At 40.1% G+C, this 72,089-nt stretch overlaps 1 protein-coding gene across 2 annotated transcripts; it reads left to right on the top strand.

The window, feature by feature from the left end:
• The first annotated feature begins 19,180 nt into the window (after positions 1 to 19,180).
• On the top strand, positions 19,181 to 69,312 carry EGLN1 (egl-9 family hypoxia inducible factor 1). Of its 2 annotated transcripts, XM_002717333.5 has the most exons (5): positions 19,181 to 20,102; positions 59,069 to 59,188; positions 62,645 to 62,781; positions 65,715 to 65,782; positions 66,850 to 69,312. In XM_002717333.5, exons 1-5 carry the CDS (start codon positions 19,182 to 19,184, stop codon positions 66,912 to 66,914), a joined length of 1,311 nt encoding a protein of 436 aa, XP_002717379.1. In that variant the 5' UTR covers position 19,181; the 3' UTR covers positions 66,915 to 69,312. The 2 variants fall into 2 exon arrangements, with proteins under 2 accessions (XP_002717379.1, XP_051676670.1); XM_051820710.2 differs by lacking the exon at positions 65,715 to 65,782.
• The last annotated feature ends 2,777 nt before the right edge of the window (positions 69,313 to 72,089 follow it).

The raw sequence follows: 72,089 nt of genomic DNA, 5'->3' as shown, positions 1-72,089 counted from the left end.
AGTGGGATGCAGGTAGGTCCTTCTTCAGATGCATGGCATGATCACAGATGTCCCTGAAATTTATAGAACAGCCAGTAACAGAACCAGCACTGCATGACACAGTGGAGTCCTTACCCAGGTCCTTCAGGGTTAACTCAAGTGACTGAAATATAGCCCAGCAGACAAGAGCCGCAGGACTCAGAGGATTTTTTTTTTACCTAGGTCCCACATGGTGACCAATGGTTATACTTGGAATTGTGTACTAGCAGGTGCAGGCCTAGACTAGTGGGATAAGGATGGGGCTTTCCCTAGTTCCCATAGAGGGAGCCCAAGTGTCCCTATAACTTACAGAACCAACAATCACAGTCCCAGAGCTCCTTACCCAGGTCTCATGGGGCAAATGCAGATTATGCTGTGTAGGTTGTGGACTGGATGTAGCTAGCCTTAAATCACAAGAATCTGGTAGGGCTCCAGTTCCCACTGGTGAGTGTGAGTTACTACAGGGATTGTAGCACCAATAGCCACAGTCCTGGCCAGGGCATGCAAGGATGATTCTGGGGCTTATCCCCCAGCCAAATGCAGAAGGGGACTTCTCAGACCTGATCCACTGGGTTTGTGTATCGGCTATTCCTGGTGCTAAGCCCCAAGAAACAGGGGGGAGCTTTCCTAGATAGCACAGAGCAAGTAAGCAAGGCTCCAGGGCTGAAGCCCAGCAATCTTGCAGCTGTAGTATGCAGAGACTAGCTCTCTGCCCTGTCATATGCTCTGGGTTCTGGCTCTGGGGCCTTCTAGTGAGACAGAATGGAGTTTAGCAAGAACTACACAACAGCAGCTTGGGTTTGGGGATTTGGGTACCTTTTCAGGAGCAAAGCAGTCAGACCACAGTCAGCTTTTTTTTTTTTTTTTAAGATTTTTGTTTATTTGCAGGGCAGAACTACAGAAAGGGAAAGGCAGAGAGAGAGAGGAGAGATTTTCCATCTGCTGGTTCATTCCCTAAAATGGCTGCCACACACTAGGCCAGGCCAATATCAGGAGCCAGGAGATTCATTTGGGTCTCCCATATGGGTGCAGGGACCCAAGCACTTGAGCCATCCTCTGCTGTTTTTCCAGGCACACTAGTAGGGAGCTGGATCAGAAATGGAGAAGCCAGGACTCGAACTGGCACCCATATGGGATGCCAGCATTGCAGACGGTGGCTTAAGCCACTGTGCCACAGCACTAGCTCCACCAGTCAGCTTTGTAGACTGGATTTAAAGCCAGTGAAGACTGGAATTCTCTTGTATTTAAGGCGTCAGGTCTGCAATTATGTGGGATCATGGAACTTCCTACCTTGTTCTGGCAACATGGAGTTCTCCTCCCAGGAAGCATGGATAAGAGCTGAGGTATGCTTTCTCTCCTGTGCTATTTATAATTCCTGTTGTTACAGGCAGATCTTTCTGCCAGATTATTTGGAAATGTTATAGCTCTTTATGATAGGAACTTTTCTCTCCACTGGGTTCTTTGTCTCATGACCATGAAGAATTAGAATATGGACAAAGAAGAATGAGCAAAGTGAAGGAAATTTATTAAGTGAAAGATAAAAATTCTAGCAGCCAGGAGAGGACTCGAGAGGGCTGCCACCAAAGGACTGTGTCTAGGGGTTTTTATGTGTGTTCAGAATGAGGAAATTCATCTGATTGGCCTGTACATATGCAAGCAAGGCAAAAACCTGTGAGTCAATTGGGACTGACATTAAAGTACCCTATTGATGGACAAGACATTTGGCAGATGCAACAACACCTGATGATTGCATTGTACATATTTCTTCCATCTCTCAGGATTCCTGGATAGTAACACCATATATTATTCTTCCTTCCTTTCCAGTTGCCCCTGGAGTCCCTATACTGTCATTTCCTTACTGAAATGTACCCTCAGTCTCCTGGAATCCTTCTCTAGGTTTTCTGGTACTTCCATGCAGTTGAGGTGAAGGCAGGACATGTCTATTCATCCATCTTGGATCTCCCCAGAACATTGAGTAGATACATTTTTAAAACATTAATATATATTCAAAACTAATATCCATTAACAAATAGAGCCACGACAGTAGAATTATAAAATTCAACATGTATGTAAATAGATTTATCAAAATAATGACTAACACTACTTTTGACTACAGATCTAACTATACTTAAGGAATTCATTTAAATTATAATTAATTGTTATATATCCTACCTAGTAAATTCTCAAAATTATGTAATGAGAATTTTAATATTATCTCCTAAACTGTAAATGTTGTTTTGTTTCTTCATATAAATTAAACACAATTAGAATGCTTAGCTCAGCAAAAGACAATTTTGTTTGCCAAGGCTGGTCTTTCTCTGTTTAAGATTCACATAATGAGGGGCCGGTGCCATGGCTCACTTGGCTAATCCTCTGCCTGTGGCGCTGCGGGTTCTAGTCCTGGTTGCTCCTCTTCCAGTCCAGCTCTCTGCTGTGGCCCAGGAGGGCGGTGGAGGATGGCCCAAGTACTTGGGTGCCTACACCCACGTGGGAGACCTGGAAGAAGCACCTGGCCCCTGGCTTTGGATTGTCATAGCTCCAGCCGTTGTGGCCATTTTGGGGGTGAACCAATGGAAGGAAGACCTTTCTCTCTGTCTCTCCCTCTCACTGTCTGTAGCTCTACCTGTCAAATAAATAAAAAAATTTTTAAATCTAAAAAAAAAAAAAGAATACCTGCATCTCATATTGGAATGACTGGTTTGAGCCTTGGCTCTGCTCTTGATTACAGCTTCCTGCTAAAGTGCACCTTTGGGAGGAAGAAGGTGGTGTATTTGAGTCGCTGCCACTCATGTGAGAGACCTAGATGGAGTTCTGTGCTCCTGAGGTGGGTGTTTGGTGCACCTGCATAGACTTTCCACATTGGAGTATCCAGCTTCCTACTAATGTGCATTCTAGGAGGCAATAGATGATGGCTCAGGTACTTTAGGCTGTGCCACTCATATAGGACACCCAGGTCAAGTTTCAGAATCATGACTTCAGGCTGGCCCAGCCCTGGTTGTTGTAGGGATTTGGGGACTGAACCAGCAGATGGAAGGTCTCTCTCTGTCTCCTCTGTCTGTCTACCTTTCAAATAAGATTAAAATAAATGAATAACAATTTTAAAAAGGAAAAGATTCACATTAAATAACATTACTTTTATATATCATATATTTTTTTTAACTTTTATTTAATGAATATAAATTTCCAAAGTACGATTTATGGATTACAATGGCTTCCCCCCCATACCGTCCCTCCCACCCACAACCCTCCCCTTTCCCACTCCCTCTCCCCTTCCATTCACATCAAGATTCATTTTCGATTATCTTAATATACAGAAGATCAGCTTAGTATACATTAAGTAAGGATTTCAACTGTTTGCTCCCACACAGAAACATAAAGTGAAAAATAATAGATGATTTTTTTTAAATGATGATGAAATCAGATCAGACCTATTGTCATGTTTAATCCCAGTGAGAGTCAAGTTGGGAGTTGATAATTTCTTTTTTTTTTTTTTTACAGAGGATCAGTTTAGTATGCATTAAGTAAAGATTTCAACAGTTTGCACCCCCATAGAAACACAAAGTGAAATATATTGTTTGAGTACTCGTTATAGCATTAAATCTCAATGCACAGCACATTAAGGACAGAGATCCTACATGAGGAGTAAGTGCACAGTGACTCCTGTTGTTGACTTTACCAATTGACACTCCTGTCTATGGCATCAGTAATCTCCCTATGCTCCAGTCATGAGTTTCCAAGGCTATGGAAGCCCTCTGAGTTCTCCGATTCTTATCTTGTTTAGACAAGGTCATAGTCAAAGTGGAGGTTCTCTCCTCCCTTCAGAGAAAGGTACCTCCTTCTTTGAAGACCTGTTCTTTCCACTGGGATCTCACTCACAGAGATCTTTTGCCAGAGTGTCTTGGCTTTCCATGCCTGAAATACTCTCATGGGCTTTTCAGCCAGATCCGAATGCCTTTAGGGCTGATTCTGAGGCCAGAGTGCTATTTAGGACATCTGCCATTCTATGAGTCTGCTGAGTATCTCACTTCCCATGTTGGATCACTCTCCCCTTTATTTATTCTATCGGTTAGTGTTAGCAGGTACTAGACATGTTTATGTGCTCCCTTTGACTCTTAGTCCTTTCATTATGATCAATTGTGAACTGAAATTGATCACTTGGAATAGTGAGATGGCATTGGTACATGCCACCTTGATGGGATTGAATTGGAATCCCCTGGTATGTTTCTAACTCTACCATTTGGGGCAAGTCAGCTTGAGCATGTCCCAAATTATACATCTCTTCCCTCTCTTATTCCCACTCTTATGTTTAACAGGGATCACATTTCAGTTACATTTCAACACTTAAGAATAACTGTGTATTAATTACAGAATTAAACCAGTCATATTAAGTAGAACAGACAAAAAAACTACTAAGAGGGATAATGTATTGAGTTGTTCATTAACAGTCAGGGCTATGCTGATCAAGTCACCGTTTCCCATAGTGTCCATTTCACTTCAACAGGTTTCCTACTTTTTTAAAGATAGTTTTTATTATCAGACATACCATTCTTAATTATCATAGCTTTTTAAAAAAGATTTATTCAGAGGCAGAGAGAGAGAGAGAGAGAGAGAGAGGTCTTCCATCTGCTGGTTCATTCCTTAGATGGCCACAACAGCTGGAGCTGTGCTGTTCTGAAGCTAGGAGCCAGGAGCTTCTTCTGGGTATCCCACACAGGTGCAGAGGCCCAAGGTCTTGGGCCATCTTCTACTGCTTTGCCAGGCCATATCAGAGAGCTGGATCAGAAGTGGAGCAGCTGGGACTGGAAACAGAGCCCATATGGGATGCTGGCACTGCAGGCGGCAGCTTTACCTGTTACACCACAGTGCCAGCCCCGCAGATTACATTTTAAAGTTTATTTATGTATTCTTATTTATTTGAAAGGTGAGTGATACAGAGAAAGATTGAGATCTTCCGTCTGCTGGTTTACTTCTCAAATACCCACAACAGGGGCTGGGTCTGGCCAAAGCCAGGAGCCAAGAACTCCATCCAAGTCTCCTACATGGGTAGCAGGGATTCAAGTAGTTGAACCATCAAATGCTGCTTAGCAGTGCATTAGCAGGAAGCTGGATCAGAAGTGGAGTAGAGCTCAATTCCAGACAGTCTGTTAAGAGATGCAGGCATCCCATGCAGCAGTTTAACATGCTGTACCACAACACCCACCCCTTTTCAGGCTACTATATAAAATATTCCTAAAATTGAAGCCTTTCACTGTTACAGAGTTAACAATGGGTTAGTTAGGCACCACTTGAGAATATTTGATATTTCTGTTTCTCCATGAAATATTTAGAGTATCCATAAAACATAACATATCAGAGAATAAGGAAAATATCATAATGATATTATTGATATAAATGTTCCTGAAGAGTTTTTAAATATTTTAATACTTTGGAAAATAATTTTCTGAAACCAATTCATAAAATGACTTTCTGAAATATATGCAACATAATGACCAGGGAGATCTCCTTTAGAATTTTTACGTTAAACTCTTTCAGATTTAAGTCTTTTCTCTACAGCAATGAAGTTCTCATCATCTTCACATTATTAACTACATTCAAGTGAATGGTATTAATTTGCCTCTTCTTTTTGCATCCTTATTTTGAATTCTTAAGTGAATTTGTTCAGTACAGAAAACAATTTAATTTTCACTGAGGCTTTTCAGGCTTTGTACACTTGTGAAACCAGAAAAGAAATTATCCAGAGCTCCAACTCTGGCAAAGGAGGATCTTTATGGGACAACTTGGAAAGAAAGGAGAAGAAAGTGTCTAATGTTATTAATCATTTTAAAAATCTTTCTGAGGCCACTGCTGGTGAATCCTAAAGTATAATACTGTTAAACATTGGCATTACTATTGTGAAAGTGCCCTTTACATGGAATTCAGAAGTGAAGAGCAAAGAAATATTTTTAGAGGCTATTTTCTGCAAAGGATGCCTTCCTATAGCTCCTGAGAATGCCATGTGTCTTTTTCCATTTTTGCTGCTGTAACAGAATACTTGGAACTGATCAATTTATAATGATCAGCAATTTATTTGGCTCATTCTTCTGAAGTTTTGTAGTACTGGCATCTGTTTCAAGGCCTTCTTCCTCTGTCATCCAATGGCCGAAAGCAGAACAAGAGCCAGCAAGTGACAGGGCCCTCCCCCTCTAACCTCAAGCCCTTCTATAAGGACCCTATTCCCATCCATGAGAGCTCTGTCCTCATAACATTATTACTTCTTCAGGGCTCCACCTTATAATATTGTTTCAATGGCAATTAAATTTCAACACATTTTTGAAGGGGACAAATATTCAAACTCTATCATCATGCATCAGCAAAATTTGACCAAAAGAAAATAATTTGTGATGAATGCTGTTCAAGGATCTAAGGATCTGAAGGGTCCAGATGATTCCGCTAGCAAGAGAGAGGTTTACTCGTGGGCTCACCAGCAAAGCATATTGCAGATTAATACATTCATCATACACACGAAGCTATATCCGTCTATTGTGTTCATATACAATGGTCACGGTGACTGGAGGAAAAGTATGGAAGAGAGTCTCTAGAAGGATATCAGGTTTCACTTTATTTGTATTCTTTAATTCTGTGACCTTGAGAATATATACAAACATATGATAAATTGATTTAAAAGATTTGGAGGAAGACTTTTCCCTTATACAGAGAGAGAAAAAACAAAATAGATTGAAAAATAAGGTCAAAACAAAATTTTGAAAAAGGTTCTAAATTAATTTGGGAAACTAGTGGAATGTAAATGTGCTTTATGAAGCACTTTAAATGAATTGTGCAAATTATCTTAAAATTATTTCTTTTAGCACTTATCATAAAATGAGAGTAGGTAATATTATTTCTTCTTTACAGATGAGTGAACTGAGTACCAGGAAGGCATCTGGTATTCAGATACATAAATATTAGGGGAGTTTAGGTTTGAATGCAATTCCTTCTCCAAAACTGATTATTTTCCAGTTGGAAAACAATGTGTTGCTTCCAATAATTTTTGTTAATTTTGTTAGTTTTCTTCTGTGACTACCTACTAAAACACTTTTTATTAAATATTTATTTATTCATTTGAAAGAGTTACACATAGAGAGAAGGAGAGGCAGAGAAAGAGAGGTCTTCCATCTGCTGGTTCACTCCCCAGTTGGCCACAAAGGTAGTAGTTGCGCCAATCCAAAGCCAGTAGACAGGAGCCAGGAACTTCTTCTGGGTCTCCCATGTGGGTGCAGGGCCCAAGGACTTGGGCCATCTTCTACTGTTTTCCCAGGCCATCACAGAGAGCTGGATCAGAAGTGGAACAGCCAAGACTCAAACTGGCACCCATATGGGATTGCCAGCACTGCAGGTGACGTCTTTACCCGCTACGCCACAGTGCTGGCCCCAACACTTTAGTTTTAATTCCTTCATTATTTAACACTATTTTGTACTATAAACAAATAATTCTATAATTACTTGATTTTTCATTAAAAATGTGTTTGACAAAATTTTTACAATTATAGAAGAAGAGTAAAATAACAAAAGCTGAAAGAAATAAACCAAAAATGTATATGACCATACCATTCATATGGGACCTGCACTGTGGCATGGAAAGTTAAGCTACTGCCTGTGACACCATGCCCCATATCAGTCCCAGCTGCTCTGCTTCCAGGCTAGTTCCTTATTGATAGACCAGGAGGGCAGCAGAGGGTTACCCCTGACACTCACAAGGGAGACCCAGATGGATTTCCAGGCTCCTAGCTTCAGTCTGGCCCAGCCCTGGATATTGTGGCCATTTGGAAAGTGAACCAGCAAATGGAAGATCTTTTTCTATCATTCTGCCTTTCAAATAAATGAATATTTTTTAAAAAGTAATCACTATTAACGTTCTGATATACATTCCTTACATTCTGCAAGATCACATTGTAATGCTGTTTACAAATTACAGAGGCTGTTTTTTAATCAGCTTTAAAAACTTACTCTTATAATATTAATTGGATGCCTGAAATGTGTTGTTATATAACAATATATTATGACTATTTTCCCATCATTAAATCTCTTTGATAATCATCTTATTACCAAAACAACTCCATTCTTTTGAGTGTCTTGTGGATGATATGAACTGATAGTATTGTATTTCATGAGAAATTTCAAAAATGTTAAATTATTATTTTACTAATATGATCCCTGAGTTTTCTGCAGACTCACTCACATCACCATCTGTTATAACATTTTGTGAATTGTTTTGTCCGCTTTGAAGCCATTTCCTAGAGATTGGTATATGGTAGGCATTGGCAAACTCATTACCTGTTCGTGTTCTAGTTTGTAGGAACACCGTCATGTTCATTTAGCTACTTACTTTCTACAGCTGTTTTTATATAACAACAGCAGAGCCATTGGCTTAAAACAACAAAAAATAAGACAGTCAAAATAGCCTCCAATGTTTACTATCTAGGCCTAGGCAGAAAAATTGTTCTGACCCTGATACACAGCATAATGTTGATTTCTATCCTGGAGCATTCCTGGCCACTGTATTCACAAATAACCATTTTTTGAATACAACACAGATTATTCTAAATAGAGCTTTCAGGTCCCGATCATAATGTCAGAAGGCTGAGTCACAGTCCCTCTGTACAAGAGTGCAAATAAAACCATAAGATTACCCAGCCTTCCATATTAGTGGGAAATAGGGAACAACCCAAACTTCAAAGTACCTGTTAGTGAAGAAATAAATAAATACCAACAGAATGTCTGGTGCTGCAAGTTATGGTGCTAAAAGTAGGGTAGGTGTGGCTTGAATAGTAAAGTGGGGAGCAGCGAACCTAAGTAAGCATACACAAAAGTCACCCCAGCAGGAAAATATCCAATCTGTGTTAAAACATAGGTGAGAGGTGATCATTTTTATAGTACTAGGTACATGGAAGAGGCCTCAAAGTGACTGGACTAGAAAGCAACCTCAGAAAATATTTCCTCTGACACAGGCAGATGAGCAGAGGCACCGTGCCTCTTAGAGACAGTGCATTGAAGGGAGAGAGGGAAGGAAGTGCAATTGAGGATCCCAAGTGGTAAGATACACTAACACTTGCACTTCCCAACACTGTCACAGACCCATTTATTTAAGACACTGCACTTCCATATCCTGGCTGAAATGGGCATACATACAATATCCACAAAAATCTCTAGGAATACAAAAACCAAAGCCAACAGTACAATATCCCCCAAAAAAGATAATAAAGCTATGTATTGAACCTTTAGCTGACGAAAACTCTCCTCCCCAAACCATCCATGGAGTAGAACAGTGAAACATAAAACTCTACACTAAATTATATATTCTCAAAGAAGCATGTAAAGATAATTTTTTTAAAAAGTCACTTAGAGGGGGCCAGCACTGTGGCACAGCAGGTTAAAGCTGCGGCCTGCAGCGCCAGCATCCCGTATGGGTGCCAGTTCGAGTCCCAGCTGCTCCATTTCTGATCCAGCTCTTTGCTATGGCCTGGGAAAGCAGTAAAAGATGACCCTAGTCCTTGGGCCCCTGCACCCGCATGGGAGACCCAGAAGATGCTCCTGGTTCCTGGCTTTGGATCGGCACAGCTACTTCCTTTGTGGCCAATTGGGGAGTGAACCAGCAGATGGAAGACCTCTCTCTCTCTCTCTCTCTCTCGCTCTCTCTCGCTCTGGCTCTGGCTCTGGCTCTGGCTCTACCTCTCTCTGTAACTCTTTCAAATAAATAAAATAAATCTTAAAAAAACAAAAGTCACTTAGAGGTACGGGTGTTTTATGTAGCAGTTAAGACACCACTTGGACACCCACATCCCATATCAGTTCATTCCGGCTTTTCTCCCAATTCCATCTTCCTGCTGGTGCAGACCCTGGGAGGCAGTAGGTGATGGCTCAATGAGGAAATACTTTTCCGAGGTTGCTTTCTAGTCCAGTCACTTTGAGGCCTCTTCCATGTACCTAGTACTATAAAAATGATCACCTCTCACCTATATTTTAACACATGGTGTTGGATATTTTCCTGCTGGGTGACTTTTTGTCTATTCTTACTTAGGTTTGCTGCGCTCTTCTTTTCTGTTCAATCTACACTTACCCTACACAGAATGCACAAACATAAACTCTTCCATCTGCTGGTTCACTCCCCAAATGGCTACATTGGCTGGAGCTGAGCCTATCCAAAGCCAGGAGCCAGGAGCTTCTCCTGGGTCTCCCACATGGGTGCAGGAGTCCAAGGACTTGGGCATCTTCCACTGCTTTCCCAGGCCATAGCAGAGTGTTGGATTGGAAGAAGAGCAGCCAGGACTAGAACCGGTGCCCATATGGGATGCCGGCACCACAGTCGGAAGATTAACCTACTGATCCACAGCGCCAGCCCCTGAAATATCTTTTATAAGTATATTACATGGTGCAAAGGAAAATTAAACATAATGAGGTGAGAGATAGGAGATAAAGACAGAAAAAGACAAATGGAAATAGAGCTGAAAAGGACAGTATCAAAATAAAAAAAGGACAGTATCTCAAGTTTTTAAAATATTTGCTTGATGAAATTATCAGTGTATGATGTACTGCAAACAAAGAAAAAAGTCATGAACCAAAAACAGAGCAATAAGAATGCTTTTAAATGGAAGAAAAGCAGGGGGAAAGAACTGAAAAAGATCAAGAACTGCACTTCAAGGACCTGTGGCACAGTACCAAGTTACCTAATAAATATGTAATTGAGGGTATCAGTTTGAACTCAGGATTTCCTGGTTCTATCAGCTGAAAATTCTTATAAGCCCTGATACCCAAGTTGCAATAAGCACACTTGGCATCCACATCCTGGTTTCAGTTAAAATCCTGACAGTTTTACTCACAAAGCAAGGGCTCCATGAAGAAATGCCTTATTCAACTTTGAGTCGTCTTACTGCAATAGAAATTAACAAAGTGCTTAAACAAAAAAATAAATCTCAAAGTATAGAAAAGCATACTTGAAGAACCTCTCACTCTGCAAGTGTGGGACAAGTTGGGCTTCAAAATCAATAAGAATGGTAATTACCAGCAACCCACTGAATTTAGTATGATCTGTGAGTCTACACTGATGATAAAAGCAAATAAGTACTGATGGCTCTTGCTTGTAGTAAAATGTTAGCCAAGTTTGCAGGAAGTGGTAGAGTTGGGTACACTAATCTGGTGCAGGCAAGAATTTTCAAGGAATGTTACATCTATCCTGAGATCTTAAAATTTCTTCCCACAGATTGCTTATTAGTTTCATGGAGAAAAATAATAACTGTACAGTGGCTAATAAGACAGTATTGTGGGTAGGTCATCAAAATTCATATTCCAACTAAGGGCAGATGGGCATCATGTGCCTCCTTGTATGATATTCTAAGGACACAACATAACTTATTTAGTATTTTGGCCAGAGAATATGTACCCAGATTTGAGTTTAATCATGAGAAAACTTCAGAGGAACCCAAGTTACAGAACATCTTATAAAATATCTGACATACATTCTTCACAAATGTCAGTGTCATGAAAAACAAAGGCTGAAGAATTTTTCCAAACTAAAGGAGACTAAAGAGATGACAGTTAAATGCATTATGTGATCCTGAACTGAATCCTGTACTAGAGAGGAGAAAAATACTACAATGATATTACAGAGACTATTGGTGAAATTATAATATAGACTTCTGTTTCAATGAGAATATTATAACAGTGTTAACTTACCTGATTTCAGTAACTGAACTGTGGTTATATAAGAGAATATTCTTAAAAATAGATACTGTAGTATTAAATGTATGCAACATACTTTCAAATGATAAAAAATAATATATGTATCAGTAAGATATAGATATGTAAAGGAAATAATGATAAAAAGTTTAAATTAATGAATTCCTGTGTAAAAGGTATAGAGAATTTCTGTTTATTATTTTTGCAAATTTTCTGGAAATTTGTAATTGTTTCACAATAAAAACTTGAAAAACCATCTATTCATTAATGAAACCACAACTTGCCTCTTTTGATGATCTCCAGATATTTCTACAGAATGTTGAGTCTTTTCCTGCTACAACAATAATTCTAAATTCTTGGGATTCTGGTTGGTACATCCTTTAACAATTGATTTTTTTTTCTTAGAGTCTTCAAATATTATGGACTAAACTGAAGTAAAAGCAAAGCAAAAAAGATATTTCTTGACTCAGTTCAAATTGTGACTAACTGTATTTGAATGCTAAGAAGCCGTATGTCATTTGATACAATATAATTATAAATGTCTGTATACTATCTTTTGATTGTCACTGTAAGTAGTTTCCTTTTTCATTCTTTTTTTTTTGTCTTTTTTTTTTTTTGCTTACCACAGATTCATGTATAATAACATGAAAATGGGTTATTTGAGGAAGTTTCATGTGACCATATCAAAATGCCCTTCTCTCATAAGTCCCACTTTCTGATCTGTTACTATATAATTTTCCCTTTGTGGAGTCCCCCATGCTTTTATTTTTCTATGGAATTTACTGTGTTTTTCCATGGGATTATAAATCAGATCCCCCAGTTTAAATCCATATGTTCTCCCTGTGTGTGATCTTGGAAGCCGTAGAATTCCTTTGTTGTTTATTCTCCTTAAATATAAACCAGTAGTGATGATACTCACAGCATGGATTGTTGTGAGGGTTAAATTAGATGATACATGTAACAAGTTTAAAAAACAGTGCCTGGCTATATAACATGCACTACTTATTTAGGTATCAATTATCCAAAAAAGGAATAGAAAAATCGGTGACCTAAAATCTTAAAATGAACTTTGAACTAAACCACATTTCAAGTTGGTGGCACAGCCACATAGAGAAAATAATTATATAACTTTAAAACACAGAACATTGACTGTCAATCCTTAATGGGAATATATTATGTGAACAAAAAGAATTTCAAAAACTCCTAAATTGTGCTACATAGTCTTATTGGTAGAACACTGATATTACTGTGGAATTGACATAGATATTTTGTAGAATATAGCAGATATGTAATTATGTAAATGTCATTGTGAAATAATTTTAGGATAAGAGGACAAACACACAAACATAAAATCAAATAAGTTAAAAACCTGAGATCTTAATTTTGAACCAGAATTACCAATAGAGGTTCAAGGTTTCTTTTTCTTCTGGGAAATATTACCCATTCCTAGTTCTGTAAGAAAGTCCTGGAAATAATGACAATCCAACAGCAAAGAGTACTCCTGATTGTGGTTTCCAACTACCATTTTCTGCTAAAAGGAACCAGGGCTCTTTAGAGTATTGACTGATTCCATGTTAGGTGCAAGAAATGTATGAATAAGCCTAACTCATCCTGTGCCAGAAAACCGGAAAAGTATCAAATATTAATGTGACCATATCTAATATACATAGGAACCAACTTGAATAATTTCTCACTGGCCCAAAGTGGTACGGTTTGAATATCAAAACAATAACTAAAACACATCAAACTTATGAAAATCCATGCATTTACAATAAATTTTTATTTTGTGTGTTTTTTAAAGATTTATTTATTTGAAAGGCATGGTGACAGAGAGGGAGAGACAGAGAGAAAAAGAGATCTTCCATCCACTGGTTCAGTCCAAATAGCCACAACAGCAAGGTCTGAGTCAGGTCAAAACCAGGGGCCAGGAATTCTGCCCTGGTCTCCCACATCGGTGGCTGGGGTCCCAGTACTTGGGTCATCCTCTGCTGCCTCCCAGGTGCACTGGCAGGAAGCTGATTCAGAAGCGGAGCAGCCAGGACTCAAACTGGCACTACAACATGGGATGCCGGCATCACATGTCCCAGCCTAACCTACTGCACCACAACATCGGCCTCCACAATAATTTTTTTAAAAGCCTCATTAGACATTGCTAGGGCAACCAATTGACTATTCTGAAAATTGATAAAAGAAACAAGCAAAGACCCTACCTTTCATCCACAAATACTATTTCATAGTAACCAAAGAGTTGATCGGAAAAAAATTATTTATGCTGAAATTCCGCTTAATAAATTTAGAAGTGATAGAATTAGAAATTCATTATTTTGTCATCTTTAACGCAATATTGAATCCAGTCACAGTTGTCAGTGGCTGCTAAAAACAAAACAAACAAACAAACTTGGGGGAAAGTTGATGGAAAACTTTACAATGTAGGAATAAAGCTTATACCACTTGATCCATGAACAACATTTTATCACTAAAAAGGCAACTACCTGAACAGGTACGCACAGCAAGTTACCTGCATCCTATATCAGGGTTCCTAGGATTGAATTTTGCCTCTGCTTCTGATCCAGCTTCCTGCTAATGCACCCTGGGAAGCAGCAGATGATGGCTCAACACTTTGTTCCCTGCCACTAGGAGACCTGACACACACACACTCTTTCTCTCTCTCTCTCAAATAAAATAAATAAAACTTAACCCAGAGACTACCAGAAAGTATGTACTTTATAATGCGATGTAATAAGAAATACACAGCAAACACTATAAAGTATTCTTACCTAAAATATGGAAAATGAATCAAAGTTCTAAAGCTAACTACCTACTACAGAAATAACAGGAATATCATAAGGAAGTAATTATCTAAATTCCAGATATAGAACATTCTACAGTAAAATGGTCTAGTTCTCCAGTAAGTCAACAGAATGAAAAAAATGGTGAGTTGTTAGTAAAATTCAAGTGAAAGAGGCTTTTGAAATATGAAAACTAAATATAACTTATGGACTTTGTTTAGATCTTGAGTTAAATAAAGCCATTGTACAGAGAATCTTGGAGACATCCAACTTTTAATACATGATAGATAATGGATAGCATTGAGAAAATATTTCTTAATTTTATCTGGTAATGGCATGGTGACCATGATTTTTTTAGAGCACTTGTCAGACCTGAATATTGAAGTTGGGATATACTTTCTATAGTATTTCATCAGGAACAAAGGAGGAGGCAGACAGAGTAAAGGTAGGACAAGGAACAAAAGTGAAAAAATGGTAAAAAGTTGATAATTGTTGAACTTATCAAGGTTGCAGTTCCTTATATTATTATTTTTATTTTGTGTGTAACTTTTTCCACAAGAAAATGTAAAAAAAAATTAACTGTCTGTAACCTGGGTTGGTTTAACTTACTGATTATGACTACACTAAAAATTGATCGAACATTAGGGTACTATTTGTTAGGAAAAAATCATAGTGTAATTACATTAGCACATAATAGTGTCATGTTTGTGAGCAATTTGAAAATTCATTACAATGAGAAACGGAACTAAAGCTTTATGCTGTATTTTTTTTTTTTTTTTTTTTTTTTTTTTTTTGACAGGCAGAGTGGACAGTGAGATAGAGAGACAGAGAGAGAAAGGTCTTCCTTTTGCCGTTGGTTCACCCTCCAATGGCCGCCGCTGCAGCCGGCGCACCGCGCTGATCCGATGGCAGGAGCCAGGAGCCAGGTGCTTTTCCTGGTCTCCCATGGGGTGCAGGGCCCAAGCACCTGGGCCATCCTCCACTGCACTCCCTGGCCATAGCAGAGAGCTGGCCTGGAAGAGGGGCAACCGGGACAGAATCCGGCGCCCTGACCGGGACTAGAACCCGGTGTGCCGGCGCCGCAAGGTGGAGGATTAGCCTACTGAGCCACGGCGCCGGCCTTATGCTGTATTTTTTGAGATGATCTTTTGTTAAACCTAGATTGGTGGATAATTTTAAAATCATAAATGGATAAAGTTCAATAATTGATAAATTTTCCTGACTATATAGAACATTTTAATGCGTTATTTCATAAGAAAACAATCTTAGCAGAAAGGAAAGCATGCTGCATGTACGTGGGGAGCACAGAGCTCACTTGGCATCTGGCAGAACCCCCAGTCCAGAGACAAGCAGGTACTGTTTCACAATGACACCTATTTATGTGTGTCCCAATACTAGCATTAGAAAATGGCTCAGATTTTTAGTTGCTTTTCCCAGAACTCAAAGATTGTCTTCCTGTTTATCTTGGTGGAATGCCTATGTTACACTTGCGATTTTTCTCTTCTCTCTAATGTATTAAAACAAGATGGTCACAGATGGGGAAACAAAAGGTCATTAGTTAACAATCAGACGTCTGATTTCCTAAGCAGAAAAGATAGTCTATTGTGAATTTTAACATGTTTAGAGACAAATAGGGCTAGTCCTTCTAGGTAAATTCTGTTCACTGAGCTTTCCTCAAGAGTCCACACAGTCATTTTTTAATGTATTTCCTCACGTAACTCTGTCCTTGCATTTAAACACAGCTTTGCCTCGACCTAAGTCTTCCATTGGTTCACAGTGGCTACTGCTTTATAGTTGAAGTAAACACTGCTAAAAGAGTAAAAGGAAGCCAAATAGGTAATTAGTTAGCTTCAATCTAAATCGATGAGATACCTAGATAACAATGCTGTGACTTTAACTCATCCAGCAGTTTTTAGAACAGTTTCTCTTGATTAGGTTGGGAGCAGGAATGAATAACACTAATTCCTGGCTTTGAAGGACACAAGGCTTTGTTCACCTCAGAGAATCAGGTGACCCACCTAGTGCTACTGCCCATAGAATCTTAGGAACTGGGAGGCACGTTCGTTGCCTCACTCTGTATTTGTTATACCTTCTGCAAAATGAGCAATTTATAGAACATACTTTATAACATATGAGATTAAATTAGTTAGTACTTGTAAATGCTTAGAGATTGGCACAGCATGGTAAATACCACATAAGGGTTTATAAAATAAATTCCTGTGTGGCAGTATGAATCTTCTTCATAATATTTGATTAACTTGAAACTGCTGATGAACTACTAAAAATCTTGTTGATGACCTTGCATTGACTAGTGCACTGCTAGCAAACGGTATGGTGAAATGTCACTACTTTGAAATTAGTCCACAAATTATCAATCCTGAATAAGGAAGAATCCTGAAATCACGAATCTTAATACTTGAAATCAAGATTTTATTTTTGACTCTACTATTCATGAAAACTTTCATTAATCAGTGTCATAATTGATTATATTCAGTACATACACTTTAATTTGTGGTGTTGTAGACTTAATTAGAACGAGCTCATACAGGTTTTGTTATGGACATGTATTCTTTTAAGTAAGTTTTCATTTTTTAAATATTTATATATTTGTTTAAAAGGTAGTTACCGAGATAGGGAGAGAGGGAGAGACAGAGGGAGATCTTTCTACCCACTGCTTCATTTCCCAAATGGCCACAACAACCAAGGATGGGCCGGGGATGGGCCAGGCCAAAGCCAGGAGCTTCTTCTTGGTCTCCCACATGGCTGCAGGGGCCCAACTACTTGGGCCATCATCTGCTGCCTTCCAGGAAGTCTGAAAAATTACATTTTAAGTATTTAATAAAGCTCTGGGAAAGTTATATGCACATCTGAGATTGTTATGTGTCTTTAATTCTTTACAGTTAGGTTTTTAATTTGGTTTGGAAGTTGAAGCTGTGAGTATAATACTTATCTCAGGGTCCTAAAAGACAAACTAATTGGAATTACTGTCCTCTTTCACCAGATTGGATCCCTGGGATGCTAGTTATGTATGCAGCAGAATTTAATAACAATTTCAAATTCTGTATGGTTGATGAAAGCTTTTATTCAAGCTGTTTTTTTCTAATTGTCCTACAAAGTATTTTATAGCTTCTGCTTTTGACTTACTGTAGCTCTTGTAAGACTGGCTATTATCTCAAAGATTGTTGAAGGTAGCCTGCTGTCTGTTCAGATGTTACACACACCCAGCACATTTTCCCAATAGTGGGGGTTCAGTAAAGATTGTGAAAATTTGTATCACAGGGCTTTTAGTAAATGGCAGGCAGGAAGAAACACCCTTGGCTTATTTCTGGTAAGGTTTCTGTGTTCTGTAAAACAAAGAATCGTATTCATCAGCACAAATGTAGAAAGTCGTTAATGTAGTCATGCTCATTTACCACAAAATCCACATCTCGGGAATAGTTTCAGAAGTTTGCATTTTAAAAAGTCTGAACATGGATACTGGAATGAGCATCGATTACTTATTTAACTTTGTAGCCAAAATTTCACGACGTTTTGAACTCGAAGGATTTCACAGGATTTAAATAGTTTTTGCTTTTAAATTCAGTACCTTTAAATTAGATTCAAATGGAACAGAGGGGCTTGGATCAACACCAGAATAATTATTTTTGTTTTTAACCATTTCAGACTTTCCTCAAGCAGAGGCTGCATGGTGTAATGGGAAAAACAGCCTTGGAATCTAACAAAGTCTGATTCCTGGATTCAGTCCCAGTTCTGCGTGACCTTGGGCAAGTTACTTTACTTCTATGAATTTCCGTTTCCTTCGCAATGGACACCTTGCAACCCAGTGTCTACGAGCGCGCCTAGCACACCCCGAGTCGGCCTCAACGCCAGCAGCCATGATCACGAGTCTGCCACTCCGCGACCCTCTCGAGGCCCGCGCCCTCTCGCAGCAGGTGTAGGCACAGCCCGCGCCGCCCCCTCCTCTCTGAGCTCGCGAGCCGGCCCGCCGGGCGTCCTCTCGCGGACCGCAGAGGGCGGTGGCAGCGCGACGGCCTCTCGGTGTCCCCGGCGCCCACCCCGACGCGGAGCCCGCCTAGGGGGCGGAGAGACGGGGAGCGACCCGCCGCCGAGGCCTAGGCCGAGGCCGCGTCCCGCAGAGCGCCGGAGATCGAAGGAGAAGGCTGCAGCGCCGCGCCCGCGACCAAGCGTGTGCGCGGCCACCGCCCCCTCGGCCCTCCCCCCGGCCCTCTCTCCGCCCCCTCCGCCCTCGCGCGCCGCCCGCCCGGGTCGCCGCGGGGCCGTGGTGTACGTGCAGAGCGCGCAGAGCGAGTGGCGCCCGCACGCCCTGCGCTCCTCCACAAGCTGGGCCCTGCCGCCCGGGATGCTGAGGCGGCGGCCCCGAAGGCTGCCGGTCTAGCGCGCCCAGAGCGGAGCTCCTCGTCCGCCACGCAGGCCGTACACCCTCTGCCCGTGCGCGATGAGGCGCTGAAGCAGCCGCTGGCGCTGCGCGGCCGGCCACAAGGACGAGAAAGCGGCCTGGCCGAGGGCGAGGGGCGCCGGCCTGTTTGAGGAGAGGGGCGGCGGGTGCATGGCGCAGTAACGTTCCCCGCCGCTCTCCCCGCTCCCCGGCCCTGGGCTAGGCAGTCCGGCCACCACCTCTCCTACTCGACCACCGCCGCCGCCACCATGGCCAATGACAGCGGCGGGCCTGGCGGGCCGAGCCCGAGCGAGCGGGACCGGCAGTACTGTGAGCTGTGCGGGAAGATGGAGAACCTGCTGCGCTGCGGCCGCTGCCGCAGCTCCTTCTACTGCTGCAAGGAGCACCAGCGCCAGGACTGGAAGAAGCACAAGCTCGTGTGCCAGGGCAGCGAGGGCGCCTCTGGCCACGGAGCAGGCCCGCACCAGCACCCCGGCCCTTCGCCGCCCGCCGCCGCGCCGCCGCCCAGGGCCGGTGGGGCCGGAGCCCGGGAGGCCAGGAAAGGAGCGGCGCGGCGGGACAGCGCCGCCGCCGCCAAGGCTTCGGGCCGGCCGGCCGCCGGAGATGCGGCCAAGGCGAAGGCCAAGTCCGTGGCCAACCCTGCCGTAGCCGCGTCCCCGCCTCGCGCGAACCCCGGGCGACAGGGCTCGGCGGCGGCCGAGGCGGAGCCCGGGAAGGAGGAGCCGCTGACCCGCCCGTCGCTGTACCAGGAGAAGGCGAACCTGTACCCGCCGAGCAACACGCCCGGCGAGGGGCTGAGTGACGGTGGAGGCCTGCGGTGCAACGGGAAGACGAAGCCGCTGCCGGCGCTGAAGCTGGCGCTGGAGTACATCGTGCCTTGCATGAACAAGCACGGCATCTGTGTCGTGGACGACTTCTTGGGCAAGGAGACGGGGCAGCAGATCGGCGATGAGGTGCGCGCCCTGCACGACACCGGCAAGTTCACGGACGGCCAGCTGGTGAGCCAGAAGAGCGACTCGTCCAAGGACATCCGAGGCGATAAGATCACCTGGATCGAGGGCAAGGAGCCCGGCTGTGAAACCATTGGGCTGCTGATGAGCAGCATGGACGACCTGATCCGCCACTGTAACGGGAAGCTGGGCAACTACAAAATCAATGGCCGGACGAAAGTAAGTGTGTGCGAAGCGTTAGCGCTGCACGTCCCCTAGAAAGCTGGCAGTCCCCTTCCCGCGACTCGAGCTGCTTAGGGCGAGGAACCGAATTCCTCCGTATAGATTACTTCTCGCGTAGCACCCCGTAAGGAGCACGGATAGAATCCATAGGTAGGTGTTGGTCTAGTTAGTTCTTTATCTGTGTCCCCCGTTTTCCCAACGGATTGCCCGTGCACGGACTTATCCACTTCTCGTGATTTTTCAGGCCAAACTTAGGCACTACGGTCTTCTTTTAACTTTGCTGTTTTCTTTTTTCTATCGCACTGTCAGTCAGAATTCAAACCTTATTTGAATTTTTAACCACCCAATGGGGGGCATTAGAGCACTACCCAAATCGCATCCTGGCTTTGCCTCTGCCTCGCGTTTGCATAAGCTCTTAAGTTCTCCGTGGTGTTAGAGTCGCTCATCACATCCAGACGTACAGAGGTAAGAATGGGCCAGCCGACCACAGAGAGGCAAATTTAAAATAAGCCTTTAGGTGAAAGAGTATATTCAGGCAGAACTTGGCTACTCCCCTCCCTGTCCCTGTTTTGAACCCACTACAAAATGGGGAAAGAAGTATTTCCGTTTTCAGATCACTCAGTGTAGGTAAGGTGCATTTTTAGCAGAGATTTCCTTTATTTGCTTTGTTAATAGAATCATTGAAAAAAAGAACTGTGGTGTTCTGGTTTGTGTGTGTGTGTGTGTGTTTGTTTTTTTTTTTTTTTTTTTTAGTTTCCTGGAAAAAACAGCGAAGTCAGAGAATTGAGGCAGGAGGGTCATTTTGTTTCAATTTGATGAGATCATTTAGTCTTTCCGATTTAGTTTTTCCTGAACATCCTTCATTTCCTAGCTAGCCCAGTCCTCTTTCTTCCCTCAGGTTGGTAAACAGTAGACTCAGTTCCTCCTGCAGACTCTGTAGAGCCCTTCACTTCACTTCCTAGATTCTGATCTTTGCTTTGTATCCACCTCCTCCCAGGCCCTCCTCTGCCTTCAGACCTTCCCATGTTGTGAGTCTTGCGAGATTGTCTGGGGAGATCCTCACATGCACGTGTTTGTGCAGACACACTGACTCTTCCTACTAGTTCTTTGGTGTGTGTCAGACTCTCTGTGTTGACAGTCATTATGTGTGACTCAGGCCGGCCAGCAGCTGAGCATAGACAACGAGGAAAGTTATAAACATGAACGTTTTGTGGGGAAAAAGAAGTGTGTCAAATCTTAATTTGTGTACTGCCAGTTCACTGCTGGATAAAGACACAAAATGAACAGTTTCTGAATATTAAACTGGAAGGGGGAAAGATCTGATTCAGTCTTAGCCTGGCCTTTCACAGATTCCTTTACTCATTCTTTCTGTCCTTCTTCCTTCCTCCCTCCTTCCTTCCTCCCTCCTTCCTCCCTCCTTCCTTCCTCCCACCTTCCTTCCTTACTTCCTTCTTGTCTTTCTGTTTTCCCCTTCCCGCTCTCCTTCCTTCCTTCTCCCACAGATCAAATGTGAACATAGTTATGAACTCTAGAGCAAGAAAGGAATCAGTTTGAGGAAAAGGGCTGTGAAGACTGACTGAAGTATATAATTGAAATATTAAGTTGGGAGTTATGATAAATGTAATGCCTTAGATCTCTCTTGATCTACTCCCCTTAGTTATTTTAGCTTCCCAAGTTAAGCTGAGAGCTCTTCTCACCTGTCCCCAGGGAAGGGACAGCAGATAGTGTGGCTTAGAATAGTTGCTTCTCAGAGGTAAACGCTTGGAATATAAGTCACCTCCTTCCTCAGGAATTCCAAAGGCTGAAGGAAGAATATTTGAAGTTTTAAGTCACCTGACTGCCCGTATTATGTAATAAGGGACTAGGCATAGGGAGGATAGATTTTGAACTCTGGTTTTGATCTTATATTACTTTCAGGAACATATTTAAGGATCTATTAATTGTCCTAGGGAATTCCTTTCATTCTACTTCTCAGCTGAAATTTTTTGATAATCATGTGTGAACATGTACTGTAAGTATTCCTGAAAAAAAACAAGGGTACTTGCTTTGGAGGATTAAGCAGACACTCAAGATAACACCTGCTATCTATTGAGCATTTAACAGTATGGTAGGCACTAGATTAGGTTCAATGCAGACCATGATCACAATAATCTTCATCCTATGAGGTGAGTAGTAGTATTCCTAAATCTTATTTGAAGACATTTCAGCTCAGCCACTTGGCCACTTGTGATAACCTGGCTATTTTTCAGATTTGGCTCATTCAAATATCAAATCTATGCTTTTTCTACTATAGTAGAATTAGGTAAGACTATAGGAGACAAGATGTAGATTACTTATCATACTGCTGAAACTAAAATTTGATCTATATATTTTGAATAGCATTAGCTTTATTATTTATTATTGCATAATCAAACTACGATTGGACTGTGTAAACTTTTTTTATTATGTACAGTCTTCTTTGGTCATCACAGTTGCTGTGTAAGGTGTCAGGTCTACTTTTGTGTCTATTTAAATGGTAAGAACAACAACAAAAAAGGTAAGAACATTGAGCTATGACTCCAGCCCAGCCCCTCTTCTTAATCTGATGTTCTGTCCTTCTAGAATGGAATATAAGCTGACACATCAGGCTCATCTGTAGGTTTAGCACATATACCCAACACCTTACTTTGCATCTGAGATCCCTTGTGCTTCTGCCAACCATGCCATTTAGTTTTATGAAAATCTTTCATGTAGTGACTTAAAAACTGCTTTACATTTACGTGCCTGAAGCATGCTTACTTAAGTGTAACTCTTTAAAAGAAGTCAGAACATGATTGTTGTATGTGATTTTTGAGGCAGTCTACAATGAAGAATTTTACTTCCTTCATAACGGTGATTTTAAAAGTTACCTCAATGTGCGGTATTTGTCACCCTTTAAATTTCACGGCAGTAGGTTAGCTTACTGATGTATTATTCATATTTATAGATTAGAAAAATAGGGCTCAGTTCTGTTAGTTCACTTGTTGTAAATCCTGCAGCATACCAACAGTTAAATTCACATCTTTTAATGAAGAATTTAATGTTCTTATTTATTTACATTATTTATAGTGCATGGGTTATGTGTGTGTCAAGTCTGATAATCAGGAGATGTTTAATGGGCTGAGTCTCCGTTAGCATAGGCCTTGGTTTCCCCGGACTCGCTTATCTGTTTATCAAACCCCATTTTGTTTTTGTTGTTGTTGTTTCAGACAGGGATAGAAGGAAAAAGATCTTCCATCTGCTGGTTCACTCCCCAAATGGCTGCAAAAGCTGGGCCTGGGCCAGGCTGAAGCCAGGAGCTGGGAACTCCATTCTGGTCTCCCACATGGGTGGCAGGAGCCCAAGTACCTGGGCTACCATCCACTGCCTTCCTATGCACGTTAGCAGGAATCTAGATCATTAGCAGAGCAATTGGGCTTGAACTGGAGCTCCAGTATAGGATGCTGGAATCATAAGCAACAGTTTAACCTACTGCGCCACATCACCAACCTCTGTCCAACTGCTTTGAAAGAGGATCCACAAAAGAAGGATTATGTAGTATGGGAGAAAAACAGAAACAAAATTGTAGCCTCCTGAGTAACTGAGCTCTAGTTTCTGCTTTCTCTGGTCTTTTGAAGGCAATTTTTCTCCTTTTTGCTCTGATCCTGCTCTTTGATCCTTTATCCTTTGTCACACACTTTTTCCCCCGTCAAGATTTGGAATCGCCCAGTAAAAAGGAACCAGAGTCCACTGCTTTGTGAAGAATAGTATTATGTGGGCTATATGAAATCCTAGGTGCCTTGACTTGGGAGTGGAGGAAGAACAATAACACAGAGGAGTGAGGATCATGAGAAAATGTTCAACTTTTCTCCAGAGTTCCTTTGCCACCCTGAAGGAAAAAATTTGCCTGCAAATTATGTTGCTGAGTTTTTTTATTATTATTATTAATTTATTTATTTGAAAGAGTTACAGAGAGAGAGGGAGAGACAGAGAGAGAGAGAGAGATCTTCTATCCATTGGTTCACTCCCCAGATGGTCGCAGTGGCCAGTGCTGGGTCAGGCTGAAACCAGAGCCGGGAGCTTCTTACAGGTCTCCCACATGGGTAGTAGGGGCCTGATCACCTGGGCCTTCTTCCCCTGCTTTTCCCCAGTCCATTAGCAGGGAGCTGGATTGGAAGCGGAGCAGAGTGGGAGGGAGGGCAGGTACGGTGTGTAGAATCACTGTGTTCCTGAAGTTTTACTTATAAAATGCATGAAGTTTGTATTCCTTAAATAAAAGGTTTCTGGATGGGGCGGAAGGAAGTAAAGCAGCCAGGACACAAACCGGCACTCATATTGGATGCATCTCGGGCAGCATACCTTCTATGTCACAATACCAGCCCTTGTGTTACTAAGTTTTCATTAGTAGTGCAGTTAATTAGTCTCTGGCTGATTGTGGTTTTTAGAACACAGAATATGATAAGAAAAATACTGCTACTTTATTATCACTGCCAGAGATGTGATGAAAGTCCTCTTAGATGTTAAAAACAAAACCAACCTTGTGAAGACAGTGAGAAGGCCTGTGTCTACGAGCCAGAAAGAGTCCTCACCAGAACTTGACTGTGTTGCCATCCTAATCTCAGACTTTAAGCCTCCAGCACTACGAAAAAATAATTTCTAATGTTTAAGCCTAAATAAATAAAGTAGTAAGTATAAAAACAGAACCAAACAAAATTTCCTTCTGTATCTACTTCTGTTATTTTCTCCTTTCTCTTGGAATCTAGGACATACAAATTGAAGCTGCTTATTTAATGACTTAATAGCTGCACCAGAATTCATGATCAAAGTCAGTTATCCTGTATGCAGAAAGACTGAAAGTATTGCACCTGCAGTAAATCTGCCAGCTGTAAAGAAGATACATGTGGACTAAAAGGGTAGTCTTAATTTGTAGTGAAACCAGATTCAACTCTGTAAAAAATAAATTTTTATATAGTGAGTTTATGTAAGCTAATATGTGTAATTCTAAAGGAATTATAAATTGAAAGGTTTTTTTTGCATCTTTATAACTTATTTACTATAAGCCACAAAAATATCATGCAAACCTTAGTCACAGGTGGGATTGGGGGAGGAGAAAAAGGAAGAATAAGAGCAGAATTGGCATCTTTAAGTAAAAGGATAATGGATTTTGTGTTGTGTTAGACCAGGCTTGGATCCAGGGTTTTCTACTGTTTCTGTGTCTTTGGACCAGTAACTTAAGCTCTCTGAGCCTCAGTTCCTCCCATTGTAAAATGATCTTAAATGATATCTATCTTTTCTGCCTCAGGCTTAAGTCACTAATCTTGCATGTAAAGCACTGCTTAAGTTATAAATCATTCTGCAAAAGTGTTGTTCACAATTGCCACTTTAAAATTATTTCTATTATTCTGTTCAAAGGATTTTTTTAAGAGTCCTGTGCTTTCCCTGTCTTTTCCTTCTCTTACAAGCTGGAGAAAAAAAATTGAATGATTGCTCAGTTTTTACCTAATCACTTCCCTCCACCTCCCCAACACACACTTTTTTTTTTTTTTTTTTTTTTTTTTTTTAAATAGAGGAAGCAAATCCCAGAGAGTTTGTGACTTGTTCAAAGTCCTAGAGCTGGTTAGTGACAGAACTGACAATTGAGTCATTTCCCTCTTATGTCAGCAACTTTATGCCTCATCTCTGCATGCAATGTAAAAAATTCACTTCCTGATTAACCAATTGTGATATATTTTATGCCATCTTTAAGGATATACTTGAACATTTCTGACTTCCTTTTCTCTCTTTTACTTACATTATGCTACGCGTTGACTTCTTGAGCATTCTAGTTTAAATTTTACTCCTTTAGATAACCCTGCCTTAATTTCTTTAGATTTTTTTTTTATCTACCTCTGTCTACCATCTGCTATTACCTAAAGGTGGAAACAAGTGTACACTCTCTGTTTTCCTTAATTGTCTTCCTGCTCTGTATTTCCAGTTTACATGTTCATTTTCTGTTTTTCTTTCTCCTTATCAGACTTGAAATCCATCTTTGTTCTTCTCCCATGTTTCTGGTGTGCCTTTGGAATGATGTTATCAGCTTAGATATTTTTACTTAATTTTTTGCTTTAGGCCTTTAAAGCTACACCATTTGCTTCTTGGCCTTTTGGCTAAGATCAGGTGTTAAAGCTACCTCTTCATTCTAGCTCATTCTTGGAAAATTTTCATTTTTTTTTCTTTTTTACTGTGCTTGCATTTCACCTCCTTTTCCACTATGCCCATGTTTCCATACTTGAACATTGTTTGTGACTACATGATGGCATTGAGGTAATTTGTTGAGTTCTGTGCATAGTTTGTCTTTGGTTCTTATTCCAGCTAAAACACTTCCATTTAAAAAAAATGAAACAACCAAAAATAGATGGTTAACCAGCAGTCTCCCCTCACAACACTAAATATTTCCTAGTCTAACCTCTGAACTGTTCTTCTACCTTTAATGGAATGTCTCCTGCATCATAATGATGTTTTTCTATAACCAATTCACAATTGGTTTTATTTTTGAAGAGTTTGAACAGTATTTATAGCCTCTGTTTACTTGTTGCAATCATGATAAAGGTTTTTTTTTTTTTTAAGATATGTTTATTTATCTGAAAGAGTTACAGAGAGAGAGAGGGGGAGAGATAGAGAGAGGTGCTTTATCTGCTGGTTCACTCCCTCAAATTGCTGCAATGGCCAGGGTAGGGTAAGGCCTAAGCCAGGAGCCAGGAGTTTCTTCCAGGTCTCCCACATGGGTGCATGAGCCCAAGCCATTGATCCATCCTCTGCTGCTTCCATAAGCGCATTAGCAGGGAGCTGGATTGGAAGTAGACCAGTCGGTATTCGAACTGGCGCCCATATGGGATGCTGGCATTGCAGGCCATGGCTTTACTAGCTACGCCCTAACACTGACCCCAAATCACCATAAAGTTTTTATGAATATGGAATGATCATTTTCTTTATGCAGTGTCCCAGATTCTGTTTCTTTTTCTTTAAAAAAAATTTTTTTTTATTTTATTTGAAAGAGATCTCTCACCTACTGGTTTATTCCCCAAATGCTCACAACAGCCAGGGATAGGCAGGCTGAGGCCAGGAGCTGAGAACTCAGTCTGAGTCTCCAGTGTGGGAGGCAGCAATACAAATCCTCAGCCATCCTCTGCTGCCTCTCAGGGTGTGCATAAATAGGAAGCGGGAGTAGGGAGCAGAGCTTGGACTTCAGTCCAGGCACTCCAATACAGGATGCAGGTGTCCCAGCAACATCTTTTTTTTTTTTTTTTTATGAATGCATTTTTTTCATAGGTACAACTTTAGAAATATAGTGGTTCTTTCCCTCATACCTACCCTTCCACCCTGACTCCCATCCCACCTCCCTCTCTCTCTCTCTCCCAACCCCTTCTTCATTATGGTTCATTTTTTGATTTTATGTACAGAGGACCAACTCCATGTTAAGCACAGATTTCAGCAGTTCTAAGCAACATTTTAACCACTGTGCCGAACAGCTAAATTTCCCCCCATCCCTAGATGCTCTTTCTTTACCAAGGTAAAATATTTGTACTCTTGGCTTCTTGCATTGTCTGAGTTCTGTTTTCATAACATTTTCATCCATTTGTTTATTTAACAAGTATTAAGTGTGTACCCTTCATGTACAGGTACATTTCCATAAGCAAGCAGGCTGGAATGCAAAAATGTCCCTTCTGGAGCTTAGAGTAGTTGAAGGTTCGGGAGGGACAGTCAGTAAACAAATGTTTAAAGAAATGTGTGACATATTAAATGGTGAATATTAAGTCAGAAAAAGGCAAAATGAGGAGAATGACCAAGGGAATTCTATTTTAGATAAGGTTGATAAAATACGATAAGTAAGTAGAGACTTGAATGGAGGGAGATGAGTTACATAGGTATATGCAAGAAGAGCATTACACATAAAGATAATAAACAGCAAACAAAAGCACTTGACATGGAACGTGCTTTGTGTGTTTAGGAAACAGCAAGGAAGCCACTGTGCCTATAACAGAATGAGTGAGGGAGATGTAATCAATAAAGGAGCAGTATTTGAAATTAGATCGGTTTACACAGAGTTTTGACTTGCAAGCCCTGGCAAGGACTATGGATTTTATTGTGGGTGATATGGGAGGCCAATGGAGGGTTTGTTTTAAAATATCTCTAGCTACCGTGTGGGAGTAGATGTGGGAAGGAAGGATGGAAACAGGAAAAGTCTTGCAGCAGCCTTGGTGCTGGATAGTGGAGGTGTCGAGAATTAGTTATAACTGAAAGTAGAATCCCTGAGATTTTCTGAATGGATTAGATGTGAAGTATGGAGGAAGGAAGAGGTAAGAACGACTTCAGGGTTTTTGGCTTGAGTGATTGGAATGAAATAGTTATTTTATCTCACTCTGTCTCTGCTGCTTCTCTTCTCTTGTCCCAGTTTTTTAAGAGTTTCCATTTATAGCAACTTGTTGTCACTTATTTTCCAGCCACAGTCACAGGAAAAAAATTCTGTTTTTTATCTACTTTTCTGCATTCTTTCAAGTTGGCTGTGTGTGCTGCTACTGTTACTGACCTCATAGCCCCATCCTTTCATCTCTAACAGTTTTATGGCTTCTTTGACAAGGAATTATTACAGAAAACCTTGCACTCTTCTGATGTCATCTCCAAATAAGTCTGTGCCTTCTCAAACCATTCATTTTAGATGGTTTGTAAATCCACAGAAAAAGAAATACACAGATCGGAAGTTTGGGGAAGCACTGGAGAAAATTGAGTGGTTCAACATGAGGCAAGCACATATTTGGATTCAGTGTCAGAATAAAATCAGAAATAAAACATCTGCATTCAGAATTGCTTCTGGGAGATGGACGTTTGGGCTAGCAGTTAAGACACTGGTTAGGATACCCACATCCACATCAGTGTATCTGGCTTCAATTCATGGCTCTGGCTTTTGATTCCAGCTCTCTGTCAATGCAGACCCTGGCAGAGCTCAATAACTAGGTTTTTACCACTCATATGGGAGACCTAGCTGAAGTTCCTGGCTCCTAGCTTTAGTACCTCTTCCTCCACCACACTCCCACCATTATGAGTATTTAGCAAGTTATCCAGCTGATGAAAACTCATTCTGAGATAGATAGATAGATAGATAGATAGATAGATAGATAGATAGATAGATAGATAGGCAGGCACCGTGGTATAGCACGTAAAGCCTCCACTTGGAACACCTTCATCCTATATCTGAGTGTCTGGGATTGAGTATCACTTCCTCTTGCAATCCTGGTTCCTGCTGATGAACCTGAGAGACATCAAATGATGGTCCAAGTACATGAGTCCTGGCACCCACTTGGGAGACTTGGGTAGAATTTCTGGTTTCTGGCTTTGACCAGGCCTAGCCCCAGCTTTTGTGGGCATTTGGGAAGTGAACAGTGGTAGAAGATCTCTCTGTGTCACTCTGCCTTTTACATAAAAAAAAAAATAATCTTTAAAAATGAGAAAAGAGAAGTTTGTACAGTGGTGTAGTACAGTGGGTTAAGCTGCCACCTGTGTTGTGGACAATGCATGTGATCAGCTGCTCCATTATTATTGATTCAGCTCCCTGCTAATGTGCCTGAGAAAGCCATAGAAGGTGACCCAAGTTCTTGAGCCCAGGCACCCATATAAATGGAAGACATAGATGAAGTTCTAGGCTCCTGTTTTGTTCTAGTCCAGCCCCAACCATTGCAGCCATTTGGGTAGTCAATCTGTGGATAAAGATCTTTATCTATCTGGGGCTGTCGCTGTGGCACAGCAGGTTAACGACCTGGCCTGAAGCGCCAGCATCCTATATGGGCGCCGGTTTTAGTCCTGGCTGCTCCTCTTCCAATCCAGCTCTCTGCTATGGCCTGCGATAGCAGTAGAAGATGGCCCAAGTCCTTGGGCCCCTGCAACCATGTGGGAGACCTGGAAGAGGCTCCTGGCTTCTAGCTTTGGATCAGCACAGCTCCAGCCATTGCGGCCATCTGGGGAGTGAACCGGCAGATAGAAGACCTCTCTTTCTCATTGCCTCTCCTCTCTCTGTGTAACTCTGACTTTCAAATTAATAAAATAAAATAAGAAACCACTGTTTATTAAAAAAAATCTCTGTGACTCTGCCTTTCAAATAAATATGTAAATCTTTTTTTAAATGTTTATTTATTTATTTATTTGACAGAGTTTACAGACAGTGAGAGAGAAAGACAGAGAGAAAGGTCTTCCTTCCCTTGGTTCACTCTCCAAATGGCCACAATGGCCGGAGCTATGCCAATCTGAAGCCAGGGGCCAGGAGCTTCTTCTTGGTCTCCCAAGGGGTGCAGGGCCCAAGCACCTGGGCCATCCTCCACTGCCCTCCCAGGCCATAGCGGAGAGCTGGACTGGAAGAGGAACAACTGGGACTAGAACCTGGTGCCCATATGGGATGCCGGCACCACAGGCGTAGGATTAACCTAGTGTGCCACAGCACCAGCCCCAATCTTTTTGTTTGTTTGTTTAAAGATTTTTTTTAACTTTTATTTAATGAATATAAATTTCCAAAGTACAGCTTATGGATTACAATGGCTTCCCCCCAATAACTTCCCTCCCACCCGCAACCCTCCCCTTTCCCGCTCCCTCTCCCCTTCCATTCACATCAAGATTCATTTTCAATTCTCTTTATATACAGAAGATCAGTTTAGCATATATTAAGTAAAGATTTCAACAGTTTGCACCCACATAGAAACACAAAGTGAAAAATACTGTTTGAGTACTAGTTATAGCATTAAATCACAATGTACAGCACATTAAGGACAGAGATCCTACATGAGGAGTAAGTGCACAGTGACTCCTGTTGTTGACTTAACAAATTGACACTCTTGTTTATGGCCTCAGTAATCACCCTACACTCTTGTCATGAGTTGCCAAGGCTATGGAAGCCTTTTGAGTTTGCCGACTCTGATCATATTTAGACAAGGTCGTAGTCAAAGTGGAAGTTCTCTCTTCCCTTCAGAGAAAGGTACCTCCTTCTTTGATGACCTGTTCTTTCCACTGGGATCTCACTTGCGGAGATTTTATTTATTTATTTATTTGAAAGGCAGAGTTACAGACAGTGAGAGGAGAGATAGAGAGAAAGGTCTTCCAGCTGCTGGTTCACTCCCCAAATGGCTGCAATGGCCGGAGCTGCTCCGATCTGAAGCCAGGAGCTGCTGCTTCTACTGCTTTCCCAGGCCACAGCAGAGAGCTGGATCAGAAGAGGAGCAGCCGGGACTAGAACTGGTACCCATATGGGATGCTGGTGCCAAATGCGGAGGCTTAAGCTACTGAGCCACAGCACCGGCCCCAGTAAGTAAATTTTAAAAAAATACTTACTGTAGGAAACAAAAATACAGAAAGTTGGGAAGAAGTTGAATGTCCATACAAGTGACAAAAATAGTACTGTTGACTTGACTTGTAGATGAAAATGATTATGTGATAGCTTCCTAAAATAGTAAGTAAAAAAAGGGAAAGTTAGTGATAGCTTTGAAACTATACTTGATTATCTGTGACAGATATCAGAGATGTATTAGCCCTTTACTTCCTTGATGTGGAGACTGACACAGGAATTACAACAAAATCTGGGCTTTGTCTTTAAATTACTTTTCCTCGTGTTTTTCAGTATTTTCATTTTTTCTCAAATTCTAATTGTAGTTTTGTTTTTTGGGGGGGTTTTTTAAGCTAAATTCTTATCATGATCTCTGAAGGCTTGAATGGGGGGGGGGGTCTGCTTCCAACTTGCTCATTCACTGGTTTTTGACAGCATTCATGTGGGTTGTTGGACTGAGAATGTCAGTTTCTTGCCAGGTAGGCGTCTTTAACCTAATGTTGGAAGTGATGTCTCATTTCCTCGATGTATTCTTTTGATGAGAAGCAAGTCACTAAATTCATTCTGCATTCAAGGAGAAGGAGCTCTACAAGGTGCAAATACCAGTTCTTAAGCTGGATTTTCCCTCTGCAGTATCTGCCTTTTAAATGTCATTGTCCTTTGTGTTCTGAGATTTGTCTTCTCTTTTTCTACTGGTGTATGCTTTTTCTCCCTATGTAAGCTAATGCACTCATGGAACTATAAGTGCTTAAGTTAGTTTACTTGCTTTTAGACTTTTGTTTGGCTATGCAATTGCTCCCTGATTTTAGGTGAATGTTTTAACAAGCATCATCTTTCTCATTAATATAACAAGAGTCAATAACAGGACCTAATTCAGAAAGGCTTGTTTGAGGATAGAAGAAACAGTATGAGATAATGCTCAGCATATTATCAGTAATTAATGTTAACCGTAACTATATTGAATAGCAGTGGTGGTGTTAGCGGCAACCACGACTTCAGGTGTTAGGACTTGTTAACGATTGCTTGATCTGTCTTCTTCCATGGCGTCTGTGGAGGACTGATAGACCTCCCCACTTGAATTTTCTGTAAGTATTGCAAACTCAGCATGATTAAGACTGACATTGCCCTTTGTTGGGAGGTATGAAGAATGGTTGAGCAGTCTGATGGAGAGATGGTGGAACATTATTTTATTTAAAGATTTTGTTTATTTGAAAGGCAGAGTGAGAGAGAGGGCAGGAGATCTTCATCTACTGGTTCACTCCCCAAGTGCCTACAACAGCTAGGGCTAGACCAAGTCTGAAACCAGAGCCAGTAATTCCATCTGGGTCTCTCATGTGGGTGGCAGGAGCTCAGGTAAACGGGACATCTGCTGCCTCCCAGGTACATTAGCAGGAAACTGGATCAGAAGCACCGAGTGGCCAAGATGTGAACCAGGCCTCCTGTGGGATGCAGGGTTTCTCACAAAACTGCTTAACCCCCAGTGCCACAAGGCCTGCCCCATGGAGGTTTTTAATTGATCCTGTCTGCTAACTCTACTGATTCAGCAGCTGTTTACAGAGTGTCTGATTTGTGCAGTACCCAGTGCCCCGGTCAAAGTAATCTTCTCTGCCTTTCTAGTCTTCCAGTCTTCCTGCCTGAGAGAAACACAGCATTGAACTTTTAATTCCATGTGTGTCGGATGTTTATGAAGTATATAAGATCCTATGGGATCATGCAGAAGGAGACCTAACCTGTCTGTAGGATAGGAAGGGTTTTCTTGAAGAAGTAATTATGTAGGCTGAGACTTTTGAAGAATGAGTTGGTGTTAAGTCCATGGAAAGTCTCTAAATCTGAAAAGAGCATGATTCTTTAAAGGAGCATACTTTCCCATATTGTTATGAAGATTTTACTTATTTAAAAATTATTTCCTATCTTATTCCTCATTCCTCATTCCCACTTACATATTCCTATTGAAACCTGTCTTAATCTATGTCCTAAATAATTATAAAAGCCTGTTTTTTCTTTTTCTGTTTGTATCTTTCCTCTGCAGTCCATTTTAACCATGTCTAGCTTTTAATTTGATTTTTTAAAGACTTTTATTATTTCAACTTTTACTTATTTGGTAGAAAGAGAGAGATCTCTTATCCACTCATTCACTCATCCACTGGTTCACTCCCCAAATGCCTGCAATAACCAAAGCTAGGTCAGGGTAAAGCCAGGAGCCAGGACGAACCCTCACTGCTGCCTCCCACAGTGTGCATTAGCAGTAAGCTATAATTGGGAACAGACCCAGAACTCTGTTGTGGGCCAGACACCCAACCCCACTGTTTTTGTTTTTAAGAATATATCAAGTCCTGCCATACATCTTCTGTTCTGACCAAGAGGGGCCAGCTTTCAAGTCCCTGAACATATCTTCATTTTTATTTCTTTGTGCATTTCTCCTACTCTCCCTGTGGAAAATGATAGGAGAATTCTTCAACTTGTTTTTTGCTCCTGTCCATCTAAGCAGAATTACACCCCTGTCCTGTCTGTTGCTCTGGCACTGCCCATCACTGACATCACATTCTTGAGAGTAGTAGGTTCCCCCCCTGTTTCTCCTACTGTTGTGAGCCACTTAAGGATAGGCCTCCTTCCTTACTCGTTTTCATATCCTGAGCTTTCATCAGGGACTCAGTGAGCATTATGTTTGTATTTCCACTGCACAGCCCCAGTTAAGACTTTAATCACTCTATACCTGGATTACACAGTATTCTTTCCTTAATTCAATCTTCTGTGTGTGCCTCCCATATCATCCTATGTTAATTTATCAACACTTATAAAAATCTTACAAAAATTGTTTGAATTATACAGTTTTATCTTTGCATATAATGCTTGCCATTTGCTTAGTCCCACACTGTCTATCCACTTGTATATGCCACTATTCTTTGAAATACCATATTCAAATAAATACCACTTTGAGCTAGGCTGTTTTTCTCCTTTTATTGCCCCTTTAATTATTCCCCCCAGCACTATAAATTCTGTGGCTGGTTTATCACTCTTCAGTTTCTCAAATCTTTTAACTTCTTTAGGATGTAGTTTAAGTCCCCTTCTTGAATATCTCCTCAAAGTTTGAGTCTCTATTAATCTCTCTTTTCTCAAAAACTTCTTCACATACCTTAACCAGAAGTGTCTTCAGAAAGTTACAAGGGTAGGGGAGCTGTTTTTATACTATATTGTACTGTCTTTCAGAAGCACCTTTTGTTTTGTTCTTGTTATATATTTGTCATGTATTAACAGTCAGTGAATTGTCCTGAACTAATCCTGCAACCCATACCTCACCTCTGCTTCTCCACCTTTACATCCACTTTCTAAAGCTGAAGACTTCTGTGAGAGTTGTTGTCCTATTGTGGTCAGCTCTCCATTTTATGCTTACTGTGGTGTTTCTAGTCCATAATTTTCCAGATAAAAATAGCCAGCATAGTCTAAGCTATTTATAACTCCCAAGTACTGCACTGAAGTCTGCACTGAAGGTGAAATGAAGCCGTATGCCTTGCCTATGCCAAAAGTTACTTGATTGAGTTACAAATTGTGATAGAACCTAGCACATCATGAACCTCAAGGAGAGAAGGCCTGCATATCGTACCTCCCTCATCCACACCCATCGCCCAAGAATTCTCAGAAAACATGTCATTTGAAAACAAAACAGCATAGTAGACATGAGGTTGAAAGTGACCTCTTACATGACCTTGAAGAAAAAAACTTGTTGCTAGTAGAAGCAAAGTTTGATATTGATCCCACCTGATTGATATGCAAAGCAAAATTTTGAAGTTCTAATTGTATCATGGTTTTGATCTGGCTTTAGAACTGTACTGTATTCAAAATTTCAAATACATTGAAGAAAGGTTTAAGAGTTAAGAGTCAACAAAAGAAAGCATGAGTTAAACAAGATGGGAAATATTTTATGATCAGAGAACCATTTGATCTTAACTATTTCTAGATTGAAGCACTTAGCTTGGGGGAAGCAGCAGATTTAACTGTGCTAAAAGAAGTTAGACTGCAGATGATAGAAACCTGTCAGTGTAAAAGTCTTTGAATTTGATCTTGGAATTCATTCAAACATTTTTATCCTTAAAAAAAAAGGTCTCATCTCTCAATTTTTCTTTTTCTTTTTAAAGCTTTATTTATTTATTTGAAAGAGATTACAGAAAAAGGGAGGGCGAGACAAAGAGAGGTCTTTCATCCACTGGTTTACTCCCTGAATAGCCGCAGCAGCTGAGGCTGGGCCAGAAGCCAGGAGCTTCTTCCTGGTCTCCCAGGTGGTACGAGGTCCAAGGACTTGGTCTATCTTTCACTGCTTTACCAGGCACATTAACAGGGAGCTGGGTCAAAAGTGGAACAGCCGGCACTTGAGCCAGCTCCTGTATACGATTCCAACATTGCAAGCAGTGGCTTTACCCACTACACCACAACACTGGCCCATCAATTTTTCTTTTTCTTTTTTTTTAAAAGATTTTATTTATTTATTTGACAGGTAGAGTTACAGACAGTGAGAGAGACAGAGAGAAAGGTCTTCCTTTTCCATTGGTTCACTCCCCAAATGGCCGCCACGGCCAGAACTATGCCAATCCAAAGCCAGGGGCCAGGGGCCTCCTCCTGGTCTCCCATGTGGGTGCAGGCGCCCAAGCACTTGGGCCATCCTCCACTGCCTTCCCCAGGCCACAGCAGAGAGCTGGACTGGAAGAGGAGCAGCCGGGACTAGAACCCAGCGCCCATATGGGATGCTGGCACCGCAGGTGGAGGATTAACCAAGTGAGCCATGGAGCCAGCCTCACCATCAGTTTTTCTTAACTTTGATACTTAAAAATGTGTTTTCATTTTGAGTATGGAGATTTTTTCATGTGCAAGCACTGGTTGTAGTTTTGAGTGGTTACAGCCCAAAGTGGTTTAGAATGATCTATCAAAAGAGCACACAGGGACAGGGGATGAGGGAAAGGTGATTTTTGACAAAAAACAGAATTAGGAATAGGACCTGCTAGTACTGCTTTGGATTCTTGTCCCCTGGCCCTCTTAGCGCAGAGCAAGTCACTCACCAATCTTCGCAGTCTCCATCTGTGAGATGGGAATAGTGCTGACCTAATCAAAAGAAGAGATGATTATTTATAAGGAGCTTTCTTTTAAAAATTAATTATATTTTGAGCTCCTGGCAGAGCTTTTTCTGATTATTAGAATTTGGACTAGGTTGCCCTTAACTAAACATTTGCTCTTGATCATGGTGCTGGTTAACATGGGTATCACAAGTTAAAATTCAGTTTTAGATTCAGACTGCCTGATTTATTTATACTGGGAGATCAACTTTATTTTTAATTAAAACCAATCTATTGTTGCTTAGGCCATTGGCACATAGCCTTGGCACTGTGAGAAAGGAAACTAGTGAGTAGATAAGGGCAACTTGATCTGAATTTCAGATGATTGTGTTACATCATGGGTGATGAACTAACTTGGGCTGAGGATAATCAAAGGATCTTTTTCCATGCCCTCCCTCTTAGCAGAATAAAGTCAAGTGCTAATAAATATTTTATTTATAATTATGAATTTTTTTAAGCTTCATTTAAAAATTGAAATGCTTAGATGTTAATTTCAAAAGGCAGACACGGGCAAACACTGGGTGTAGCAGGTAAAACTGCTACCTGTAACACCGGCATCTTATATGAGCAGCACCTGGCTGCCCACTTCTGATCCAGCTTCCTGCTGATATGCCTGGGAAGGTAACGGAGGATTGGCCAAGTGCTTGGGCCCCTGCACTCACATGAGAAACCATAAGAACCTACTGTCTTCTTGGCTTTGGACTGGTCCACCTCTGGCCATTGCAACTATGTGGAGAGTGAACCATTGTGTGGAAGATATCTCTTTCTCTCTGTCTCTCCCTCTCTCTTTCTGTAACTCTGGATTTCAAATAAATAAATAAATCTTTAAAGCAAAACAGAAGGCCAGCTGTGCATACAGATAAGTTCAGAACATTAGGTCAGGAGCCAGTGTTGCACAGCGGGTTAAGGCAACACTTGGGACACCTGCATCTCATATCAGGAGAGCCAGTTCGAGTCCTGGTTTCTCTCCTTCCAATATAGCCCTCTGCCAATATACCTGGGAAGGAAACAGAGGATGGTCCAAATACTTGGGCCCCTGCTACCCACATGGAAGACAGAGATGGATTTTCTGGTTCCTGGCTTTTACCTGCCCCAGCCCTGGCTGTTGCAACCATTTGAGGAGTGAACTGTCAGATGAAAGATACCCATCTCCCTACCCCCATCACACTGCCTTTCCAAAAAATAAATTTTTCTAAAAAGAATGATTTAATCAAATCTCATAAGTGAGTTTATACTTAAAATTCTTACTTATGTAAGCATTGGTTTATTTTCTAATTTGTTGATATTGCTTGTATTTTTATTTATCATATTGTCTGTAACCAATAGGAAGCTTTTTTTTAACAAGTACTGAAAAGTACTTGTGATTTTCTTTTTATTTAAGATTTTATTTATTTATTTGAGAGATAGAGTTACAGACAGTGAAAGGGAGAGACAGAGAGAAAGGTCTTCCTTCCGTTGGTTCCCTCCCCAAGTGGCCGCAATGGCTGGAGCTGTGCGGATCTGAAGCCAGGAGCCAGGTGCTTCTTCCTGGTCTCTCATGCGGGTTCAGGGGCCCAAGGACTTAGGCCATCTTCCACTGCATTTGCAGGCCATAGCAGTGAGCTCAATTGGAAGAGGGGCAGCCGGGACTTGAACTGGCACCAATAAAGGATTCTGGTGCCGCAGGCAGAGGTTTAACCTTCTGCTTTGAAAACAAATTAAAAATTATTTCTTCCTTAGAATAATGGATACTGTTTTGAGAATTTTTCATTCATGCTTTTGACTTCTTTATCATTAATAATATTTTCTGGTGGCTGTTAGCAAATTTGTAGAATTACTTTGGTGTCTGTCTTAAATTTGACTCATAATAATTGTACTCATAGTAAAAAAAATACATTTAAAAAACCTATGCTACCATTAAGAAATGGTTTGCAACCTTTTTTCTAAAATTACTTATTCTTAACATTCTTAACAGTTGAAATATGAAACCATTAAGATATATTCTACTGCATATTATGGGAAGTAGCTTTTTTAGTATTGACATGGAAAAAACTATTATAGTCATTTTCAAAGAAAATAAAGCTTATTTGAAAATGCATCAAGGGAATACTTTGAATAACTTAATGTAGCTTAAATAAGTGATAATTATAGCATTTGTTATCTTTTAATTTAGGAATTACACAGATTTTAACTGTAAAAATCTTATGGTTGCTGCTTTGTTTGTGATTTTATGTGTTTTCTGATAATAAAAATAATATAGTGCTCCAGAATTTTGCAAAAACTGAGTAGAAAAGTGTAGCTGACAGGTTAACAGTTACAGTAACTAGAGGATTTCAATACTTCTTCCCCAGAGTACTAGCAAACTTATAAGGGTGCTATGGAATATCTTAAAATTTCAAGGGAAGTTCAGCAACATCTGTTGGACACCATAATGTTTCATCAGTGCGTTCTTTTCAGTGATGTCATATTGTTGTGAAGGTGAGTTTTCAGTGCTTGCTGAGATAAAAAAGCAAGTATTGCCTGAAAATCAGTATCCCACAGGAAATGAGTCTGTCAGTGTCTAATCTGATTCCAAGGTATGTAAAGGTACACAGTGCCAACTGGCATTACATTGTTAGGACTTAAATACTTATTAAGTGACTTGCCTTTACTATTTTATAATAGTAATTACTAGAGATCTCTTTTGGCCTAGAAGTGCCTTGAAAAATTACTGAGACACTAAAGGTTCTGTGAACCAAGAAAATTTGGGAACTGTTGACATAGATTACTCCTCACAGGCTCCTGCCTATGGAGCCAAGGAGAGCTAAAAAGATTGGATACTAGGTAGAAGAGAAACAAAACAAAAATCTATTTTTATTTTATTTTTTAACATTTCATTTAAGATTTATTTGAAAGGCAGAGTTACAGAGAAAAAGGGAGAGACAGAAGTCTTCCATCCACTGATTCACTCCCCAGATGGCTGCAATGGCCCCAGGGCTGGACCAGGCCAAAGCCCAGAGCCAGGAGCTTCTTCCGGGTCTCCCACTGGGTGTCAGGGGCCCAAGCACTTGGGCCATCCTCTTTTGTTTCCCAGGCACATTAGCAGGGAGCTGGATCAGAAGTGGTGCAGCCAGGACTTGAACTGGTGCCCACATGGGATGCTAGCAGTGCAGGCAGTGGCTTCACCTGCTACAACATCATGTTGGTCCCAAAAAGTTCTATTTTAAAATACAAGAGATGGGTATGTTATGTGTTGGGAAAGGGGCAATTAATAGAGAAGCACATGTTGAAGATACAGGAAATAAGGTGTTGGCTTTGAGTAAAAGGTCTATGGAGGGATGAGGAAGGATGGACTCTAGACCCTTTTTTGTTGTTGTTTAAGATTTATTTATTTATTATTTATTTGAAAGAGAGAAAGAGAGCGAGATCTTCTGCCCTCTGGTTCACTCCACTGATAACTACAACAGTCTAGGAAGGGCCAGTCCATAGGCTGAAGCTTCATCTAGGTCTCCCATGTAGGTGCAGGAGCCCAAACACTTGGGCCATCTTCCGCTGCTTTTCCCAGGCCATTAGCAGGGAGCTGGATAGGGAAGCGGAGTAGCTAGGATGTGCATCGGCCCCTAAATGGGATGCTGATGTCTCAGGCAGCAGCTTTACCTGCTATACAACAAGACCAGCCATAGATCTTTCTTTTCTAAATGTTGCCCCCAAACTGGCGAATTGGTTTGTTCGAAGGCATGCATAACTTCTAACCCCACTCCAGACCTCCTGAATCTGAATATACATTTTTAATAAGGTTCCCAGTTTATTTGTATGCATGTTGAAGTTTCAGAGGTACTAAAGGGGATTAGCCTTAACATAGGAGACATCTTTTCCTTCTACTTTTCCCATTATTGTGAACCTTCTGTATTCCTGCCATTGTGAAGGGAATGAGATGATGCGAGTTTAAGATTTAGATATATTTAGAAATTGAGAGCTGAAATAGTGGCTGAGAGAGGTAGATGATGGAATTTTGAAATAAGAATTTTAAAAAATGCCAACAAATCTGACCAGGAATATAGAAATTGCTAGAATTATGAAGATCCAGGTGGATGAGGTCAAAGATAACCTTAAGTGCTGTCTATCTACATAATTATAACTTTTTCTAGTGGTGCTAAATAGCTTGGGTACAGGAGCTGCAAATATTGGCTTGGTCTAAATTTGTTAGTTTGTAGGGTGAGGTCAAGGAAAAAATAAGCTAGCAAAAAAAAAATCTATCCTAGATAACAGGAAGAAATAAAACCACAAGGAGGATAAGATGAAGAAAAGGATGGGTAGAAGGATTGGAGTTCTTCTTGAAAGCTAATTGAAAAGGTCACATACTGAAGTTGGAAGAATCCTTTCCTTGTTTTTATCCAACAGACAGGGGAAAATTCTTTCTTGTCAGGCTGTTGATTCTTAACAGGACTTAGTGATTGATTAGATACCAGGGAAGATGTTTCTGTCTAGAAAATACTCCTAGGATTCTTGTATTAAATACTGTTGGGAACATAGTATTATTAATGAAGAATTGACCTCCAGTAAGCATTCCTTTCAAGGAGCCAGGGGTATGATTTGGAGTGTGCAAGCAGGATAAAAAGACTTGGAAATGTTGAATTTGGGATTGGAGATGGCTGTTTAGACTGCTGGTAATGTGGACAGGGAACTCCAGAGGGGTCAGGTATAATAATCGGTTTGGGAATCAGTGATAAAATAATAGCTTCTGCTAATTGTTCATTGCTACGCAGAAGACTGAGCAGTTTATATGCATTGTTACATCCTTTTACAATTCTTTCAGGCAAGCAGATGAGGAAGTAGGCCTAGAGAGATGCCTATAGCCATGTACTAGTAATTGGAACTAGATCTGTCTAATTCCCTTCACTACTAAGCTCTCCTGTATTCTGGTCTCTAACTTCTGGGTACTGTTTCATACTAGTTGTGTTAGATCATCTCAGATGCAAACGACCAGAGGAAAAAAATCCCTCAAGTGGTTGTAAGCAAGCCAGAAAAAATATTTGATGGTCTCTGTAACTATAGATCTAGTGATCAACCTTCTAGCACAGTTGAAATCAAGGGCTCAAACAGTATTATCAAAACGTATCTCCCAGCCCTTTTCTAGCTACTCTTTTGTAAGCTTTCCTTGTGTGACAGCAAGATGACTCCACTAGTTTCAGCATTACGTATGCAGAAAGAGAGCATCTCTTTACCCAGGGCTTCTACCCAAATCCTGGAGTCGAGGCTCTGCCGCTGAGGAGCTTACGGCATGAGCCTGTTTCTGAACCAACATCCAGCCTACCCTAGCAACTGACCGTAGGTCAGGATTCCCCAAGGAAATGAGGCTCATGGAAAGAGAATAGAGAATGGATACTGGACAAACAAAAGCTGCTATCCACCATGGGGGTGAAATCCTCCTGTGACTGTGTGAGGATGGTGGTAATTAAGATGAAACTGTCAGTGATGATGAGAATGACCAGCATTTGGTAGATGCTTACTTGGTTATCAGGTGGTGTGTCTGTCCTTCACATGATTCTATTTTTAAAATACAAGACATTTGAGGTGTGTACTGTTATTCCCAAAAGTGAGCTAGGTAAGTAATGGAACTGAGATTTTAACCTAGACTGGCCAAGTCCAACCTTAATCCCTCTATACCACCATATTTTCCTGTAGTTTTCTCATTCTATCTCTTATAGCTACGGAGCATAAGAGGTAATAGCATAGTGAATTAGACAGACCTAGACTACCCATTTGTTATACATGGTATGCTCAATAAATGTTAAGATGACTTTAAGGGGCTGGTGCTATGGCTTAGTAGGTTAAGTATCAGCCTGCAGCGCCAGCATCCCATGTCGGCACCAGTTCAAGTCCCTGCTGATGGCTTGAGAAAGCAGTAGAAGATGCCCCAAGTCCTTGGACCCCTGTACCTGAAAGACCTGGAAGAAGCTCCTGGCTCCTGGCTTCAGATAAGTGCAACTCTGACCATTGCAACCATTTGGGGAGTGAACCAGCAGATGGAAGACTTTTCTCTCTCTCTCCCTCTCTTTCCCTCCCTCCTTCCCTCCCCTACCCCAGCCCCGTCTGTAATTATGCCTCAAGTAAATAAATAAAACCTTTTTTTTTTTAAAAAAAAGATGATTTTAAATAACATTTACCTTAAGTGCTATAATGGAAATTGCTTATTTTTAAATTTTATTTAAAAATATTTTGTGTTCTATATTTTAATCTTCTAAGTGGCTTTTATGTTTAGCCCTAGAACTCTTTATTTTATTTACATATTTTTAAAGGTTTATTTATTTATTTGAAAGGCAGAGTTACATAGAGAGAGAAGGAGAGGCAGAGAGAGAGGTCTTCCATCTGCTGGTTCACTGCCCAGTTGGCTGCAACGGTTGGAGCTGTGCTAATCTGAAGCCAGGAGCCAGGAGCTTCTGGGTCTCGAACACAAGTGCAGGGACCCAAGGACTTGGGCCATCTTCCACTGCTTTCCCAGGCCACAGCAGAGAGCTGGATCTGAAGTGGAGCAGCTGAAGTTGAACTGGCACCCATATGGGATATCGGCACTGCAGGCAGCGGCTTTACCCACTACACCACAGCGCCGACCCCCTTATTTATTTAAGATTTTTTTTTTTAATTTTAGAGGATGCTAGAGAGAAAAATCTTCCATCCATTGGTGGAGCCGGGAATTCAATCCACCGCTCCCTTGTAGATGATAGGAACCCAACTACTTAAGTCATCACCTGCTGCCTATAGGATTTCATTAGCAGGAAACTGCAGTCAAGACCAGAAACAGGCATCTTGATGGGATGCAGGCATCTCAAGTGGTGTGTTAACTCAAGGCTGAAAACCCACTCCTCTTCCTTTTTTTTCTTTTTTTTTTTTAATTTCTTATGCCATCCCTGAATATTAAAATTCTAGTGAGATTGTTTCATTTTTCATATCTGGAGTTTATGAAAAGGTTTTTGCTAGTCTCTTAGATTTTGTATCAGTAGTTTCAAAATCTTATGCAGTGTTTATATAAATGCTTTTTTTTTTTTCAAAAATAACTGATAGGGCTATTTCAAGGCTTTTATTAGAATAATTTATTCTGAAGTTATCCTATTTGTTTATTAGAATTAGGTACTGCAAAATAAAAACATAATATCCTAATGTTTAAGATACTTTTCTGAAGCAATAAAATCTAGTGTTTTGTAATGACTAGTAAGTTTGAGGGCCTGCGCTGTGGTGCAGTAGGTTAATCCTCTGTCTGCAGCACCAGCATCCCATATGGGTGCCGATTTGAATTCTGGCTGCTCTACTTCCAATCCAGCGCTCTCTGCTGTGGCCTGGGAAAGCAGTAGAAGATGGCCCAGGTCCTTAGGGCCCTGCGCCTGCGTGGGAGATCAGGAAGAAACTTCTTGCTCCAGCCCAGCTTTGGCCCTTGCGGCCATTTGGGGAGTGAACCAACAGAAGACCTTTCTCTCTGTCTCTCCCTCTCACTGTCTGTAACTCTACCTCAAATTAATAAATAAAATGGTTTTTTTAAAGATTTATTTATTTGAAAGAGTTACACAGAGAAGGAGAGGCAGAGAGAGAAAAAGAGAAAGAGGACTTCCATCTGCTGGTTCACTCTCTAGATAGCTGCAACGACCGGAGCTGTGCTGATCTGAAGCCAGGGGCCCAAGGACTTGGGCCATCTTCCACTGCTTTCCCAGGCCATAGCAGAGAGCTGAATCAGAAGTGGAGCAGCCGGGATTCGAAAGCTCATATGGGATGCCAGCGCTTCAGGCCAGGGCGTTAACCCGCTGCACCACAGTGCTGGCCCCAATAAAATGTTTTTAAAAAAGTTTTGAAGTTTTAGCATAATAAAAGTTACCAAGTGCTGTTTTATATTACTGTCCATTATTTTGGCTCTGCGATGCTGGTTATATTTCTTTTAATCCTAAAGCCAGGAGCTTCTTCCAGGTCTCCAACGCAGGTGCAGTGTCATAAAGGAAGCAGTGCAGGATTGGAAATCAGAATTCCCAGGCTCTTTCTGTCGTTTAGATTTTCCATCTCTGAAGAGTTTGGGCCAGACTTTTATGATTACATCTTTGCTGTATTAGAAGTGTTGCTGAACCGAATGTTAGAGCTTGGATAGGAGGCAGTGTAGTCTAGGTCCCTTGTTCAGGATCTCAGCACCACCTAATGGCAGATGGAGGAAAGACAGAGGCATTTCTGTTTCTGATATGTTAACTTCTCTTTGCTCAAAGCAATTGGCCCAAGTTGAAGATAGCCAGTGTTCATTTATTTGATTGATAAAAACAATTTATTGAATAGCTTCATGTATGAGACATTTTACTAGGCACATGAGTAACTACAAAGATGTATAAATTAGGGAGTATTCATGAAAAGCTGTAAAGTGTTGAAGCCCCAAATTGGGCTGTAGAATCCAGTAAACCTTGGTTCACACTCTGGCTGTTTAATTGTGTGGCCTCAGGTGGGTTATCCATTCCAAGCTTCAAATTTCCTTGTCTGTAAAATGAGGATAATTATAGCCATCCCTCACAGTTGTAAGGATTAGGTAATAAAGATGAAATTTAGCTTGATGCTTGGCACATAGTGGGCCAGTTATAGTAGTACATAAGATGTTTGTGAAAGGAAAAAAGAATTAAAATTTGGGGGGGGGGGGTCCAGCACTGCACTGTGGCTCAGCGGGTTAATGCCCTGGGCTGAAGAGCCAGCATCCCATATGGCCGCCAGTTCGAGACCTGGCTGCCCCATTTCCCACCCAGCTCTCTGCTATGGCCTGGGGTAGCAGTAGAGTGAACCAATGGATGGAAGACCTCTGTCTCTCTCTCTCTCTCTCTCTCCCCCTCTACCTCTCCTCTCTCTGTGTAACTCTGAATTTCAAATAAATAAATGTCTTAAAAAAAATTTTTTTTGAATACTTTCTTTTGTTGATTTGTTTGATTCACAGCCCAGTGAGGTAATGAGCGATATCCTAATTTCCAAATAAAAACGCAGCTCCAGAGATTTGGAATTTCTCCCAGGTCCCATAGCAATTAGTTAGTCATAGCTAATGTTTATATTATCTGTGTAGCAGGCACTATTACAAGCACTTCATATGTACTGACTTAATAGCTTTGCAAGTGTTGTACTGTTGTCATTTCACTTTTTGGACAGGGGAAGTTAGGAACAGAAGGGTTAAATAACTTTCCCGTAGTGACTCAGAAGGAAGTGGCAGTTGAGGATTCAAGTGCAGGAATCTGCTTTCAGAGCCCACTATTCTTAATCTGTTCTTCCTCTTAATCATGCTCTCCTTTGCGAAGGTAAAAACAGTCTTGCAAACTGGGAACCACTACTCAGATGTTCTGTCTGTTTGTGCATTTACTTGACTTGGTTCGTGTACCTTGGAAATTTCAGTGCCCTGGGAACATTGCCGTTGCCATTTTGGTACCTTTTTTTTTTTTTTTTTTTTTTTTTTTTTTTTTTTTTTTTTTTACTTATTTTAAAGGCAAAGCAACAGAGAGGGAGAGGGATCTTCCATCCATTGGTTCACTTCCCTAATGGCCACAATGGCCAGGTCTGGGTTAGGTGTGCACCAGGCTGAAACCAGGAGCCAGGAACTTCATCCTGGTCTCCCATGTGAACAGCAGGAACCCAAGTACTTCGTCCATCTTCTGCTTTCTTAGGTGCATTAGCAGGAAACTGCATCAGAAGTGGAGCAGCCCCAACTCAAATCAGCACTCCAATATGGATGTCTGCATCGCAGTGATTTACCCCACTGTGCTATAACACCAGCCCCCACTTTTTTTAACTTTTAGATATTTAACTCCACGTTTTCATCATTCTTCCTCTAATGTATCTCCAAAAATGAATATAAGCATTCGATATGGCCTGAGTACTACAGATTTTAGTGGAATATTTAATGTACGTTAATATTATAACAGCTTTTTAGCAATGCAGTGACTGTTTTAAGCTTATGGAGAACCAAAACTCCTAGGTCTTTGTTATGTGTTTATTTTTTTAAATATACTTACTTGGCCACACTATCCTATCCTATCCTTTTTATGGTAGGCAGTGGGAACAAGAGTTTGTGAGAATGTCAGTAGTTACTGCCAATATGTCTGAGAGTCACTTTTTTAATATAAGGATTTAGAGAACTTGATTTCTTAAGTATTTTGAAATTCTTATAATCAGTCTATTTTTCTGTTTTTGTATTGTTTTGTTTTGTTTTGTTTTAAATGATTTATTTGAAAGGCAGAGTGAAGGTGGGGGCGTGTGGGGTGAGAGAATATCTTCCATCTACTGGTTTACTCTCCAGAAGTCCTTAATAGCCAAGGCTGTGTCAGGCTGAAGCCAGGAGTCAGGAACTATCCCAGTCTCCCACATGAGTGGCAAGGGCTCAAGTACTTGAGTCATCTTCTGCTGGCTTCCCCAGGTGTTTTAGCAAGAAGCTAGATTCTAGAGAGCAGAGCAGCTGGAACTCAAACTGGCACTCAGATATGGGATAATGCCATCAGAAATGGCAGCTTACCATGCAGTGCCACAAAGCCAGCCCTTAGTCTGTTTTTCTAAGCTATTCTAAAGGTATGTTTGAACATTCTTAAAAATAAACTGAGCATAAGGCTAAAATAAAATCACAGGGTACTGAATGCAAACCAATCTGTTTTTTTCATCCTACACATTTTTCACGAACTTTTTGAAGACCCTTTATATGTTTGGATTTCAAAAATCTTTGTATCAAAATAAATATTTTAATTCTAGTTTCCAAAAAGTTTTTGAAGAAGGATCACACAGTATGAGTGTATTTTGTGGCTATCCTGTACAAGTGGAAAATTGTCCAACTTCAAATTTATTTTTCATGATGGAACAATACTATTGTCAATCTTTAGCATAAGATTGGTAAAACCCAACTTTTTTTTTTTTTTTTTTTTTTTGGTGCCGAAACCCGGGATTGAACAACTTTTGTTTTTAAATTGAATTAAACATGTTTATGTTCCTCTCTTGTCTACCTATAAAATACCTATCTGTCAAGATAGATCATTAATTGATTTATTCAGCAGATATTTGTGTTGCTTGTGTTTGGCATAAAGAACATGAGATTAAATTAGACCTAGTTAATTCTCTGTGACATATCCACAATGTGTTTGGGAAAACCTAGAAAATAAATATTATAAAAGTGTCTAGTTATAGCCGGCACCACGGCTCACTAGGCTAATCCTCCGCCTTGCAGCACCGGCACACCGGGTTCTAGTCCCGGTCGGGGCGCCGGATTCTGTCCCGGCTGCCCCTCTTCCAGGCCAGCTCTCTGCTGTGGCCAGGGAGTGCAGTGGAGGATGGCCCAAGTGCTTGGGCCCTGCACCCCATGGGAGACCAGGAGAAGCACCTGGCTCCTGCCTTCGGATAAGTGTGGTGCGCCGGCCGCGTTGGCCATTGGAGGGTGAACCAACGACAAAGGAAGACCTTTCTCTCTGTCTCTCTCTCTCTGACTGTCCATCTGCCTGTCAAAAAAATTTTTAAAAAAATTAAAAGTGTCTAGTTATGGCAAATTATAATTAGTCAACATCTCTTAAGAACGATAAGAAAAAGTGGAGAATATTATGTTCATTCAGAGTGATAAAAGAATAGAAGTTGATGTTGGCTGGCGCCACGGCTCAATAGGCTAATCCTCCACCTAGCAGCACCGGCACACTGGGTTCTAGTCCCGGTCAGGGCACCGGACTCATTCCCGGTTGCTCCTCTTCCAGGCCAGCTCTCTACTGTGGCCTGGGAAGGCAGTGGAGGATGGCCCAAGTCCTTGGGCCCTGCACCCCATGGGAGACCAGGAGAAGCACCTGGCTCCTGCCTTCAGATCAGCGCAGTGCGCCGGCCTCAGCACACCAGCCGTGGCGGCCATTGGAGGGTGAACCAACGGCAAAGGAAGACCTTTCTCTCTGTCTCTCTCTCTCTGACTGTCCACTCTGCCTGTCAAAAAAAAAAAAAAAAAAAAAGTTAATGTTGATTGATACAGGTTCATTATTTCCTAAGACCATATTTGATACTTAGATAAATTACACTCTTCTGCAGTGGTATGGTTAGAAAGATTAAACATTTCAACTGTTAAAACAAGGCCTAGAACGATTTATTTGTACAGTAGAGAGTGTCACTTTCTTGCATTCTTCATGGAGTTTTTAGAGTTGAAGTGAAACTGTAAGTTGTAAATTAGAATTCAATACAAATAGAACTTGTATTTTTATGAAGGTTGTGACTTGACTGTCCATCATGCCCCAAAACCTTTCAGAAGTAGTTGGTTATCTCCCTAGAAAGAGAGTTTACATTCTCATTATTGGAAAGAATCATCTCGTTGATATTGGAGTTAATTTCTTAAGCATCTCAGTTGCATCTTTTATGACAGGTCTTATCAACTCGTGGCATTATAGCTGTACTTCAAGAATGGTACCATTCAATCTACTCAAGTGATTGAAAATTTACAGTTCTGAATGTGATCCTTCTTTGCTCTTTAGTGACTCCCTGTCAACATAAAAGTCCATGTTAATTATCAGGGCACAGTAAGCTCTCAGGAAGTTGCCTTAGCTATACCCAGCTCCATCTGTTTCTGCTTGCCTCATGCTTTAGGATGTGCCTTGTTTGCAGTTCATACATATAACATGTGTATACACACACACACTGCTATTTCTTGTGCTCTTTTGTGTCCTTTTCTCTTCCTGAAACATTGTCCAGGAAGAACATTGTTCTTCCTCTCCTTCTCTGGCTAATTCATATTCTTCCTTCCAGACCCATCTTTCTTGTGGCCTCTCCTAAATCCAGCTTTTTTCCAAAGAAAAAAGTGCATGGTCTGGTCATTTTACTTGTCAGCTATAGTGAAATGATCAATTTTCCTTTCTGTTCTATTAGCATTTCTTAGCACTCTGCCTTACTTGTACCCTAACTGAACATTTTCAAATCTAAACTCCTGATCTCCCCCTATTATGCATGATTAGGCATGCCACCTATTGTCTTCATCTTTTTATGATAGTTACATGTTTCTAGTTTCTCAAACCAAAACCTAGGAGTCATCCTGTCTCTCATATCGCATGCCACTCTCTCTATAAATCTCTGTTTATTCTATCTCCAAGACAGAATGGGTATCCAGCTACTTCTTAGCGCTTCCATAGCTACCACCATGATCCAAGCAATCAGTGTACCTTCCATTCTTACCCGTTGTCAATCCATTTTCCATGTCAGAGATTGTTGAATTTTTCTGTAAAGGGACAGATGGATTTAAAAAAACAAAACAAAACAAAACAAAACAAAAAAACATGGGGCTTTGTGGACCACATGGTCTGTTGTAGCTGTTCAACTGCTGTTAATAGCACAAAAGCAACCCTAGGTAATATGTAAATATAAAACATAAATGAATGAATGTGTCTGTATTCTAATGAAACTTCAAAAATAAGCTGTGCACCAGTTTGCCAGCCATTCCTCTTCATGTCAGACTAAACCCCCTCTGACGTTTTCTCTTCTTTAGTCTTTATGGTGATCTCTGAAGCCCTCCATGATTTGTGCCCCACCTCTACCTGACTTCATCTTTCACTGTTGTTTGCTTTGCTCTCTCCTCTCCAGCCACACTAACCCTCCTTTTCCTCAGATATGCCAGGCACGATGCCACCTGAGGGTCTTTGTACCATTTGTTCCTTCTGCCTTGAACATCTACTTCATCACTCAATGTTTTTCAGATGTCAACTTCTAAGGTGAGGCACACCCTATAAATAATTACGAGCTAGCATTATATTCTCCATTCCCTGTTTTGCTTTTTGTAAAACTTCTGACATATGATATTTTTTGTGCTTTTTCTTCCTGCTAGAATACATTTTTTGTGCTTTTTCTTTCTGCTAGTATATGTGTTTACTTCCTTGTCTAGTCTGGTCAATTGTGTAACCCAGAAGATCTAGAATAGTGCCTGGTATATTATAGGTACTTAGTAAGTATCTGTTGAATGGATGAACATGTAGTAATGAGAGGGAAACAAGAACTTATTTTAAACCTGAACAATATCCATTACGTGTCATTAATTTAAAAAGTAGACAAAATAGTAACTGCTTCTAGGGATTACTCTCCTGGCAGATGGAAAAAGGACAAAAAAATTTGTCAGTATGTAGTAGATCAAATCCTATCTGTTTTACATTCTCAATGTTACTTTAAGCCACCCTGTCCTCTCCATTCTCACATCTCTTGTGTTGTGACTCTCTCATCTGTCATCTGTATGTTGGTAGCTTCTTATGTGTCATCTAGTCCATCCTCTACATGTAGCAGTGTTGAAAATTGACATATGATTTATTACTCCTCAGAACCCTTTGCCTTTGGCCTTTTGCCATTCGGAATGAAGTGCTTGTTCATTGTACAACACCCTGTGCCTCATCCTGTGTCTACTAGATCATAGCTTCAAGTGGAGAGGCTGGAGACCGTTATAGTTTAGGAAGTAGCCCAGGCGATTCTTAACTGAACACATTTGGTTAATACTGGCTTATGAGTGAGAGCCTTTATGAGCTGCCACTTCCTGTCTTTCTGTCTCATCCTCTTTGCCACACGGCACTACATCTGCCAACAGTGTGTTCCTTTTTGCATTTCCATCAGGAAAATGTCATATTGGTTCTCTCTCTCTTTTTTTTTTTTTTTGCAAATATTTTGTTCCCTGCATTTGGCTTCTCCTACTCTTGCAAACTTCTATTTTTAATTCTTCAAAATTCTGCTCATTTGTCACTTTTTGCATAAAGTCTTTTCTGACACACCATTTCCCATAACAAAGCTCATCATGACTTTGCTGTTTGGGTACCTTATACAAAACTCTGTGGTAGTATATATTATACTATATCTCTGACTTCATGGTATGACCTGACCTGAGCCAAGTTTTTTTTCCCCCACAGGTATTAGATTATTTTCAAGAATCAGTGCTAACATTCAGAGGTTACAGACAAATGAGTGCTATGGCTCTCCTCAGCCAAAACCCAGCTTCTAAATGACATGCTACTATGAAAGCAAACTCAAACTGAGTTCTGCTATCTATACAAAAATTTATTAGCAAGCAGTCACAAAAATAGTCTTGCAAGCTATTTTATAAGATGGGTGAAACTCCTGTTCTCCATCCTTTTAGGACTATGACAAGCACCTTTTATGAAAGGTTTATTAAAAGAAGTGCTAATCCACTTTTAGGATTCAGCTTAATCCAGTTGAAATCATAAAACAGAATTTCCTTAAGGGGAGTTAACCATAGAACCAGTGAAACCAAAGGCCCTGGTACAGTCCCCAGTTCTGGCTTTAGCCTGGCTCAACCCTGGCCATCTGGGGAGTGAGCCAGCAGTTGAAAGATCTCTCTCTTTTTCTAATTCTTTCTAATATAGCTATAAATATAAAAAAAAGTGGTTAATAGCTAAAGAGCTGTTCAAAATCAGTAAAGGATGAACCACTCACTACAGAAGTGGATAAAAGATATGTGTAGGCAATTCATAAAACATTAATTGAATGGCCAATAAGAATATGAAAAATGTTTACTTCACAAATTTATAATCAAAACATTAATAATATGGTTTTTAAAGTTTTATTTGTTAATTCTAAGACAGAGAGACAGAAAGAGATCTTCTGTCCTATAGTTCACTCCCCAAATCCCCACAACAGCTGGGACTGGGCCAGGCCAAAGCCAGGAGCCTGGAACTCAAGCTAGGTTTCCCATATGGGTGGAAGTATTTGAGCCATTACCTGCTGCCTCTTAGGGTGCTTATTAGCAAAAAGCTAGATTGGAAGTGGAGGCAGGACTAGAACCCAGGCGTTCCAGTATGGGGTACAGGTGTCTCAAGGGGCACCTTAACTACTATACCACAACACCCACCCCAGGGAGATGAATTTTTGCTTATCAAACTAATAAGCAGGTTTTTTTTTTTTGAAAATTTTATTTATTTATTTGAAAGATTTGCACAGAGTAGGAGAGGCAGAAAGAGAGAGGTCTTCCATCTGATGGTTCACTCCCCAGTTGACCACAATGGCTGGAGCTGCACCAAAGTGAAGCTAAGAGCCAGGAGCCTCCTCCGGGTCTCCCATGTGGGTGCAGGGGCCCAAGGTCTTGGGCCATCTTATACTGCTTTCCCAGGCACAGCAGAGAGCTAGATCGGAAGTGGAGCATAAGGGTGCCGGGACTAGAACTGGCGCCTATATGGGATGCCAGCACTGCAGGCGGCAGCTTTACTCACCACACTGCCTTACCCGCCATACCACTGTGCTGGCCCCAACAGTTATTTAAAGAATAAAACTTAATACCCAGAGTTGGCAAGTAGGTAGGAAGATGTATGCCCTCATACAGAGGCGGTGGCGGAATAAACTAATATAACCATATTAGAGAACATTTTCACAACAAAAAGTTTTAACAATTTTAGGAAGATATTAAGGTTGTTTACAAAAGGTTCTTTTAAAAAAAAGATTCTATTTATTTATTTGAAAGAGTTACAGAGAAGGAGATGCAGGGTAAGGGGTTTCTTCCATCTGCTGGTTCACTCCCCAAATTACCACAATGTCTAGGATTGAGCCAGGCCAAAGCCAGGAGCTAGTAGCTTTATCTGGGTCTCCCATGTGGGTGCAAGGAGCCAAGCACTTGGGCCATCCTCCGTTACTTTCCCAGGCACATGAGTAGGGAACCAGATCAAAAGTATAGTAGCCAGGACTCCAACTGGCACCCACATGAGATGCTAGCACCGCAGGCGGCAGCTTTACCTGCTGTGCCACAGCACTGGCCCCACAAAGGGTTCTTAGAACTATTGTTGATCACAGTATTGTTGACAATAGCAAGTATTTCTAAAGATTTTTTAGGAGTTCTCATTTGAGAAGTACACACACACACACACACACACAGCACTGCCATCCCTTGATTTACTTCCCAAATGTGCACAGTGGTCAGCAAGGGCCAGGCAGGGGCCACAGTGGCCACAGTCTGCCCACATATGTGTGCAGTGTTCTTTTCCCCTCTCAGGAACTGTAGCAGATCTGAATATTCCTGTCATCAAATGTGTTCTGTATTTTCTTTTACTGTTTGAAAGTCCTGTTCTCCAACTTTATGTATTTCTTCCAAGGTTAGCCCAGATACTGCTTCTCCCATAAAGCTTGCTGTGATCTGTCATAGCAGTGTCACAGTACCTCCTTTTATGTTCTTCTCTTTCTACTTGGAATTAGTTGGGTAAGTTTTATCTACTTCTGCTGTGGATTGCCTTTATTTCCCCACATGTTTGTGTCAAGAGATACTGATATTGTTCTTATTATATTCATTTTTTTGATACTACTGTAATTAACACCTGAAGTTTTAAAAAGTAAATTATAGTAAATTCCAACTTGCTGTTATTCCCATGTTATGACTTATTTTGCCACATGTATGAACTAGATTTGTGTAGACCACCTAAGTAGTAATAGTGATGGATAAGTGTGCTTTGGCAGCGGATGGGGAAAAGTCTTCAAAGATACAATTGGAAAATTGGAAAATACTTAGGCAGTACACTCATGTGGGAGAGTTGAGCACTATGCATGAATACGTGCCATGATAGCAAGTAGTGGACCACTTGGGAATCTGCACTGCTAGTTTCATTGCAACTCTGAGGCAGAGTAAATGCAAGCCTTCCTGGAGCGAAGAATTGAGGAAGAACACAGAAGGTTCTTTTTCCTTCTCCACTGTATCTGTTCATTTTCCTCTGCTCTGACCTTTGGCAAGTTTTTTTCTTCTCGCCATAGCTAAGTTTTCTAATTTCTTTCTTTCTTTTTTTTTTTAGAGAGAGAGAAATTGATTTTATTTATTTGACAGGCAGAGTTACAGAGAGGAGGAGAGAGCCATCTTCCTTCTGCTGCTTCACTCCTCAAATAGCTTCCAGACCAGGCTGAAGCCAAGAGTCTGGAGTTTCTTCTCGGTCTCCCATGTGGATGGAGGGCCCAACCACTCAGGCCATCTTCAGCTGCTTTCCCCAGCAGGTTAGCAGGGAGCTGGATCAGAAGTGGAGCAGCCCAACCTCGAACCGGCACCCAAGTGGAATGCTGACATCATAGGCAGATGCTCAACCTACTACACCACAATGCCCACCCAAGTTTTCTAATTTCTAAAATGGGGAAATTAGTCGTTCTTACTTCATAGGCTTGCTGCGGAGATTAAAGGAGATAACTCATGCCTGGTCTGTATAGTGGTTAGTAAATGTTAGCCATTAACCTCTATAAAAGGCATAGGGCTGTGTGCCCTCAGGCAATATGTTTTAATAGAATAAATTTTCAGATAGTAAGCCTTTTTACTTCATTCACTGTAAAAGCATTAGTTTGGTAACTCACCATACTTTAGTTCTTCTACCTTTGGATCTCTGTTTTAAAATAATTCATCTCAAATAAAGAAGGAAAAAAATTTTCCTGGTTCAACTTCATATTGAAGCCTTCCAATGCCAGAAATAAATGTCTTCTGATTCCAAAGAGGTATAGCAAACCTCTTCCTTCCTTTTATTCTCAAAGTGAAAAACAGATTTATGGTGTTTCCTATCTTAAGGACATCCTCAATCATGTATATTTTCATAGCAAAAAGGAAGAAATAGTATTCAATTGTTTTATGTTGAAATAAGTTTTCCTCAATGGGAAATTGAACTATTAGATAGGTTTTTCTCAATAAGCAATTTAAATACATACAAGATAGCTGATTGGGAACATACCTCAGAATTATAAATGGGGGTTTGCATTGTTTCTGTTTTTAAGCCTTCTGTTTTGCAGAGTTACACTAGTATGTTTGGTTTGATCCTATTTACAATTGCAGTCATGGATTAGCGCCTTTCCTGGGGCTGGCATTAGCAAGCTGAGTTGACAGATAAAATATAGGCCCTGTGGAACACTGGATCTTTTCTTCTTTTTCTTCATGTCTCAGTGTCCACATCATCACAGCAGAATGAAATGGACCTACAGACGCAAGATAAGACTAAAATGGTGTTGGCCCCCCAGGGATTGTAAAAATTAACATACTTGAACTAAAAGTATTCCTTGCAATTTATAAGATTTCAAAACTTTTCTTATTTCATCTTTTATTTTTTTCAAGTTTCACTTGGAATTCAAAGATCAGAAACAGTTCATCACTGCCCTTCAGTTGAAAGTTGGAGTCAAACCTTTTGACCTCTTCTCAGTTCATCCCCCAACAGTCCCCAACTCTAATCCTAGGACTCCAAGGAAAGCGATTTAGAAGTGACAGTTACAGACAGAGCCTGTGTATTATACATAATCCTGGTGTCCTCGGTATTGTTCTAGTCTGAAATGTCTAGCTCATCTTTTCTTTTATTAATTTTTCTTTATTTATTTGAAAGGCAGAGAGAGAGATTGAGACACATGCAGAGATAGAGAGTGAGCTCCCATGTGTTGATTCATTCCCCAAATGCCTACAACAGCTGAGATTGAGCAGAGTTAAAGTCAGGAGCCAGGAATTCTGTCTGGATCTCCTGCATGGGTGGCTGGGACTCAACCACTTGAGCCATCGTCTGCTGCCACCCAGAGGGCACATAAGCAGAAAGCCAGAACGGAGAGCAGAGCTGGGCCCTGGCACTCCGCTATGGGATGCAGGTGTCCCATGTGGCAGCTGAACTGCCACCCCGTAGCTCATCCTGACCATTGCTGAAAACTCCTCTCCTACCCTACGCTTATTATTAAAATCACTCTTTCATTTGGCATTTCCATTTTACTAAATGGTGACTCCATGTATTTATTTACATAGACTGAAAACCTCAGGGTCATCCTTGATTCTTATTCTCCGCTTCCAGTCTATCAGCAAGTCACGTTGGTTTTCTGCATTCAGAATACATACATCCCACTTTGCCACTCTGAGTTCAGCCTCTTTTGTTTCTGTCCTGCAAACTGCAATAGCCAACTTAGTCTTCTCTTTTCGCCTTCAGTCCAGTATAGTGATTAATTACTTAGATTCTGGAAGCAGAGTCTCTGCATTCACTTGTCATGTGAGTTTGAGGACACGAATCGCCTTCCTGGGCTTTATTTCTCTTAATAGTTCAACAGAGGTGAGAAATGATAGTACTGTTTACTTTACATAATTGTGTGAGTTACTGTGCATAAATTGCTGGGAATAGAACTTGGCAAATAGTAAACATGCAGTAAATGTTAGGTGTTGAGTTATATTGAGGTTTTTATAGTTGTGCTTTTTTATTCATACAAAAATAAACCTGATCTCTTAAAACATTAGTCAGACGTGTTTTCAGCTGGTTTCTTGTCATTCGTAGGAGACTATCCAGTCCTTACTGTGGTTTACCAGACCCTGTGACCCTACCCCCGCATTATCTGGTGTCTACTCTAATAAGTACTAGTCTTTGCTCACTCTTCTTCCAGCCACACTGGCCAGTTCTTGTTTTCTACTCTGCCCAGTCATTTCTGCCTTTCCCCTCATTTTCTCTCCACCACATTTACTTCCCTCCCAGATATTTGCACAAATTGCTGTCCCTTTCATTTGAATCTCCACTCTCATCTCTTCAGAACAAACTTCCATCACCACTATTCTAGAATATCATGCCTTCATTTTCTATATCCTTTCTCAACTTATTTTTTTCATATCTTATGAAAAGATAACTTTTCACTGTCTAACGTTTTATGTGTTTATTGGCTATTTGTCCCACTAGACTGGATTATATAATAAATGAAAGCAAGGAACATAGTCTCATCATTTTGGCCTCAGAAGGCACTGGGTAGGCTTTACAAAGTAGTTCTTAAATAGATGCATGAGATGGGGTGGGGTGGGTAAATGGGAGAAAGTTTTCCCCTCCTTTCTTTGTGCAAGAGATGCTGAGGTTATCAAGTAGTTGGAGAGACCCAAATTAACTTTAAGAAATAAGAGAGATTTATTGTTTATTTATTTTTGAAAGGCAGAGAGAAGGAGAGAACCAGATTGCATCTGCTGATTCACTACCCAAATAACTACAACAGCCAGGGCTGGGCCAGGCCAAAGCAGGTGCCAGGAACTTTATCCGGATCTCCGACATGACTGGCAGGGGCCAAGCACTTGAGCCATCTTCCACTGCTTTTCCAGGCACACTAGCAGCTGGATCGGAAGTAGAAGAGGTGGAACTCCAATCAGCACTCTGATATGGAATGCTGGCATTGCAAGTGGTGGCTTAACCAGCTGCACCCCTCAAATTAACTTTTTTGAGTTGAGATCATATTAGCAAAGAGTTCAGGTTTTATGGGTTTTGTTCCCCATTGTTTTCCATAATACATGATAATTATTTCAGTTAACCACAATGTATTAATTGCATTGTGAAATTTGTACCCTCTTACAGTTTATTATTCAGGCTCTGCTACATAAAATGCCCCTTTTTTGGCAACTAGAATTAAAGAAATTATTGGAGTCACCTTCTTTTGAACAGTCATAATCCTACTACCCTCATGCCATTCTCCTTCCTGTTATTACCAATCTCTACGGCCGAAAGAAGGAACTTGTTAAGTCTGTCTGGAGTCAGGAGAAATAGAGACCTGTGGATATTATTGTTCACCAAAACTTCTGTTGTTGATGAAGAGCAGTAGGTCCAGGGTGCTTAGGAAAAGCAAGATTTTGTTCTCTCTAGGGGATGAAACCACTGAGTTACTTTTTTCAGCAGCTTTTACATATTCCATTGAATATGAATTTCAAAAATTTGTAATATCATTTATCTTAACTATGATGATAGAGCAATTTAATTACTGTCTGATAACTTTATACCAAATCATTGACTTTAACTTAATACAGAGCCATTGACTTTGATAGGTGAAGAAATAAAGGATTTCAGGATAACTGGTAATCTTGAATGTCTTTGTCTTTGTTTGCTTCCTAATTCCTGAGAATTATTTTTCAGTCACCTTTCCCAACTTCATTTGGCTGTCATGTCCTAGGATATGTAAGTTGTTTTGTGTTGTTTGTTTGGGATCTCTCTTCCACCTTCATGTTTAACACTCCACAGTCTTCTGAACCATATCTTGTTATTATATGAGCAAAAAACTATTTTCTTTCTGATTTGAAAAGAACTTAGTCACTGGCTAATTTAATTTTTTGTAAAATCACTGAGTTGATTTGCAATTGATGATTTAAATTCTGCCTATTTAAATGGGTGGCATTCAGAGACAGTGTCCAGTAGGGTGTTTGACAGTCCACCAGTCAGATGGTAATACAGGTGACTTGAGGAGAGCAATCTGTCATGGAGTGGTACAAAAACTCACTTGATCTTGATTATCAATATGTATAAATATTGTGAAAGTGGAACTTTGAAATCCTTTTGGCATTTAAGGTTTTAAGCAAGAGCAAATGGCTTGTGATAGCCAAGGGTTCATAGCAGTGTTGCTCTCTGATCCTTTGATGCTGGCTTTTCCCATTGCTGTGAAGCAGAATTTAGATTGTTCACCAGCCTACTGTGTGTTTTTATAAATGTCAGTGTCAAATGGTTTTACCTCTTCTTTTTTACAAAATAGGGCTTCTGTTAAAGAGAACAACAACTTAAGTGTAAGTTGGAGTATCCAAAAATCAAGAGATCTGCTTTATACACTGTTTTCCCTTTTTGTTCATACATGGACTTTTAAAATCATTATTATTATTACAGGCCATGGTTGCTTGTTATCCAGGCAATGGAACAGGTTACGTGCGTCATGTTGATAATCCAAATGGAGATGGAAGATGTGTGACATGTATATATTATCTTAATAAAGACTGGGATGCCAAGGTATGCAACTTAATTGAGCATTTATTTTTTTCTCACTGGTTCCCCACGATTATTAAGATTTATATTCTTCACAGGTTAAACTATATTTAAAACATGAAACAATTTCTCTCTTAAATTTGTTTTAGTGTCAGGTATTAGGTATGGATTTTTATCAAATGAAACAGATACTAATATATTTTATATACAGGATATAGTATACTATAGACAGTATATAGTATTAACAGTATAGTAATTGTGCATTTTAAAAATTTAAGAACATAAATCTCATGCTCAGTGTTCTAACTGCAAGAAGAAAACTAAGTGGAACACTGGAAACTTGGGAGGTGATGGATTGTTTATTACTGTGTGATTTGATGGTATTATGAGTCTCACGTATCTAAATTATATAAATTTAAATATATGCATTTTTATGTATCAATTGTACCTTAGTAAAGCTAGAAAAAAGAGGTACTGATGAAGCATTTTTAAAATTTGACTTACAAAAGTAACTTTAGTAAAACATCTTACCTTTAAATTTTTTTATAAAGATACTGCTGAGAACAATTGTTTTATAATAGCTTTTGGGGGAGATTATTGATATATAATTATTATGGGTTATTTGCTATTTTATTCTTTGGATTTTTTTAGAGATATCATATGGCATTGGGCTGTTGACTGTCCGCAAGATTGCATCTTTCCCTGACAATGGAAAAAGAGAATACTGACAAACCCTATAAATCTGATCAGAATGTACAATATAACTTAATCTCTGTTATTTCAAATGTATATATCCCAGATGTTAACCTAAGTTTCATTACATTTAAATGACTTCTTAAAATTTATAGCACTGCCTTGGAAACTGTGTAGACCTATTTTTTTTGGTTAATGTTTTAAAATCAAAAATATAATCAAGCAGAAAGGTGAATATAGTACGAGCTCAGTGGATTTTCACACAATGAGCATACCTGGGCAGCCAGGGTGGTTTTCTAAAATAAAAATCAAATGACCTTTAAAAAAACCTCTCCCTCAAAGTTATGCCCAAGTAGAAACCACTCAGGTCTTAAATGTACAAAAATCTCATCCTATCCTAAAAAGTGTGTTAAATTTAAAATATGCTCACAGTGCTCCAGTCATGTTTCTAAAGCACACTGATTTTTAAAGAGTTTCCTGTACACTATTTCAGGTTTAAAATGGAGGTAGATTTATGGCTAAGTAAATTAAGGCATTATGTCGACAACCAAGATTTTTCTATTACAGATTTCAAAGTCTAAATAGAGAAATAAATTTAATAATCAACCTTAATCCCAAGGCACAAGTCATTGGTGAATTTAGTTAAGACTTAAAAATTGATGTTTTGGTCAGATTTTGTGAACAGCTAGAAAGCTAGATATAGACATAATCAACTCCTACTAACTTCTAGATTTTGTAAGGCTCCTTCTGGGCTGATCTTTTAAAATTTAAAATTTTTTTATTTACATTCATTTTATTTGAAAGGCAGGGAGACCAAAAGGTAGATGGAGAGAACAGGTTCATTCCCCAAGTGCCCTCAACAGCCAGGAACTCAATCTAGATGACCCATGTGGGTGACAGGAGTCATCTGCTGCTTCCCAGGGTGCACAGTAGCAGGAAGCCAGGACTCCCACCAGGCCTTCCTCGAGAGGATGTGGGTACCCTTTGTGGAGACCCAAGCACTGAGCCAAACACCCACCCCAGGTCTTTGAATTTTTATACAGCTTAGCCAAAGTCGTTATTGTATAGATTTCAGATTGACACATAGGCAGAAAGAAGTCCCTAAAATGTTTATATGTAGAACTGAAAACTTCAATTTCAAGATGGCACTGAGTATGTAGTGTGCTAAGGATAGAGCAGAAATGCAAATAACTCTCGTAGAGCTGTGGATTGATCTGTTGGAGGTACAGAGGATAGATTGACAGTTAAATTCAGTTGTGCCAAGTGTCAGAATCGTATCTCTGGGGCCGGCACCATGGCTCACTTGGCTAATCCTCTGCCTGCGGCGCCAGCATCCCATATGGGCACCGGGTTCTAGTCCCAGTTGCTCCTCTTCCAGTCCAGCTCTCTGCTGTGGCCCAGGAGGGCAGTGGAGGATGGCCCAAGTGCTTGGGCCCTGCACCCCATGGGAGACCAGGAGGAAGCACCTGGCTCCTGGCTTTGGATCGGCGCAGCGCCAGCCATAGCAGCCATTTGAGGGGTGAACGAACGGAAGGAAGACCTTTCTCTCTGTTTGTCTCTCTCACTTCCTAACTCTATCTGTCAAAAAAAAAAGATTAATAAAGATTAATATCTCTGGAAGTGCATAGGAAGGCCACCCAGATCAGAGGTCAGGGAAGGTTTCCCAGGGGAGGTGTCGACTAGCCATTTCTCTTTAAACATTTCAGCCAATCATCTGTGATATTCCCAGTGACTCCAGTCAAAGGGAAGGGGACAGGGAAAAACCTGGAGAGTTGTGAGATTTTTACATAATTGCCTGGGGAATCACTGTGAACAACCTGGAACCAACACTGGAACACTGGCAAGGGGGCCCAAGGAGCTGGACCTGAAGATGAGCCTGATGAACATTTTTTTCTGACTAGATTATAGCTTTAGGCTCAACCTCCAGGAAGTCTTGACCAGGTGGTGCAGTTCCTTTCCATTTTAAACAGTGGCCTCTTTAGGTGTTTATTCTTGTTTGGCTGTGATTTGCCTAGCTTTATTCTCCTCCCAGATTGTAAACACCTCAAGAACAAGGTCTGGCTGTATTACCTGCTCTGCACCTAGGGTCACCACAGTTCCCAGTGAAATAGCTGCTCAGTCAATATTGGTAGGAGTGGATGAGTCCATGTAACTTCAGAGAATGGTGTATTTAAGTAAATAATAATTCTGGAAGGAATTGAGTTTTATAATCAAGTAATTATGAGCATATCAAGCCCAGTCTGAAAAGGGAGTCCCAACAGTGACTGTGGCATGAATGGTGGAGTGATGATAGTGATAAATGAAGACACTGTCTAGCAATGTATTAAATTCTTTATATATTTTTCTTAAATTCTTTACAAGACATTTGTGGATGTTATATTAAGTGTTCAGCTTTCAAATACAATTAGCTATTAGACATGAGCCATTTATAGTAATTTAATCCAAATGACTTGTTGAAAGGTATCCATTTTAAGGGCAGTTTAAGTAGATCATTAGGATATATAAACGTTTAATAGTTTTCGAAACATTCAAGCATCATTTTAGGAATTAAATTGAGACAATATTCATGTTTCAGCATATATTTATAAAACCTCTCAAACAAGAAATGAATTTTTTCCTTGCAGCAGTGCAGTACTTAGAATCTCAGCTTACATCATACCTTGTTAATTGATATGGATTTGTGAATAATTTGATTCAGAATTTTGTTTCACTGAAATAGCCCCCTCCCCAGCTTAATCTTAGAGCATTTTTGGTTACTCATGCTTACATATTTGTCTCCTTTCCTAGGTAAATGGAGGTATACTTCGAATTTTTCCAGAAGGCAAAGCCCAGTTTGCTGACATTGAACCTAAATTTGATAGACTGCTGTTTTTCTGGTCTGACCGTCGCAACCCTCATGAAGTACAACCAGCATATGCTACAAGGTAGTATTTCTTTTAAGAAAAAATATGTTACAAAAACTATGGTTGGATGGGAGAGGATAATTTGAGTAAATTTGAAAAATTTCTAATGAGTATTTTCCTGTTCTCCAGGTGCTTTTTATTATGTTTTATAGTCATTTTTATTTTAAAAATTGTATATGATTTATTCATAGTTGGTACTAAATGCTTGTGTATTTCTTTGCACAGTCACTCCTTGTCTTGGATAAGAAAAGGAAACTTCTCACCCTTCTAGCCCTGTCTCTTGGTGATTTCATCTCTGAATTATTGCCTATCCTTTGATTTTCTGAGGGTATTCACTTGGGTGATGGAAATACCAGATAGGAAAGGAGAAGGGCAGAGGTAATGAGAAGGGCCAGTATTGTGGCATAGTATGCTAAGCCTCTGCCTAGGTGCTGGCTTCCCATATGGGCACCAGTTTGTGTCTCAACTGCCCCTCTTCCAATCCAGCCCTCTGCTAATGGCCTGGGAAAGCAGTAGAAGATGGCCCAAGTCCTTGGGCCCCTGCACCCATTTGGGAGACCTGGAAGAAACTCCTGACTCCTGGCTTCTTATTGACACAGCTCCAGCTGTTGCAGCTATTTTGGGAGTGAACCAGTGGGTAGAAGACCTTTCTCTCTGTCTCTCCCTCCCTCTGTCTATAACTATACCTCTCAAATAAATAAATAAAATCTTAAAAAAAAGTAATGAGAGAAAAAATAAAGAGTAACAATATGGAAAAATGGATAGAGTAGAAAAAAATATGAGGTAACTAGGGAGTAGAAGTGAAGAGAAAAAACAATAGAGGAAAGAAAAGTAGAAGAAAGATTGCCATATGTGTGAGTTAATGTTGGAAAAATAATCTTTTAGCCTTATTAAGAAGCATATGTTTTATTATGTCCTTTCTTTACAAGGTTTAGTACCCTAAATGTTTAATTCCTTTTTTTTTTTTACCATTTCTCATAACTCAGTTTAAATGTGAAGACTGTTAAAACTGAAGTTGTTGCAGATATTGCTATGAAACTAGGTATTTGTAGAAAGAATACTATTTTCTAAATATCTTTTTCATTTCAGAAAGAACCTAGAATATTCTGATAATGAATTCCAGCAATCTGTTTTAACATCTGGCTTAGGAGATGCAGAGGGATGTGTGCTGGAGAGAGGATGCACACCCTTAGAGACACTGGGTTTAGTGCTGATGTTAGAGTCCAGTCAGCTTGCGTGAGCTTCTGAAGACTTGCGTGTCATCTCTCCCTTTTTTCTCCTTTCTGAGTCAAGCAGCCTTCCCGCTAATTCACACAGAGGAGCAGGCTGAACAGTTGGTAGCCAGAAATCATAAAAAGTCCTAAATGGAAACCAGAGAGAATCTTTTCTCTTGGATCCCATCCCTCGTCCTGAAGCTCAGTGCCTGCCTCTACCTCCCACTGCAGACTCTTTAAATGTTTTCTGACCCAGAAACTGCTTCATAGACCTTCTTTTCAATGAGATTTTGAGCTTGGTTTGATTGTATCCTTTTTAGATGAATAAATAACAGTTTGAAATAGTAAATCAGTGTCAACTCGTGTGGAACATAAGTACTCTGGGACCTGAGAGAAAGAGGAGGTGGTGTTAGACTGAGCAGTAAAGAGGCCAGAAGCCCAGCCGCGTTAGTGCAGCTCTGAGAAAGGGCAAGATCGTCCTAGTCGTGGTGAGGAAATTTGTGAGGAAAACGATAAGGCTGGCGAGTGAGAACGGCAGGTGGTGGGTTACAGTTGTTTCCTGGTAAGGACTTGGGGCTATGGTGGGAGGTGATCCAGAAATTAGAACTCTTGATTACTAAGTCACATGGACAGAAGACAGATATATCTGAGCCCTTTCCTATTACCAAGGCCACCAGAAAAAAATAGAAGAGGCCACCTGGCAAGAAAGGTGTTGAACTCTAGACAAAGCAGAGTGTGGCAGTCAGCAGACCCGTCTCTGATCGCAGCTCTGTCCTTCTCCAGTGAGAGATCCGCACCTCAGTCTCCTCGAGTTGTCCAGGTGCTCAGGTTCTGACTCAGCTCTGCATTTGGCTGTTTACTTCAATATGCTTCCTGGTTTAGTTTTGTCACATATACGGGGTCATCATTCGATCATGCTTGCCCCCCATGACCATTGACTAGAATTTGTAAGATATTTTAACTAATTGTTGCACTCTACTGAAGAATTAACGATTTGTGCCATGCCCTCAATTTTATAGTGTCTGTACATTTTCCCCCTTGCTCCTATCAGAAGATCTAACATGTACTATTTTATAAACTGGTGATGCCTCATTTATTTTTGGAATAAGATAGTCCAATTAAGTGTAATTTTCTGAAAAATGAAGTTAGCTACACTTTAAACCTCAGAACATAGTATAATTGTTTTGATAAAAATTCTAGAAAAGTCTTAGTATAATTTAACTCCTCTTGATGACTCAGGTTATAATTAAAAACATCCATCATTCCACTTTGCTATAATGTAATATGATATTCTCAGAAGCTTTTGAGACTTACTCTCCTTTCACTAAAGGCCCCAGGCTGCTGTGTATGGAATCCTTTTCTGTTTCTCACTTTTTCATTTAGTACTTCTGCTATGGATAATGTGCTGTTTCTGTAATAGCCATTCTTTTACCCTTTTGTTATCTGTTTCTGCTCTGTGGTGGGGTTGCAAAAAAGATAGTCAAGCAGTTTAAACAGATGTTTAAAAAGTCATAAATACTCAACTTTGTGACATCAATTTTAGCCTCTCCTGGTTCTCTGCTATACTCTTCAGTGTTGAGGCTACTGGAAAAGTGAGTTGTTGTACTCATTTGTCCTTTAGTATCATTCAAGTTTAGGCATAATTTTGGCATCACAAGTTTTAATATACCATCATAACAGCATACCACTACCCTACCCCCCAATGTGATCATTCTTACCCTATTCTAAATTTTCTTTTAGGTACGCAATAACTGTTTGGTATTTTGATGCAGATGAGAGAGCACGAGCTAAAGTAAAATATCTAACAGGTAAACATCATTTGGGGCCAGGGTATACTGGAACAAAAGTACCCTGCCATCAGGTGGTGCTTTCAGTAAATTCAAGTATAGTCTTTTTTAACACCATGAATAATTCTTGTTTTTGTCAGATTCATTAATTCCCTTTCTTAAAAAAGGACTTCCCTTAATGTCATCTTCATTATTATATTTAGCCTACAAAATTGCCAAAAGATTAGGAAAGTTTGAGGCAAAATCTGAGTAATTATTCAGTTATCGTCCAAGTTTTTCTGTGATTATCCTTTTCAGTCACAGGGGACTTGACTCTTGTTAATGGCCATCTGGCTACCTCTCGTTTGCCCCCAAGAAGGCAGTAAATATCCTTTCCTTTTTTAAGCATACATACTCTTAAAAAATATCCTCGATCTTCCATGTTCAATAGGGACATGAAGAAAGTTAATATAAAGGAGGTAAATTGAAATGCCAAAATGAGTGAATCAGCTTAGGCATGTGGACTGCATTATCTCCAGTGGTATACACAGACAGGTCAGCACACTTGTACCGAACCTGAAGATTCTTCGTTACACCAGTTCTCCTCTGCCCCCGCTCATGGACTCTCTCTTCTAGAGCAGTTGGTCTCAGTTTCCCATCTGATGGACCACTCGCTTTCTTTTCTTTAACCCTACCTGTATATCCAAAAGTCCATTAAGTGTTCACATTACTGATTAGCCATATTTTCATGAGCCATTGATAATCCCACTTCAGGCTTTTATAAACAACATACAAATTGAATGTTGATGGATTTTCTATGTATTTTTAAAGTAGTTATTTGTGGCAGAGCCCACAAATAATTGCTTTTTAAAATAAAAAGGAGACGAAATCATTCTCTATACAGAGGATGGTTTTACCCTTAAAGGTTTTACTAGTTGAAATGAATGCCTTCATCATAATAGAACACCACTGATAACATTTGGAAGTGCAAGTATAAAAGTTTTCAGATGATGTTGGTCCATACTGTTGGGAATTCAGTGGGAAGCAGTAGCAGAAGCTCTCTGGTGCCTAATGAATAAATGAATTTTATCTATTTTTTTACCTTGCAGGGGAAAAAGGAGTGAGGGTTGAACTCAATAAACCTTCTGATTCAATCAGTAAAGATGTCTTATAGAGCCTCTCATCCAGCAATACCCTCAGTTCACTACAATAATTGTTGACACTGTTTGTTAACTTGTGAATACAAATAAATGGGATAAAGAAAAACAGACAACCAGTCGGCATTTTAATAAGGAAAAGATACAACTGCTTTGTGTTGCATCAAACAGGAAGATTTTGACTGCTGTGACTTTGTACTGCATGATCCACTCCGAATCTGTGACTGCTTATGGGAAGAAGATAAGCTATCAGTTGAAAATGGTTTTTACATCTGGACATGAAATAAGTGCCCTGTGCAAAATTTTTTCATTCTTCTATTTTGTCCGATCTGTCATCTAGCTGAGTTCATTTCATCTCTCCCTTTTTTATATCAAGGTTTGAATTTGGGGTAATTTTTGTATGATTAGGTACAATTTATCAAAACTGAATTGAGAAAAAATTACAGTATTATTTCTCAAAACAGCATCAATCTATTTTTGTAAACTTCTTCATACTATTAAATTTTGCCCTAAAAGACCTCTCAGAATGATTGTTGCCAGTGACTGATGATTAATTAATTTTCTTTTCACTTAAAATAAGAAAAGGAGCACTTTACCAATGGAAACATCAGATGTTTTGTAGTGCTATCTTGCTCTAATTTGGATTCCTAAAGATTGCTGCTGTCATGTTTTGACATCCTTAATAATGAAGCCTCACAGTAAAACAGTCACCATTTATTACCAGTAACTTCAGTTCATGTTTTATAAGGAAAAATACACTGTAAGAAGGGTTTATCTTTTCAAGTTTTTTTTTTTTTAAACAAAACGAAAGTGACTGGCACTGAATGAACTTGAGATTATCCTCAGCATCAAGTTCCTAAGATAAAGGGCTTTCTTCTGCATTCAGGTGTTTCCTCTAGAGCTAGATGATGATTTCCCATTTCTAAGGTTTTCCCTTTTGCTTCTCAAATTGATTGTACTTTCAAATTTATTGTTTTCTTCCTAATACTATGATCCGTCTGATTTTCAGATCAGAACCTTTGTCTCTTTTGAAGAATATCAGGGGGAGATTAATTTGCATTGAGAAGGAAATGTGTTGTTACAAACTTGATGTTCAGTGACTCTTCAGACAGCTGTTGAGGCATTCCCCAAATGTGATGCCAGCCTTCTTGTCAGTACTGAAAGACGTATGCTTAGCTTAGAAAAACAAAAAAGCGCAAAACCAGATAATTTTATTTTTATGTTTTATGGGTTTTCTTTTTTACATTTTAGAAAAAGAAGGAACATTACATAATCACACAAGGCCTCCCGGACTTCTGTTACTTAAAGAATGAGTTGAGATAGATGTCTTAGATTTCATTCTCCTAGGCTCTTTAGCAAAGAGCCCTTACCAATTTAGGTTTTCTATCCTGTTTCCTCGATCTTCTTTGCCAAAATCTGAGTATACAGAAATATTTCTATATATTTCAATTTACAACAGTTTTAGCATCTGTATAGTTTGTATCCAATTAGAGACCTTTTCTATGGAAAGCTCAGTAATTTTTATTAAAAGATTGCTATTGTTCATGTAAAACATGAAAAAAATTATTTAGTGAAACTGACAGTATGAATTAGAATGGGATTAAATATTTGGTATCGTGTTCTCCCTTAGGAGAACCTGCAGGAAAAAAAGCGATAGTTTATTGTTTTTCCTTGCCCATGTTCAGCTTTGTCCCACTTCCTCTTCCAGATGATAACATAACATCTCTACAGTAAGTGCCTCTCTGCCAGCCCGACCTGGGAGTGCAAGTTGTCCTTGCCATCTGGTCTGTAGTGCAGTGCACTGCCTTGGGCCACAATTTGAAAGCACTATCGTTTTTAGCGTTAGTAGAAATTGTTTTAGGTAGACTGAAGTCTGTTAAGATGTATAGCACAGCCTTTTAATTTGGGAGCCCCTGTTGTTCAAATGTGTGTACCTTTGCAGCTGTACAGTTATCAGAGTCTGCTATCTATTGGTTGTGCTTGACAGACAGGTCTTAAATTGTATATTTTTTTGAAAAAGTTTATATACTTTCTTGGAGATCAGTGTGAAAATATCAAGCAATCAGGATAGCCATTTCTTTTAATATTCACTGAAACTATTCATTTGTTGTTAGTGGGACCGTTAACTTGTCACCGAGCAGGACTATATTTAAAACTAAATTGAAAATGGTTTGTGGCCTATATGTGTTCAATCCTGGTTGAAGATAAATCTTCGCAATGCTTATTTTTATTCATCACATTAACCAGCTGTAAAACACAGAACTTTATCAATAGTAGGCAAAGAATTTCAGGATTCCTATATAGATAGGCTATAAAGTCATGTAATTTGGAAAGCAGTGTTTCATTATGGAAGAGCTCTCAAGTTGCTTGTAAAGCTAATCTAATTAAAAAGATGTATAAATGTTCTTGAAAAAATTATGGTGGTTATTTCCAGCTGTCTTTGTTTTTTAATCCTTTAAAGGCTTTAATAATGGGCCCTATCATCAGATAATGTGCTTTTCTATACCATAGCTCTGGCTTAGTCCAGAAGGTTTGGTATTACTTTTTATAAATAATAAGGGAAAGAGAACAGTAAATAATAGGAACTCAGTGATTTTAGAACTATGCTGGGTTATTTGGACTCTGAGATCCATGAGCTTTGTTTGCATTCTTAACATTGAAATCCTTGCCCTTCTAGTCAAATTTTTAAAATTATTTTGACACTCATAGCTGCTGAGTATATTTGTAATAGCTGCATCACCCCAATCACAGAAGGAGGGGCGTCAGACATCTATCTCTAATTATCAGAGGTGTCCAATTGTATGTATGCAAGAAAGTTTCATTTGTGTGGTCATCCATTAAAACATAAGAGCTTTAATGTGATATTAATTTACATGTGCATATATCTTTCACGTAACATTTTAGTGTGATATATTTGTTATTTTCTGGCCTGTCTTAGGGCACTTGGAGAATTCCACTGAAATATAGCTGGGCAAATTGAAGGAAAGAGAGGAAAATTAATTAGAGATGGTAATTGAGAATAGTGTAATTTAAAACACACAGGCAGAATTAACAAATCTCTCTTGTGGCTCAATTTCTTGATTATGTGACCTTTTGACCCTTTTTAAAATTTGCAATAAGCACAGTTATCTGTAAAAAAAAAAAAAAAGAGTTGTATGAGACCTAAATGAAATACAGTATGCAACATACCTGACAGTGATGAACAAAGTAGGACTTCAACAAGTATTATTCCCTCCTTTAACATTATGGTAGCACAGTTGCAAAGAGGAAAAAAGTTAGATAATGAGCTTTGAATAGTTGAGAATTTTAGCAGTTGTTTTTCACATCAGTTATAACTCTGGAGTTTCCACTTAGGTTTAAATCACACTAATTCTTTCCCAAGTGCACTGGTCTAAGAAGGAGCTATATGTTGAATGTGGAGCACAACGGATGCGTAATTATACCATGTCCCTAATCATTCTGCATTGGGTTTTTGTTCCACGTAGTTTACTAGCATTCCCAAGCAGATATTCAGCCTCCCTTGCTTCAGGGATAATTTTTGGACTTATAAAGTCATGAATATATGCCCCCCACTTCCAGTTTTGCTTTTAATGATCATTTCATGATCACCAGAAAGCCAGTTTCGCCTGAAATGGGGCAATGCTCAAGGATAAAGCATTGGACTGAGGACATGTATAAAGGGCGTGGCCTTGTGAGCTGGAAATAGTTTCACAAATAGAACACACTTAAATATTAATCACTCTACAAAATACAGAATGTTTAAACAGCTTTATTAACAAGCAGCTAATGCTCTTCATATTGAATGGATAATTTTTGCTCTGAAAAGAATGTCATGGGGTCAAAGAGCTATTGAGTAAGGTTTAAAAAACTTCACTGAGATGATTGTTTTTGTTAAAATTGTTATATTCCTATGATGTTCTCACAATACTTTTAGACTCTTTTTCCTCAACGTGTACAAAGTGGGCATAGCAAATTTTATTTCCATCTGTAATTAAAACAGGATCAGAGAAGTGACTGCTCACAGCTTGTAAGGGGTAGAGAGCCAGGACTTGAACATGGACTTTATTTTTCTTGTTTAATCTTAGTAATGATTAATTCAACCTATTCTTTAAAGATTGTTTAAAAAAAAAATTCCTCACCTTCTCCTAAGAAAACAGTTTCAAATGGATCCTTGCCCTGTTAGGTGTCAACGATGTAATTGCCTTACTACCTCTTGATGTTTCAGTATTAGGTAATATTTATGACCGTCACCACATGGATGATGAGTTCTCTTTCCAACAGTCTTCACCACTCTTGCCACACATCCACAAACACTTCCACCTACCCTGATCTTCATTTAGTTACGTTGTAGGTGAGCTCAGGTTGTGTTTCTGTTATGCCTCGGCTGTTCAAAGCCGAGATCCAGAGTAAATCATGATGACTCTTACATGCTTCCGTAGTTTATTTTTCCCCTTAGTGTCTCGAGTGTGTGTGTGAGTGTGTGTGTGGGGGGGGCTTTTACCCTGTGGCAGTGTGGAAGGGCTGCTCTTCCTTCCTGGAGCACAGCTGGTCTGCCTTCAGCACTCTTGGTGCTGCATCTCCATTTCCGCTCTCCATACGTGGTGGTTTGCCTTCTCATTCTGCTGGAGCATGTGCTCCGGTGCTTTCTGCAAGTGTGCAGATGAGAAACGTTCCGCGACCACTTGTCTTGTCCTGCCACACTGAATTGGTAACATAGCTACGTATAGCATTCTACTTGAAATTCTTTTCCTCAGATTTTGAAGGTATTGTCTTGCTGGTTATAAGTTCCAGTGTGTGTGGCAGCTGAGAAATCTGAAGCCTTTCTTTTCCTAATTTTTTATCTTTATTTTTTCTTCTGTAGAAGCTCATAGAATATTCCCATCCCTAGGGCACCAGCTCTACAGTGTGCACTAGTGTGTCCCTATTCTCAGCCACTAGTTTTGCAAACTGTAAAGTATTTTCAAAGAGCTCCTTTTTTGTTCTAATTAAGATGTGTGTATATATATATACATATATACATATACATAAACAACCTGTTCTAACAAAAATAATACTTTTTTCTGCTTTTGTCTTTTGTGTTGTTAGTATTCCCCCCACAATCTGGTAAATCTTGTTTATGTATTATGATATTTAAGAGGTGGGCCCTGGGCTTCTGGTTTTCCAAGTTATGTTGGCTGCTGCCTAATTACTGA

Source organism: Oryctolagus cuniculus, chromosome 13 (genome assembly GCF_964237555.1).
Source record: "Oryctolagus cuniculus chromosome 13, mOryCun1.1, whole genome shotgun sequence".
NCBI classification, from domain to species: Eukaryota; Metazoa; Chordata; class Mammalia; order Lagomorpha; family Leporidae; genus Oryctolagus; species Oryctolagus cuniculus.
This window is presented reverse-complemented; position numbering and strand designations above follow the sequence as displayed.

What these genes read in the sequence shown, in the direction of transcription:
- EGLN1 (XM_002717333.5), top strand. Translation starts at nt 19,182, where the DNA reads ATGGCCAATGACAGCGGCGGGCCTGGCGGGCCGAGCCCGAGCGAGCGG. An exon ending in AAATCAATGGCCGGACGAAA is followed by an intron (nt 20,103 to 59,068) that starts GTAAGTGTGTGC and finishes TTATTATTACAG; the next exon opens with GCCATGGTTGCTTGTTATCC. An exon ending in TAAAGTAAAATATCTAACAG is followed by an intron (nt 65,783 to 66,849) that starts GTAAACATCATT and finishes TTTACCTTGCAG; the next exon opens with GGGAAAAAGGAGTGAGGGTT.